Source organism: Pelophylax lessonae (assembly GCF_965119305.1).
Source record: "Pelophylax lessonae genome assembly, chromosome: 6".
Lineage (NCBI taxonomy): Eukaryota > Metazoa > Chordata > Amphibia > Anura > Ranidae > Pelophylax > Pelophylax lessonae.
The window spans coordinates 246251915-246324003 of record NC_138773.1 but is presented as its reverse complement, the minus strand read 5'-3'; positions in this window follow the sequence as shown (position 1 = coordinate 246324003).

Here is a 72089-nt window from a genome sequence, read left to right as displayed (position 1 = left end):
CTATGAGGTCCTTTTGGAATATGTAACATGGTGCATAGACCGAATATTAGTTTTGGAAGAAACTTATGGGGCCGATCCAGCCCCTCAGGAGCCATTTGTCAGGAATGTGTCACCCTTAAAAAGATTATAGTTTTTATTTTTTAATTTGTTTGGTTAATTTTACAATGTTTTTTAACTGTCACATTTCGACATTCTAAAAAAAAAATATAACAAAAAAATAAAAAAATTAAAAACCCTTTTTTTTGGGACCAAAAAAAATAAAAAAATAAAAAAACCCTCGTTTTTGGGAAACAAAAAAAATAAAAAAATTAAAAACCCTTTTTTTTGGGACCAAAAAAAATAAAAAAATAAAAAAACCCTCGTTTTTGGGAAACAAAAAAATAAAAAAAATAAAAACCCTTTTTTTTGGGACCAAAAAAAATAAAAAAATAAAAAAACCCTCGTTTTTGGGAAACAAAAAAAATAAAAAAAATAAAAACCCTTTTTTTTGGGACCAAAAAAAATAAAAAAATAAAAAAACCCTCGTTTTTGGGAAACAAAAAAAATAAAAAAAATAAAAACCCTTTTTTTTGGGACCAAAAAAAATAAAAAAATAAAAAAACCCTCGTTTTTGGGACCAAAAAAAAATATAAAAAATTAAAAAAGCCTTGTTTTTGGCAAACAAAAAAAAACACAAATGTTTACAAAAAAGCCTTGTTGTTTTTATGGCAAACGACAAAACCACAAATGTTTACAAAAAAGCCTTGTTGTTTTTATGGCAAACGACAAAACCACAAATGTTTACAAAAAAGCCTTGTTGTTTTTGGTAACAAACTAAACCAAAAATGTTTACAAAAAAGCCTTGTTGTTTTTGGTAACAAACTAAACCAAAAATGTTTACAAAAAAGCCTTGTTGTTTTTGGTAACAAACTAAACCAAAAATGTTTACAAAAAAGCCTTGTTGTTTTTGGTAACAAACTAAACCAAAAATGTTTACAAAAAAGCCTTGTTGTTTTTGGTAACAAACTAAACCAAAAATGTTTACAAAAAAGCCTTGTTGTTTTTGGTAACAAACTAAACCAAAAATGTTTACAAAAAAGCCTTGTTGTTTTTGGTAACAAACTAAACCAAAAATGTTTACAAAAAAGACTTGTTTTAGTGAAAACCTCAAAAAAAATTATAAAACACATAAAATATGTTTATCTAAATAAAATTAAAGTATGTTGCTCTTTGCAACACAAATGTTACATTGGCAATTTAGTTCATTCTATTATATATTGTAATATATTTTTTGTACGCTACAGTTGGTAGACACCCACATGTGTTATTAAAACATTTATTTTATTACCCAAGTTTTCTTTTTGGTGTACACATCGAATGTCTTTTGTGTTGTATTTGTTTAGTCGAGTGGTGTGGTCTGTAATTGTTAGTATGTTGGCTTTGGTTTATGTTAGCCTTGAGACTTGTTTTGAAGCTACATTTGAAGGGAGACCTTTTCTTGGGTCGTTATGTGAACATTGAGTTATCTAAATTTACATGAAATCATATGTTTGGAGATCGAGAAGCACGTGTGTATAAATGCCTACATTAACCAGGGCCATTACTTGGCCACCAACACTCCTAAAAAACCAAAGAGCAAACACAAACTAATCATTTTGCATAAAATTTTATTTCATCCCCAAAAAAAGCACTATAATAAATCATATTGTGCCACCCTCAAATTAAAAAAAAAAATGGCCCCACAAATTGGCCAATGTAACAATCATTAACAAAACTAAACCAAAAAAAATAAATAAAAAGAAATTAAGTTGGTGGTGGTGGTGGTGACTGAAGCAGTGTGGTGAGCAATGGAAAGGTTCCTGCCATCAAATGGTGGGCCAATAGTCCCATCTGCTCTGGGGTTAGCCTTAGAGTTCTGGTAAAGTGGCCCATTAGGATCAGATCTTGTGTCTGAGGCTGCTGCTGATGCAGGGTGTTGAACCCTGGAAATGTCCCAGACTGAAGATCTTGTGCCAATAGTCCCATCTGCTCTGTGCTCAGCCTAAGAATTTGGGTAACGTGTGCCATTACCATGAGATGGGATCGTTGCTGCTCCAAGGCTATTTGATGCTGCTGGTGGTGCAAGGGTTGTGAAGATGTGTGGGGAGTGGTGGTTGATTGGTTGTTGTGGTCCACGGTGCGGGGGCAAACGACATGTCGCATTGGTGACAAAAAAGAAGAACGGCCTGGGGAGGAGTGAAGTGATAAAGGTGTGGAGGGAATGTAGTCAGGTGGAAGGGGTACTGTGGAACCAGTGCGCATTGAGGTTGTGCAGGAGGATTGCTCATTGAGGGGTGTGGGAGTCCGAACGGAGTGTGAAGTGCTAGGAGTGGCTACAGGAGGAATTGTCCCATCCCCAGCTGCCTGACAAGTGGCCAACACTGGCATTACCCTCCCACTACCACAACCTGCAGTGGCAGGTGAGTGAGATGTTTGGGAGGGCTCTGCCAATGGGGCATCTTCAGATCCAAACAGGCATTGGCGTGTGGCCAGCACCTGAGTGTCAACACTTTGCCGATCCCGTTGATGCTGGTCTGCTAAACTTACCAAGCTGTTACGCATATCCTGTTGAACCTGTAACATATCCTGGTGAACCTGTACCATTGTTGCTACAGATTCCTGTATGAGCCCGAGCAGACGTACTGCCTCAGTAGATTGCTGAGTACGCCTCCTTAACTCATTTTGGACCTGATACTCATCAAGCAGCCTCTCGGCTACATCCAGCATAGATGGACGAAGTTGGGTAGGTGACAATCCCTCTGCATCTAAGGCTACCTGAAAGCAGAAGAAATAGACCAAATCATTATCAAACATCATGACTAAATATTTCAGATTAGTTTGACAACTTAACACCCCAAGCAGAACGTTGAAAAGTTTGATGTGCTTCTAATGAGTACTTGTTCATTGTAAGATTATCCAAGCTAGCAACACTTCTGATAATGGGTACATATTATATTGGTAGGACTAATATGACAAAGGCAAAAAAGATTCAACATGAAGGTGTTCCCAATTAACCCTGGTGTGGTAGGTTGTTTATGCTTTTGGTAAATCTGTTACTACACCAATGACTTTATACATCTACGTATGTTGTCTAAAATCTTGCCATCAATCGGCTAGAGGACAACCCAACCAAACGATACCCATGAATTTGGACCTGGAAAATCAAAGACGGGCCGGACTTTAAAGATCCTGGATGTTTTTGGAACATTAGTGGCACACCAAATTATAACATAATTCCCTGATGTTCAAGATAGAACTCTTGTTGTGCTGGTGCATCGTCAGAATGTCATAGCACTAATTTAACACACACAATGTAAGCCACATCTAGTCCAAAATCAATGCTACCATTGAAATGTTACATGTGCACCTTGTTCCCTTATATCACATACCACAGCACTGGATGCAGAATCGTCGCCAGCTCCTGATCCAACTCCAGCTGCAACGTCAAGAGGGGCCTGATGTTCTTTTAAAAACAAAAAAAAAAACATGTTTAGTACATAACCTTAGTCAGTAATGATTATGGCCAGATTGCCCTCCTAGCTTCATGAATGAAGCATTGAGGCCAAACATTCAAAAGTGCTTTCCTGGGCTCATAGGACACTTGCTAAACCCTCCCAAAGGTTAAGAAGGCTTGGTCTGCCTACTAATGACGGCACCCATTAATGCTGTCAACTGTGTTTTGCAGGGTAAACATCTAAAAGGCAACACTCTTTCATAAGAAAAAACATGTGTGTTAATGGGGTTAATAAGATTCCAAAAAACATTATTTGACTAGACATACCAACACCTTCCTCCAGGCCTAGCTGCACTGGGTGTGTTCCCTGCTGCGGATCTTCTGTAAAGGACATAGCAATATGAGCTATCTTGGAAAAAAAAAACATCTACATTGTTTGGCACAGTATGATATTGGACCTACCAGGAGGAGGGTCAGCACTGATGTCAACACCTGTGAGTCCGTCTGGTTCGCCAAGCTGCATGGGCTGTGGAGGGGCTGAGATCCGTGCTACAGATGAACAAATTGCAGGTTGGGGAAAACAAAAAAAGGACAATTGGAAGGGCAAGTATCACATTCTATTAATGTCACACATAGGATAGTAGTTAATCTTTTCCAAACAACTCACACAATTGACATCCAAGATAATATCCTACCTCGGTGCAAAGCATCCGAATCTAAGTCCTCTCTGGTAAAGATGGTATCAGGTCCTATGATGTTCAAGAAAGGTAATTGATAATCCCAGAGAGAACTTCGTGCACGTTCATCCAGCCGACCTTGTCGGTCATAAAGACCCTCCGCAGCCCATGCAATTAGCTTCTTCCGAACGGACCCACAGATGTCGTTGACCTTCTTCCGCACACTGTCACGGTGGCGAGGTGCTTCACCCAGTGCATTTACAGCATCCCGGATTTCATCCCACAATCTGTTCTACTCTGTTACTGAGTAAGACGCGGCCCTGGTCCCATGTATCGCCTGATATCTGGCCATATAGGCGTGGACCAGGGCACAGCACTGATTGTGGTTGAAACGGGGAAGCCGGGATAATGTGGACAAGCTGACTCTGGTGGACGGACCCGCTCCAGGACTACTGTCAGAAGAGCCAGCTTGTCCACTTGGTGTGTTACCACCTCCCCCGGGTTCCTCCTCCGGGATGGGGATGGTGGACTCCCTCATGGATACAGCTGGAGCCTCCCTCACACCAGAGCCAGACGATCTGCCCACCCTGCCCCCCCTGCCCCCCCTGCCCCCCCTGCCCCCCCTGGCCACCCTGGCCACCCTGGCCACCCTGGCCACCCTGCCCCTTCTCATCCTTCCAGTGGGTGGGGCCATGGGAGCACGAGGTGGGCAGAGAATCTGGCTGTCCAGCAGCAGCAAAGAGCCCCAAACTCCTAAATCTGAAATGACAAAAGAGAAAACAGAAAAAACAGGATTTGCAGATTGCTCTTCATATACAGTATAATTAGTGAAAAGTTACAGAACACACTTACCTAATGGCACAAACAGACTTGGTGGTGGTGGTGGTGGTGGTAGTAGTGGGCAAAGAGCAGAAGAGGCTGCAAAGAAAAGGAAAAAAAAAACACATAAGAAAACGCATATGGGTACAAATCACACGAGGCCCTCCAAACACTTACCTAATGGCACAAACACGGTGGTGGTGGTGGTGGTGGCAAAAAAAGCAGAAGAGGTTGCAAAGAAATGGAAAAAAAAAACACATAAGAAAATGCATATGGGTACAAATCACACGAGGCCCTCCAAACACTTACCTAATGGCACAAACACAGTGGTGGTGGTGGTGGTGGTGGTGGCAAAGAGCAGAAGAGGCTGCAAAGAAATGGAAAAAAAAACACATAAGAAAACGCATATGGGTACAAATCACACGAGGCCCTCCAAACACTTACCTAATGGCACAAACACAGTGGTGGTGGTGGTGGTGGTGGTGGCAAAGAGCAGAAGAGGTTGCAAAGAAATGGAAAAAAAAAACACATAAGAAAACGCATATGGGTACAAATCACACGAGGCCCTCCAAACACTTACCTAATGGCACAAACACAGTGTTGGTGGTGGTGGTGGTGGTGGTGGCAAAGAGCAGAAGAGGCTGCAAAGAAATGGAAAAAAAAAACACATAAGAAAACGCATATGGGTACAAATCACACGAGGCCCTCCAAACACTTACCTAATGGCACAAACACAGTGGTGGTGGTGGTGGTGGTGGTGGCAAAGAGCAGAAGAGGCTGCAAAGAAATGGAAAAAAAAAACACATAAGAAAACGCATATGGGTACAAATCACACGAGGCCCTCCAAACACTTACCTAATGGCACAAACACAGTGGTGGTGGTGGTGGTGGTGGTGGCAAAGAGCAGAAGAGGCTGCAAAGAAATGGAAAAAAAAAACACATAAGAAAACGCATATGGGTACAAATCACACGAGGCCCTCCAAACACTTACCTAATGGCACAAACACAGTGGTGGTGGTGGTGGTGGTGGTGGTGGTGGTGGCAAAGAGCAGAAGAGGCTGCAAAGAAATGGAAAAAAAAAACACATAAGAAAACGCATATGGGTACAAATCACACAAGGCCCTCCAAACACTTACCTAATGGCACAAACACAGTGGTGGTGGTGGTGGTGGCAAAGAGCAGAAGAGGCTGCAAAGAAAAGGAAAAAAAAAACACATAAGAAAACACATATGGGTACAAATCACACGAGGCCCTCCAAACACTTACCTAATGGCACAAACACAGTGGTGGTGGTGGTGGTGGTGGTGGTGGTGGCAAAGAGCAGAAGAGGCTGCAAAGAAATGGAAAAAAAAAACACATAAGAAAACGCATATGGGTACAAATCACACGAGGCCCTCCAAACACTTACCTAATGGCACAAACACAGTGGTGGTGGTGGTGGTGGTGGTGGTGGCAAAGAGCAGAAGAGGCTGCAAAGAAATGGAAAAAAAAAACACATAAGAAAACGCATATGGGTACAAATCACACAAGGCCCTCCAAACACTTACCTAATGGCACAAACACAGTGGTGGTGGTGGTGGTGGTGGTGGCAAAGAGCAGAAGAGGCTGCAAAGAAAAGGAAAAAAAAAACACATAAGAAAACGCATATGGGTACAAATCACACGAGGCCCTCCAAACACTTACCTAATGGCACAAACACAGTGGTGGTGGTGGTGGTGGTGGTGGTGGCAAAGAGCAGAAGAGGCTGCAAAGAAATGGAAAAAAAAAACACATAAGAAAACGCATATGGGTACAAATCACACGAGGCCCTCCAAACACTTACCTAATGGCACAAACACGGTGGTGGTGGTGGTGGCAAAAAAAGCAGAAGAGGTTGCAAAGAAATGGAACAAAAAAACACATAAGAAAACGCATATGGGTACAAATCACACAAGGCCCTCCAAACACTTACCTAATGGCACAAACACAGTGGTGGTGGTGGTGGTGGTGGTGGTGGCAAAGAGCAGAAGAGGCTGCAAAGAAATGGAAAAAAAAAACACATAAGAAAACGCATATGGGTACAAATCACACGAGGCCCTCCAAACACTTACCTAATGGCACAAACAGACTTGGTGGAGGGGGGGTGGTGTAATCCTTTATAGGCAAAAGGAGGCTGCAAACATTAAACATACATGAGAAATCGCATGACCTACATACGTGCACATAATAAATTACAGTTATCAGGAAAGCAAAAATGGTGTCTTTGGAAGCTGGGAAGGTAAGGGGGCAGGTTTAGATGCCAAATCTAGACTGCACACCTTTAACAAACATGAGAAAACACATGTCCAAACCACATGCACATGGGGCCAACTGCCAATGATTAAAAGACACTTGAGGGGTTCCCAAGCTATTGTGGGTTGGAGGGGATTCACCATAGACAACTTAAGCACACCCAAGATAAGTACAAATTCTCTCCTTCCTTTTTTTTGGGAGAGAGAGATACAATTGTCTTACCTCCAGATAATGTAGGTTGTGGGTCACAGGGTCTTGCTAGCACATAAGAAACATCGATCTATAACATCCAGCAGCCATATTGGCCATGTGCTCCTTTTATAGCTGGCTCACAGGTGTGATAATTAGCGGCCGTTTCTATATATATCTGCGCATTCGCGAATTTGCGCGTTCAAAATGGAGGACGATATCCCAGACGCATTAGATGGTGCAATGCTGGCATTTATCGGTGCCTTGTTTGAGGAGGCCCTGGCACAGGAGGCAGCAGAAGGTGGGGAAGCTGCAGCAGCAGCAGCAGCACCTCCAGCAGCAGCACCTCCAGTCCGTGTGCCCTTACCTATTGTGGGTTGGAGGGGATTCACCATAGACAACTTAAGCACACCCAAGATAAGTACAAATTCTCTCCTTCCTTTTTTTTGGGAGAGAGAGATACAATTGTCTTACCTCCAGATAATGTAGGTTGTGGGTCACAGGGTCTTGCTAGCACATAAGAAACATCGATCTATAACATCCAGCAGCCATATTGGCCATGTGCTCCTTTTATAGCTGGCTCACAGGTGTGATAATTAGCGGCCGTTTCTATATATATCTGCGCATTCGCGAATTTGCGCGTTCAAAATGGAGGACGATATCCCAGACGCATTAGATGGTGCAATGCTGGCATTTATCGGTGCCTTGTTTGAGGAGGCCCTGGCACAGGAGGCAGCAGAAGGTGGGGAAGCTGCAGCAGCAGCAGCAGCACCTCCAGCAGCAGCACCTCCAGTCCGTGTGCCCTTACCTCGCCAGCCACGCATTTTTGCTCCAAGGATCTATTTGGACAAGCTGCGGGATTCTGATGTCAGGAGGAAGTTCCGGCTCGAGCGAGGAACTATTCTACACCTCTACCAGCTCATAGCAGAGAAAATTGACCCGGACACACAGCGCGGCCATGCGGTGCCCGGCATGGCCAGATTGCTGGCCACTTTGTATATTTTAGGGCGTGGCAGCTTCCAAGCCACTTCAGGAAGTATCATGGGCATTAGCCAGCCCACAGTTTCAAGGGTGTTCATGTTGGTCTTTAATGCCATAGTGGATATAGTGCCCAATTTTATCCACTGGCCACAGAATGAAAATGAGTGGAATGAAGTCAAGTTGGGTTTCTACCGGCGGGCACACATGCCGCAAATCCTAGGGGCAATCGATGGCACCCACATAGCCATTAGGCCCCCAAGGAGCCACGAAAGTGAATACCGGAACCGCAAGCAGTACCACTCCGTGAACGTCCAATTAGTGTGTGACGCCAAACAGCGCATCATGAGTGTCAACACTGGTCACCCAGGGTCGTGCCATGATTCCAGTATGTTAAGAACAAGTACTCTGTACGAGGTGTTTGAAAGTGGACAAATGCCCGAAGGGTGGCTTATTGGTAAAGTATTTTGTCTTAACAACATAAACTGTAAGATTACATAGACATAGGAATAAGCTACATCGGTGTACACCCTGATTTAAGCAAAGCCTACCTAAAATGGATGTGTTAGGAGTTGTCAGGCTGTTCACACACAACCAGATCAGCAGCTTAGCAGCTCACAAAAGAAAGATTTGCAAAGTTGTCTTTGAGTCCAATGAAGGTGGTTAACCAATGTGTAAATGGTGTCCTCTAGCCACCCAAAGAAAACCTACAAATGATTCCAATGGTATTGCCATATCCCCAAAGTACTTTGCATAAGTGAGTCAATATTGGTTTCCTCACTCTAGTTGCAGATATATTCCAGAAGTAAGACCTAGGCTAATGTAATAGGAACAAAATAGGGGCCAAGTTGGAACTTGCAAGAGAAACCCACCACTTTGTGTGTCCTTTTTCCCATTTGTATTAGTGATTTAGGCAGTTAGACAGAGTTGAGATGTTTCATATGATTTTTTGCAAACAGACGAGCAGGTTGTTTAGTAAAATGCCTAATTGTCTCCCATTTTGAGGAGTCATCTAAAGTCACATGATAGGAAGAACTAATGTATATTTTTCTTATTTTTCAGGGGATGCTGGTTACCCGCAGCTGACGTGGCTGATGGCTCCAATCAGGTACCCCCAGGGCCCAGCAGAGAGGAATTACAACAGGGCCTTGCGGAGAAGCCGGAGTATCATTGAGTTGACCATAGGTCTTCTCAAGTCCCGGTTTCTCTGCTTGGCCCGGCCTGGGGGTGAACTCCTGTACTCTCCTACAAAGGCTTCCAAGATCATCCTGGCGTGCTGCGTGTTGCACAACATGTGCGTTGCCCGGGATGATTCTTGGGATCTGACGGAGGAGAGGGAGCCAGAGGTCCGTCAGCCGGCGGCCCCCAGGCGGCGGAGCACCGCTGCCGGTATGGCCACCCGGAATACCCTGGTTGCTAGCCACTTTACATGTAAGTACTGTAACCGGTCAAGATAGGGCATGTGTATTAATTAGCTAGTTAGCAGAGGTGCCACTCACAGGGAGACAGAGGGTGATTATCATCTGCCAATGACACTTGCCATTGTAGATAAAGTGTAGTCAACATTGGTAAAATTGTGTTACTTGAGCAAAAACATGCACCTCTAACCATAAACATGTTGGTATTGTGAATAGTGTAAAGGGCTGAGAAGAGCTGGCAGGTGTTTATTTGTGTCTATGCCACCTGTGTAGTTATTGATAACATGAACGGCTGCTTGGTATCTTATGGTGTTGTAATTTTCCAGAACATCAACATCTTGGAATCATGGCACGTACCATGGGAAGCCTGTGGTGATGGGCTGTCTGGCGTCACAGGTGTGTATTCAAATGTTTACATTAATGATTTCTGGTTTGTGTAAGTTGGCATAAAATGTGTTATTTCACTCGTGATGTCGAAATTAAATGAAGTTCAGAATGAAGCAAACAGGCATTAAGATGTGATTTTCATTATGAAATGTCTTATCCTTTGTTTTATTTTTCCAGGAGTGGTACTGCTTGCGGGTGTAGGTGGTAGAAACCCACCTTGATGGACTCCACTCATTTTCTTTTGTGGTCAGTGGATATTTGGTAAGGCACATGGCCAATGACCAACATGAACACCCTGGAACTTCGAAAGTGGCTTGGAAGCTGACCAGCAACCTTGCCATGCCTGTCCCCTATGAGCTGGTAGAGGTGCAGAATGGATTCTGAACTCTGCCGGAAGTTGTGGAAGACATCAGAATCCCGTAGCCATGGAGCAAAGATCGTGGTCTGGCGCTGTAAAGGCACACGGACTGGAGAGTGACAATATTCTTTTGCTGCATCCCTCCTTCTGCTGTCATTCTCAAATAAATAAATACATTAGAATTGAACATGTGTTTTTTTGTTTTGTGTGGGTGCCTACAGACAAAAGGGCCATCCACACTGTAAGATTTAGAGAAGACTTTATCCTTCAGATTGACATTTTCTATGTAGTGCAAGGGCCTGCCTGATTGCATCCAAATTGAAAGTGTTGAGGTTTGAGCTTATATTATATGGTTTGGTTAAGTCTACAGGAAAAAGTCTAGACAAATTGTTAGTGTATGGCCCATTAAGCTGCCAAGGCCGGAGTTTTGCACTTTGCATGCTGCTTGTACTGGTGATGTGAGGGGTTGTAATGTAGAGTAGGGATGTGACAGTGTTGTGTTGAGGTGTGAGGCAAATGTAGTGTTGGACTATGAGGGTCTGTGTTGTTGAAATATGGAGAGAGTCCAATATCAGACACCTATGTTTATTGGTCAAGAAATTGTAAGAACCATGGTAAATATGTAAAGAATTGCATCTCGATAAAACTAGGACCACACTCATAAAATCAAAATTGTGTTGTTTCCATTGATGTGCTTGAAATTTGGGTAGGACACCCCCCCCCCCCCCAAATTCAAGATAGTTTAAAAAAACTGTTAAAAAAAATGAGAGTGAAAAGAGATCCCAAGTGTAGTGATGTGATTTGATTTGAACCCATGACGTTGTTAACTGCAGTGAAGTTGCAAAGCACTTAGCTATTGTGCAGAATAAAGCTGTATGGTGGAAAAAAAGGAGTGTGTTAAGGCTAAAAAGCACATATAGCTAAAGAACTAAACATTGTATGGAATGTGGGAAGAAGACCATGGTAAAATTGTGAGGTTTCATCTTGCCCTGAAGTAGGGTAGGGGTTTGGTCACTTGCCTTTGGTACTTTCCTTCATAAGATCAATTCGACACACAGACAAGATCAAAAAAACACTTAAAATGGTGTAAGCTTGCAAGCGCTTCTGAGTGTAACATTATTTAGCAATATATATGATGTAATCCGTTACATTTTAGCAATATAAACAAAAAAAGAAAATAAAAAAAGTAGGTGGAGATGGTAAGCCTCGAACCTACAGCAGAGGGAGATGAATTACAGACATGTGATGTGTGCACTAATCCACTAGCCCACATCGCTATGTGAAACTGCTATAAGCACGAAGACATAAGTTTGCGAATTGGCGAAGCCGCGATCGTAAGTGAATCCCGCTGACGGCGGAATTCATTATTGCTGTTTTACTCGCCAAAGCGCCAGTTAATTGATTTGAACGCGGCGAAACTGAAACACGTCATAGATGTTTGAAGCTGCAGTTTCTTTAAATCCGGCCCTATATATATATATATATACTACAGATATTTTACTGATCACTGTATTAGTGTCACTGGGGACTTCAGTTAGTGTCAGCAGCAGTTAGCCTCAGTTAGCGTCAGTCACAAATAGGTTTAGGGTACCCGCCAAATATTCCCTAATAAAGTTTTAACTCCCTGATCACCTGCAGTTAGCCCCTTCACTGTCCTGTTACAGTCTCATTAGTACAGAGGACAGAGCTTTTTTCTGATCACCCTATTAATGTCACGGGTAGCGTCAGATGGCGTCAGCGTTAGTTAGCGTCAATCCAGGAAAGCGTCAGACTGCCCACCACATATTCAGTAATACATTTTAACCCTTTGATTGCCAGTGACAAACACACACTAAACACCTCCATTACTAGTATAGTGTCTGAACGGATCAATATCTTTAATCAGATCAGAACTATACTAGCGCCCCCAATAGTATAGTATAGTGTTCCCAAAACCCAGCGTTAGCAGGATCAGCCCCGACACCTGCCAGCACCTGCATTTAGCCCCTCCACTTAGCCCCCAAGAAGTGCAGAATCAGTAGATCACTGTCACTTCCGATACACAGCGCACAAAACTGCAGTGTTAGCAGAGTCAGGCCTGATCTCTACTAGCGCTAGCAGTTAAATTTTATTGCAGCAGTTCAAACAGTCTTTGACAACCAGGTGCTTTTTTACCTGTGAGTCTCATTAGGTACCTTTCAATTTATTGGCCAAAAAGTTCAAACAGAGGTACACTGGTGAAGAGGCCTACATGATGCTGAGAATGACAGATGAGGGCGATAGGGAATCCTCACTGTCAGAATCAGGATCAGTATTCAAACCTGTAGATAGCAGCAGCACCCTGACAGATAGCTCTGATGACGGAGTAGTGGTCCCTGCTGAGGTCAGGCGCACCCGGCCCCTTCCCAGGTTGCTGAGGTGCATTAATTGCATGGTTCTCATATGCCGCAGAGTGTCAATACTAATGCCGCTCAACCTTCTGGTGAACTGGCAAGCACCAGCAGCCTAGTACATCCTGATCATAGACATACCAGCACTGCAGTAACACTTGGTGACATGGTGAGTCCCATGAGTGCAGTTCAATTTGGTGCAGTGGCTAGCACAAGTAGTGTCCCGCAGCCACCATGAATTCAAAGAAAGGCCGGTAGAGCCCATAGTGTCCTTCTTTATGCGCTTGCAAATCCTGTTTGGGAGCCCACTTCTTCCGCAGCGCCCGCACTTCCCCCATTCACTGGCCAACTTGGAATTCAGGTGGAAACAGTGTATTTTATGAGCTGTTTTTCATGGAAGATCTGTACAGATTTATTATGGACCAAAGCAATTTATATGCCAATCAATTTATTCCCAAAAACCCAAATTTGACCCTTGCAAGAGAATTTGCATTGCAACTATAACTGTTTCGGCATTTAGAACCTTTCTGGGCCTATCCCTCATCATGGGCATTACTAAAAATAGTGAGTTGTGGTCATATTGGTCCACTGACCTAATTCATCATATGTTCGTGTTCTCTGCTGTCATGGCCAGGACTAGATATGAGCAAAACTTGCGGTTCATGCATTTCAGTAAAAATGAACTCTGTCGTCCTCAGGGTGACCCTGGATATGGCTGGCTCCACAAAATTCAGCCCCTAATAAATAACTTCAACCAAACATTTTCAGCCTTGTATATGCCCAAACAAGCTGTATGCATTGATGAGTCCCTGATTAAGTTTTCTTGCTTACCCAGCAAGGGAAGCCAGATATGGGGTCAAGGTGTATAAGCTCTGTGACAGGGCAACAGGCTATACATGTAGTTTCTGGATTTATGAGGGAAAAGATTGCAGTGTCTAATGATGGGCATACTGCACACTTTCTGGCAAAGATTTCTTGAATGGAGGAATCTGTTAGATTCTCTTTTTTTTTGTTGAGCCCACAGGCTGCATGAAAAAAAAAGAACATTACAATATATGCCCAACAAGGACCAGCTACGTACTGGTACATCGCTGGACTTTGAGTGGTCATACCAGGATGATGCCTGCAGGTATAGGCATCATCTTGGTATAATTTTTTTCAGCCGGTGGTCAGCTTTTATGTAAAAGCAACCCTAGGGGCTAATTAAAAAGCAATCATAGTGGCTAATTAGCCGCTAGATTGCTTTTACAAGCAGTGGGAGGGCTCCCCTGCCACCTTCCATGGTTTTCTTGGGCTCTCCTGTCCCACCGGGTATCCCGAGAATGCAGCCAGTGGTTCCAACAGCTGACCATAGAGCTGATCGTAGACCAGAATGGCTCCAATAATTTCTATGGCCTAAGAATCCGGAAGCTATGAGCATTTTATCACTTCAGTTTCACCCGACATTTTTAAATTGGGAAAGGATCTTATCACACCGAGGAGAGATCTAGAGTCTAAAAGACTCTAATTTTTTCAAAAAAGAGTACCTGTCACTACTTAAAGTTATAAAAAAATGACAGGGAAGGTGTAAAAATAAAAAAAAAAGCAAAATAAATAATAGGAATAATAAAAAAATTAAAGCACCCCTTGTTCCCCCGTGTTTGCACGCAAAGGAGAACACAAGCATTGGCCTTTTGTCGTATGTAAACAGCAATTGCACCATACATGTGAGGTATCACTGCAAAGGTCAGATCGAGAGCAGTAATACTAGCAGTAGAATTTTCCTGTAAATCTAAAGTGGAACCTGTAAAGAAAATGTTTTTTTTTCCAAAAACATTGCGTTTGGAAAATCTCTGCGCAAATACTGTGTAACAAAAATTTTTTTTATTCTGTAGGGCCTCTGCTTGAAAAAATATATAATGTTTGGAGTTCAAAGTAATTTTCTGGTAAAAAAAAAAAAAATTTTCATGTAAACAAAAAGTGTCAGAAAAGGCTTGGTCTTCAAGTGGTTCGAAGAGTGGGTGATGTGTGGCATAAGCTTCTATTATTGGGCATAAAATGCCAGGACAGTTCAAACACTCCCCAAATGACCCCTTTTTTTGGAAAGTAGACATCCAAAGCTATTTGCTGAGAGGCATGTTGAGTCCATGGAATATTTTATGTTTTGCCACATTTTGTTTTTTTACACAAAGTTGTCACTTAAATTATATATTGTTCACATATGCCATGGGTATATGTGGAATTACATCCCAAAATATATTCTGCTGCTTCTCCTGAGTACGGGGATACCACATGTGTGAGACTTTTTGGGACCTTAGCTGCAAACAGGTGCCCAAAACCAATCCCCACCTTCAGAAATTTCAAAGACGTAAATTGCTAATTTTACTTCCTTACTACCTATCACAGTTTCGGAGGCTCTGAAATGCCATGATAGCACAACCCCCCCCCCCCCATGACCCCTTTTTGGAAAGTAGACACCCCAAGCTATTTGCTGAGAGGCATGTTGAGTCTATGGAATATTTTATGTTTTGCTACAAGTTTCTGGAATACGACAAACATTTTTTTATTTTACCCAAAGTTGTCCCTAAAATAATATTTTTTTAAATTTTTAGCAAAAACGAAAAGCCCCAGTGGTGATTAAATACCACCAAAATAAAGCTCCATCTGAAAAATGATAAAAATGTAATTTGGGTACAGTGTTGGATGACTGCGCAATTGTCGTTCAAAGTGTGACAGCGTTGAAAGCTGAAAATTGGCCTGGGCAAGGAGGGAGTGAAAGTGCCCTGTATTGAAGTGGAATTCCATTAAAGCCAGTAACTTTTCAGACAATTAGCTTTTTAGTCAAGACAATAATAGGGTACCTTGAGAATTTTATCAGTGAGTTTGTACAGATAGATTTTTATTACTTTTAGGCACAGGGCAATGATGACATCTTATGTTACTTTGGGTGGGTATGAATATACAAATGTTGCTTTTCTCTACCATGACTGATTTTTTTTGAAGAATGATAACAGCAACTAGGAGTGGGATCGTGGGAGTTTTCCATTATCCAGTTTTAATGCTGTCATAGAAAAATGGCCCATCTAAATTATATATCTTTTAAGACATTTAACATGCCAGCTTGCATTGAAAATGCCTGTTAATCACTCAAAAAAAACAAAGGATTTGGATATAATTTATATTACTTAGCGACAAAGAGCAATGATGATGTCTTATGTTACTTTAAGTGGATAAAATATATAGTTGCTTTCCTCCACCGAGACTAATTTTTATGGAAAATAGTAGTAGCAACTGGACACTGAAACACAGGAGATTCCCACCGTCCATTTGTAATGCTGTCATAGAAAAAGGGTCCATTCACACAATCGCGATTAAAAGTTAAACTAAAAGCTGAGTTTTGTTATTACCTTATCAAATACATCCTGTATGTATTTGGTCTGCTAGTATTTGTGGGTAAAAACTGGAAATGACTATTTCACAGTGTATTATTTCCCAGGAACATGACTAAACTCTGGCGTATTTGTAAGTCCCAAAAATTCCATCTTCAAAGGAAGGAAGTATGCATCATATGTCTGACACTTTACAGAGAAAACCACTTAATTAGAAGTGCAATATCAGTATATACAGTATGTAGGCCATTCTGCATTAATTTGTATTGGTTTTCTCGGCAAATAAAGTGGAGCCATCCAGCAGGCTACGTAAATGGAATACACCTGAAATAACATCCACTGTTTAAGAACATCATTAGTGCAATACTCCAAAATGCCTGTGAGCCAAGGGAACTTTCACCACATCCCCAGTATATGTACTTTAAAGGAAAAACAGGTGTTGCAAAACAACGGGATCTGTAGAGGCCCCATGAGACCCGTGTATATGTTTGGGGTACACCAAATAGGTGTAGCTGTTTGTTGGCATGGTGTAAGGGAGTCTTAGATGATATTCAGTTTAAAAAAGTAAAATAGTACCAAATGAAGGTTATTACCTCATTAGCCTCTATCCTAGTGTATCATGACCTTTGACTTTTGTACTAGTTATTTTACTCCAATGATACTTTACTGTAATTATCACTCTTCATATTATAGTGCAATGTAACTCTGTCCAAACATTTAAGTGTCTTTCCAAAGAATATTTACATGTGATTCTGGGTAGTGATGGAATAATTATACAGTGGGCCCTGGGCTGTTTTGAATTGTTGGGCCCCCCACCAGTTTATTAGGATCATGCATGAGGTCTGTATACACAGGCATTTGTGTTTTGCTTCTAACATGTTTGGGAAGCATACATAAAGAACTGAAATGCAGCCTTAGCATTTTACATTGGATCTAATGCAGCAATATACTTTGCAAATTATTTATGTGATAGTTTTTAATGTTTTCACATGCAAGGCATCTGCATATCTGTTGAATATGATTATTTTATTATCTTAACGGAGCCCTTTACTGAGAGGAATGCAAAAGCTTCTGTAACTGATCACCTTCTGAAAGTTTTACGGATGTGCAGAACTTTGAGCATTTTTCTTAATCGAAACACGGAAAGTCAAGGTAATGCCAAAGAGCTCAGTTTTGGTCTTATCTCACCACAGCACTTTCTACCAGTTCTTTCAGAATCATTTAGATGTTTATTGGCATAACTGTGCATGTGCCTTCTTGAGGTGATGAAGAAAAATGCTGACTATGACCCTTAGGCTCCATGTACACGGGACGCTGAAAATGGCCGTTTAGGAGCAGTTGGGCGTTTTTTTTAGAAGCCCCTGAACCCATCTACATTTTATCTTATCTGTCCATGTACACCAGGTCGTTTGCGGTCGTTTGCGGGCAGTTGCGTTCAGGGACTGTTTATAGAACGCAATTATTTGCGTTTGAACGTGTGTTTCCCGGCGTTTCAAACGCAAAAACGCGACCGAACGCGAAGACCCGCGTTTGGCGTTCGCGTTTTTCCATTTTAAAGGGGAATAATTTTTTTGACCTCTAGGAACGGTTCTAAACGCAAACGCCCGCAAACGCCCGCTAAACGCCCGCTAAACGCGGGTACAAACGCGACCGAACGGACGTTTCAAACATCCTAATAATTCCAGCATTCAAAGGGACTTTTAACAACATCCCGTGTACATGGAGCCTAAGAGCTCCATCCCTACAGTCAAGCACAGAAGTGGAAACATTATGCTATGTGGCTAGTTCTCTGCTAAAAGTACAGGCTGACTTTGCTGCATTGAGGGCCAATGGGCGGGGCCATGTATTGTAAAATCTTGGATGAAAACCTTCCCCCAGCCAGAACATTTAGGATGGGTCATGAATGGGTCTTCCATCATGACAATGACCCAAAACATACGGCCAAGGCAACAAAGGAGTGGTTCAAGAAGAAGCACATTAAGGTCATGAAGTAGCCTAGTCAGTCTCCAGACCCTAGTCCTATTTATGAAGGGAGCTGAAACTTTAAGTTAATAAGAGACACCCAATATACCTTAAGGATTTGGAGAAGATCTGAAAAGAAGAGTGGACCAAGATTCCGCCTGAGATGTGTGCAAACCTGGTCACCAACTACAAGAAACGTCTTACCTCTGTGCTTGCCAACAAGGGTTTCTCTGCCAAGTACTAAGTCATGTTTTGCTTGGGGGTCAAATACTTATTTTACTCAATTAATAACATTTGTATCAAGTGTTTTTTTCTTGCTTTTTGGTTGATATACTGTCTAATTTCTTAGTAAAAACTTACAATATCTGCAGGGGATCAAATAATTATTTTCCCCACTGTATGTGTGTGCCCTAGTTCAAGGGAGAAATCCATTATAGTATCCAGTAGGTGGGTCCCCTCTGCTTGACAAAATAAAGAGTGGAGAAATCTTGAACATTATGGTATGTGACTTCACCCTTTGGGCTTTGCATGTTTGTAGAAGGAGATGAACCCCACAGAGAGACTTGCACCTAATACTGGTGAGGTGGGGCAATTAAAGGGGCCCATGCACAGCTCAAGACATCTATATTGAAATGCTAACGCAAAGGAAAGAAAGACAATTTGGTCTTGCTAACATTTATAAATAAAAACGGCACCTCTTCATTTGCCCCTTGTGCATTTCAAGATGAGATAAGCTTTAGTGTTCACTGTCAACATGTCAAAAATTGGCAAGAATTTCAGTATTGTTGGAACACTGGCATGGGTTCTATTCAAGGTGACATTTCAGGTTTGCCACAGAGAACTAAAATTACTAGTTAATTTACAATGCCAACATAAACTGTTGTATTCCAGATAATGATCGCTTGCTATGAATATCCAAGTCTGGTGACCCCTTGCTTCATTCAAAAGGACCAGTGTAAGCAATACAGTATTTGACTGTGATGCAGAACACTAAAAAAAAGGTAATATTACATATGTAGATTTAGGATTACAAGCCAGAAAACTGCCACATTATCATTCAGATTGTTCCTAATTGCTAACAGAATGATTACAATAAATCAACTCAGCTATATAATCTCTCCCTACCAGCATCAGCCATATACAATCTCTCTACACCTCCAATACTAAAGCCACATCCCCCCCCCCCCAACTGCTTACAAATGTTGACTTGCAGTAGTGACCATGCAGTGAAATTGAAAGGCAAAGCCCAAGAACAGAGTTGCAGCTTTTGGGTCTGAATGGAAGGAATAAAAGGTAAGAATGGCACTGGGAAGGCAAAGCTCCTTTTACAGAAGCCACTGGAAGTTACAGAGGTACCGTGGTGTGCATTTTCACTTGCGTATTTACAGCCATTCAAACTCTGTTATTGCAGCTAAAAGACACACACATACAGCCCAATGAGAGCACCAAACAAATGCCTAGGAGTTCAAGGTTTTTGGGTGCTTTTTGGTATTTTGAGGGATCTTTATGCTTAACCACTTGACCTCCGGAAGATTTCCCCCCCCCCTTCATGACTAGGCCATTCTTTGTGATACCGCACTGCGTTTTATTTAACTGATAATTGTGCGGTCATGCAACACTGTACCCAAATGAAATTTATGTCCTTTTTTCCCACAAGTAGAGCTTTCTTTTAGTGGTATTTGATCACCCCTGCATTTTTTATTTTTGTGCTATAAACAAAAAAATACAGTTTGCCTACTTACAAAGAAATGAAGGGTTTATCATTTTTATCATATGTGTATTTTAAATGATAGACAGAATATCAACCAAAAATCCAGAAAAAACACATGATACAAATGTTATAAATTGAGTTGCATTTCACCGAGTAAAATACGTTTTTGATCCCCAAACAAAACTGGACTTAGTACTTGGTGGAGCAACCCTTGTTGGCAAGCACAAAGATAAGACATTTTTTGCAGTTGGTTACCAGGTTTGCACACATCTCAGGAGGGAGTTTGGTCCACTCTTTACAGATCTTCTCTAAATCCTTAAGGTTTCTTGGCTGTTACTTGTCAACTCAAAGTTTCAGCTCCCTCTATGAATTGTCTATAGTTATAGATTAAAGTCTGCAGACTAGTTGACCATGAACTTATGTGCATCTTCTTGAGCCACTCCTTTGTTGCCTTGGCGGTATGTTTTGAATCATTGTCATGCTGGAAGACCCATCCATGACCCATCTTTAGTGTTCTGGCTGAGGGAAAAAGGTTCTCATACAAGATTTTACAATACATGGCCCCATTCATTGCCCCCCCCCCCCAAAGCAGCAAAGTTGGCCTGTACCATTAGCAGAGAAACAGTTATAATGCTTCCACCTCCGTGCTTGACTGTAGGGATGGTGTTCTTAGGGTCATAGTCAGCATTTTCTTCCACGAAACACAGCAGGTCGAGTTAATGCCAAAGAACTAAATGTTGGTCTCGTCTGACCACAGCACCTTTTCCCAATCCTTCTCTGAATAATTTGGATGTTCATTAGCAAACTTCAGACAGGCCTGTACATGTGCTATCTTGAGGAGGGGGACCTTGCGGGCACTGCAGGATTTCAATCAATGGCAGCGTATTGTGTTACCAATGGTTTGTGTGGTGACTGTGGTCCCAACTGCCTTGAGGTCATTCACAAGCTCATCCCGTGTAGTTCTGGGGTGATCCCTCACTTTTCTCATGATCATCCTTACCCGATGACACAAAAACTTTCATGGAGTTCCAGACCGAGGGTGATCGGACCACAGCAAGAACAAACAGGGTGTCTAACGACAATGTACACTCTGTTGAACCACCAATGTTTGGTAACCATTCTGTGAGACCAATTTGACTATCTTTTTACTTTTATTTCAGAAATACAACAGAGGCTTACTTTATCCAATGAAAGGTTCCATCACTGACAAAAAACTAAAATCCAATAAATGAAAAGGGTGGGCCAGGGAAAATAAAGCTGGGGAAGTAAGGGCTAAATTATGCTGAATGTCCCCTGGTCAAGCGAAAGGGAAACGGGAAAGGAGCAATGTCCTAATGTTACAATTGGTAAACCTCACCAAATCTATTTGATAGGTCTGAAAACAAAAACCAAAAAAAGTAAAAAATGGCAAGAATAGAATAACCACAAATTATGCAAATAACTCAACTCAGGCATTAAGCAGTATAGTGAACACATGTGGCGGCTCTGGTTGGTTTTCCAGCTAGGTTTTATTTGAGAATATTGAAAACGCATTGTTCATTAAAAGATTATGTAAGTATGTTTGGTATTCTCATATGGGCTGCTGCTCACGTTTCCTCTAAGTGACATTAGGTAATAGAAAACAAGGCAAATGAGTAACAGTTTAATACCTCAAATTGGTGGCTGCAAAATTTCTGCTGCATTTTTTAGAGAACAAAAAGAGCCTCATAATGTAATTTTATAAAGCCACATGGCCTAGTTGGTTTATTTTATGTGGATAAAAATAATGGGATCATTGTATGCACAACCCAATTTACACAGTACACACAGTTCTAGACAAAAGTGATTAGCAAAATTTTGTGAATAGTCTGTTCCATGTAATTTAGAATAAAGCTCAGTTTATACTTTATCGTGTCTAGCAATTTTATTTTTTTAATAAAATTTGTACTCATTAGTTTCCTGTATTTATATAATGCTGACATGACGAATACATATCACCATTAGCATCATCTCTTGCTCTTGTAAAAAAAAAAAAATATATATATATGTATATATATATATATATATATATATATATATATATATATATATATATATATATATATACTGTATATATATATATATCTGTATATATATATATCTATCTTTATATATCTATATATATATATCTATATATATATATATATATATATATATATATATATATATATATATATATATATATATATATATATATATATATATATATATATATATATATATATATATATATATATATGTGTACAGTATATACACCATATATATGTATACTACAAGTATTCACACACACAAAGCAAGACTGATATAACATCAGAACACTTCTGATGTATCTTTATAACAAACTGCCCATTTATCAAAGCTTAAAGTGGAACTACACTGCATCTGAGCACCACAAACTAAAAATACTATTTAGGTATTTTTTAATATACAAATCAAACTCACCCATCTATCCATGTCTACATGCTATATTTTGCTGAGAAATCACTTTGAAAAGCACCCACTAGCATTTCTGGCAATGGCCATCTTGAGTAAGAGCAAATAATTCATGTAGCATTTACTTCCTGGAGTCCATTTGCCCTTAGCTCAGGCATACAGGTAGGAGGGTGTGCTTACCTGAGAAAATCCCTCCTCCCCTCCTGAAGACTCCTGAAATGTATGACATAATTTGCTTAGGCCTGGAAAACAGGAAGTAACTGAAGAAATTTAAATAATAATAATTAAAAAAAAGTAATTATGATCTACTGTACTTTCCTGCTGTGCAAACTGTTGGTGATATATACTGTAAATTCTATATAATAATAATAATTATGGTTAATATTAAATAAATTATCAATTTGTATTTATTGTGTTCTGTTCCCCAAGGCAAAAAAGTACTTTATCCCATTTTCCTAGGTACTGTCTAATACTAGCTGTGAGGTTGGGCAAGACGATTTTTGACAAGCAGGACTTTTCTTCATCTACAAGCACTTGCCTGAGATAAGCTCCTTATGAGGAATGAAGGGGGAGGGGGTGTGTCAGCTAAAATGTTCCAGACAAGCAGATAAGTGCTTGGATATGGGGAAAAGTGCCATCTGTTAAAGCAGCCATCTCCTTGCATCTCCTTGTGAGGGACCTCACAGCTAGCCTAAACTTGGCCATCCACTGTCCTTTTTTTTGTATAGCCAGCGGGCTTAGAAAACAAAACAGATTCCTCCATTCCTACAAATGATGCACCCTCTGCTCAGCCATTCACAAAAAGCCTTTTATAAATACAAGGCTTCCTCTGAGGTAGAGATTATGACGTCATCTGCCCCGCTCTATATCTCAGCCAATCAGAGAAAGCCTTTTATTATTTATAAAAATACAAGTCTTCCTATGAATGGCTGTTCTACATTTAGTCCTACTCAATTTTGTTCCAGGGATGGGGTGGGACTGCTGCGGGAACACAGCGATGTACAGTATATTGCATATAGCTGAGGCTACATAGAATTTATAAGAAAACAACAAGAGAAGGGCGCACAGACCTTGTGCATTACCACTTAAAAGTTTATTAAAATTAAAGAAGGGTAGCATACAATATTCTCACAAACGTAGGATATGAACAAGCATATAGGAAATGGCATCGCTCGCTTCCAGGACACTTCTCTACTGCTTGATAGCGTGATGGCATCCTCAAAACCCAATGTGGCTTACGCGTTTTGGGGGAGGACCCTCGAATTTCGGCGATTTTGGCTCTGAGGAAGAGGGTTCTCCCTCGAAACGCATAAGCCACATCAGGTTTTGATGATGCCATCACGCTATGCAGCAGTAGAGAAATGTCCTGGAAGCGGTGCCCATTTCCTATATGCTTGTTCATATCCTACGTTTGTGAGTATATTGTACACTACCCTTCTTTGACTTTAATAAACTTTTAAGTGGTAATGCACAAGGTCGGTGCGCCCTTCTCTTGTTGTTTTCTTGTAGTGCCTTTTGGATACCCTTGGTCCTGAGGGGGGCAGCAAGACCACTTAATTTGTGTCATAAAACCGCCTAGAACATTTACCTTCCCGCATACCACTCGAGCGCAGTAGAGATATTGTTGTTTTTTGGAAAACATAGAATTTATACACTGTTGACAGTCGCTGAATCGATTAGTAAAGAAAATAGTTAATTTGGGCCAGCTGGGTCCAAACTAACTATTTTAATTCTTAGTTTTCCTGGAGTAAGGGCTCTATCACACGGGCGGTCCGATCAGATCCACCTATCAGTTTTTTAGGCGGATCTGATCGGATCCTCCATGCAGCTCTATGGGGCAGCGGGTGTCAGCGGAGGTCACCTCCGCTGACACCCGCTGCCATCCGCATCCGATCCTGTGCTGAAATCTGGACGGATGGAAACCCTATTTTTCCATCCGTTCAGTAATCGGAGCGGAGCGGATCTGATGAGAGCGGACAAGCGGTCCGCTCTCCTCCGATCCCCCATAGAGGGCAGCGGGTGCTGAGACACCCCCCTCTCCGCTCTGCAAGCGGAGACGGAGCTGTCATCCGCCCGGCTCAGCGGGGATCGCGGATCGATCCCCGCTGAGCAACACGGATCCGTCTACGGAGGCGGACCGTGTGAAAGAAGCCTTAGGCTCTTTTTCCTTCTAATCAACATTTGTACAATCATTGGTAGCTCACAGTGAACCTTTCAGTAATTCTTAAAGTCCGAAGTCTGCATGCAGGAATTCAAGTCACATAATACAACAGTATCATTAAATAAAAAATAAAAAATCTCTACCTTTTATTGTTAAAAAGTAGTCCTTGGGCTCCAATCAAGTGGATATCTGCATCAGAAAATACTGTGATACTCACACATACTGTGATAACACACACACATACGAACGTGGAGCAAAAATAAATATATACAGTATGTCAAATTGTCATTCAGCTAGTATAGTCTGCTGCTGGATAACAATTGCAGATATTGTAGCGGTACATGTAACACCCCTTCAAACTCTGTATCAGTGACTTATGATTTCTTCTTATAATATTTTAATAGGGGCTAGGAATGAGCAAATCTGCTCTTGTTTGATTCACAAAGGGGTTGACGAATCCTGTTTAAAATTCAGCAAATGCAAAATTACCAGTGAATCCCATTAAAATATATAGCAGAAGAATCTTGTTAGTATAGTCTGGCCATTTTTAGGGCAAATATGCAAGCTATTGTGTAAAAAGGCCATGGGAGTCTAACCAAAGCCACAGGGGTCATGTACCACTGACAGATTTTTTTATAAATATTGTACAGCGGGGAGAGGGTTTTTTCATGTGGCAACATTAAATACACACAAATCCTATAAATTACAGCTTTGGGGATGTGTTAAAGCTATATGTGGTGTTATGGAACAGTGCAATTTTCAGACAGTGATAATGTACTCTGGGATACATACATATATATATATATATATATATATATATATATATATTTATTTTTTTTTTTTGATTGGTTTGGCTTACCTAATGTAGCAGCACTTCAATCTTTCAGTGAAAAAAAAAAACACACACAAAAAAAAACTTTTTCCAGATACTTTAGCCACTTCAACTCTGAAAGATTTATCCCCCTTTATGACCAGGCTATTTTTTGCGATATAGCACTGCATTACTTTAACTGACCATTGTGCGGTCGTGCGATGCTGTACCTAAAAAAAAAAAATGATGTCCTTTTTTTCCTCTCACAAATAGAGCTTTCTTTTGGTGGTATTTGATCACCTCTGCGTTTTTTTTTTTTTTTTGCGCTATAAACAAAAAAAGGACTGATAATTAAAAAAAAAAAAAAAACAATATTTCTTACTTTCTGCTATAAAACATATCCAATAAAAAAATGGTACTTTTTTTGGTTAAAAAAAAAAAAATCCCAAAAAGTGTATATTGGTTGGTTTGGGCAAAAGTTATAGCGTCTACAAACAATAGGATTGTTTTACGGAATTTTTATTTATTTATTTTTTTAACTAGTTATGGCTGTGATTAACGACTAATAGAGGGCAATTCGGACAGTAAGTGATGCTTTTGACACTTTTTTGGGGAACCAGTGACACCAATACAGTGATCAGTGCTAAAAATATGCACTGTCACTGTACTAATGATAGGAAAGGGGTTAACATCAGGGGTGATTAAAGGGTTAAATGTGTCCCTAGGGAGTAATTACTAACTGTGGGGGTTGTGTTTTTGCTGTGAGAAGGCAGAGATCTGTGTTCATGCTTAGCAGAAACACAGGATCTCGATCTCCCCTACTAACATAACTGCGATCTGTCTTGTTTACATAGATAGACCATCATCCTCCGCCTCTCCCGAACGATCGCCGGGTGCGCACCCCAGACCCGGAAGAGCAGAATTACGTACCTGTACGTGATTCTGCACAGGGGACCTGCTGCACCATAGTAAATGTATGTAGGGTGGTCTGCAAGAAGTTAAACAGCAACACAAATGCCCATGCGATTCCCGTCACTTTCAATGGCACCCCAAACGCAGCGCAATATTGCTGTGATTGTCACACGATGAAATAGAATCATGGGACACCTGTCGCCCAAAAGAAGTTCTTGTACTTCTTTTGGGTGACAGGCCCCCTTAGATTCTATTTGCGCGATTTTACCAGGATTTGTCAGATGACAATCACGGCAAAATCACGCCACGTTTATTGTGCCATTGGAAGTGACAGGAATTGCACGGGTTTCCCGCGATTTGCTGTGATTTGGGATTGCAGGCAGAATCGCTGTGATTCTGCCCTCAATCTGGGATGCCAAGATATGAACGAAGCCGTCGGCTGACCCTATTCTTGCTAATGCAAGAACTTTTTTTTTCATTTTGTGTAGAGTAAGAGAGTATTATAACCCATGTCAGGTTAGGTTTTTTTGCCATCTGTGTTGCCAAAACAGGAAGTGAGAGGAAATCCCTCCAAAGTGAAGGAAATCCCTAGTTGTCCTTAGATTCACCGGAACAAATGTCCCCATTGGAAGGTTTCTCCTCTAATACTGTTCAGGGGACAACCGAAAATTTGGGATTTTCTTTTACTTTCACTTTCAGTGATAATAGTAAACATGAGAAGGGGAATTTATCTAACAAGGGCACAGACAGCAATTAAAACCTGAGAGGCGTTGTAATCCCTTTCCACTCTATCCAAAACTAAAAAAACATTTTCCCTTTAGTTATACTTTAAGAATTAGAAAACCAAGGATGATAATGCAGCATCAAATTGGCCAGTGATAGGAGAGTTTTAGTGAGAACGACTAGGCCAAAATGTAGAGAAGTATTGTGTTGTAGTTGTTGCTGTTGGACTTCCCAATAGATATAAGAAACCTGTAGGTAACTCAGACTGGCACATTCTATATGTAACCAAAGGATCACTTTTGGCTTGACTCATTTTTTAAATGTACTGGTTTATTATTTAGCACTACCCCGTAAGGGTCGCTAGATATTGCTTGTCCTCTTGTGCTGTCCTGACCCTGGCAACTTCCCAGCCCTTTTGCCAGTCTAGGTTCTGACATGATGTGTATCCCTTTAACCACTCGCTATCAAATCACGTACCTGTACGTCATTTGGCTTCAAATGGTTGTACAGAAGTGATGCCTGTTTTTTAGAGCTGACTGTCGGCTCTCTTGTGATAACAACTGATGTGGCTAAGCAGGAGCTTGGCTGTTATTACAAGCAGCAAGAGGGGACGTTCCCCCCCCCCTTCTGCCACCTTCCGCCACTCGCCTGAGCTCTCCCGTCCCACCTAGAAACCTGAGCCACCAGCTGAAATCGCTTTTGATCGGGTCTCAGATGTAGTACCCTGGAAGCGACGTCATGACATCACTTCGGGTTTACTCATGAGCCAACAACGCCAGTTTTCAAAACGCTGATCTTGGCGTTTTGAATACTTTCAAGTGCTGGGGAGGGCTTTGGGCTTAGCCCCAGATCCCTCCATAAAGAGTACCTGTCACTGCCTATTACTGTCACAAAGGATGTTTACATATATACAATAAAAGTAATCAAAAAATAAATAAAAAATTAAAGGGAAAGTGTAAAGAAAAAAAAATTAAAGTGCCCCACCCCTCCATGCTCACGTGCAGAAGCGACCACATACATAAGTGAAGCCTGCAAATGTAAAGAGTGTTCAAGCCACACATGTAAGGTATCGCCATGATCGTTAGAGCAAGAGCAATAATTCTAACACACGACCTCCTCTGTAAATCTAAACAGATAACTGTAAACATTTTTTTAAGGGTCGTGTGAGGAGATTTTTCAGTACTATAGTTTGTCACCATTCCTTAAGTGTGCACAATTTTAAAGCATGACATGTTAGGTATCTATTTACTAGGGGTAACATCATATTTCACAATATACAAAAAAATGGGGTAACTTTACTTTTTTTTTTTTTAATGTAGCACTGCCACCTAGGGCGCTGCTGAGATTGGATTCCCCTGGGTTACCTATAGCAACAGTCCGTTAAAACGTATCACTTTAACTCTTGGCTAAGACAATGAGCAGTCCAGAGGATTTGTTTTTTTGTGTTTTATTCTGAACTTGGATGGGAGAAGGGATGAGTGGGATACCCCAACTATGAACTATGCACAATTCTGAGGACAATTAGCTGCAGTGTATGCGGCAAGGCCGCTGCTTCACTTTGCCACAGTAGTGAAGATAGATGAAAAGGCTCCTGCTCAAATTACTCTTCAGGGTCTCAACTTAGTACTCCTTTTCTCTCTAGCTGTGTGTGCAAGCCCCTGTCCAATGACTCTCACCGGAGTAGTCCCCTTCCTGGGCAGACCCCTGGCAAGCTCCCTGGACACTGTTTTTCCTCAAGTTGCTCTGCCCTTGCTCCACAGTCAGTACCCTCTGGACCTCCTGGCTCAGCAACATTTCTAATAACCTTTAAACGCATAGTATACAGTCAATGGTCCTCTGTTGAAGTCCCACGTGACGAACCGTGTCAGGACGCACGTACGTTGCTGCCTTGGAGACGGAGGGAGGTACTAGCTGGAGTTACGGAACTCGCCGGGTAGCTGAGGAGCGATACATCCCGTAGCAGGGAGACTCCAAGGCTCGCGGACGGCGAGCAGCGGTACCTTCCCAGTCTCATTGACTGTATGCTGTGTGTTTAAAGGTTATTAGAAATGTAAGCAGATATATTGAAGGGTGATGGGGAACTTTGCATATTAAATAAAGTTTAAACAATATTACGCTATGTCCCGCTTCCTGTTGTTTGCTTACAAATTCAACTGGATGAGATACGAAGCCTGGTGAATATCCCTGGTGGAAGCATAGACTCTGGAAATGGCAGGCTGATCTGAAGCAAGGGCTCATGCAGCTTATGCATAAAGGCTTGATTTAAAGGGCAATGTGGTGAGTGTCCATTGCATAGGGGAGCACAGTCGGTGTGGTGGAGGCTTTTTTACCTTTGTGTGGAAACACTGGTGCCTTACATCTGAGGAAGATTTGACAGACTATATGTGGTTCCTGAATATGCGTGGACTTAACAGTTTCTGAGCATTATGAACTGTTTCAGATGTTGAATACCTATACTTACATACATTGAGGGTGTGTGTATAAGCGCTGCTGAATGTGTAATATATCGGACTAAGACACACGGATTGGGCTATATTTATACATTTAAATTTTGAAGTTTCATTCACAGTGGCTGCTAGTGTATGAAAAGGATGCACGTATTTATATGATTTTATATAATCCATTGGATATTTTATGAATATTTTACCCTTTTAGTAGATGTTTATTTTATCAATCGATTTTATCCACAAACACTGTTTTATTTATCCATAAGCGCTGGGCGGGTGGTTGGGTTTTTTTTAGCTTCAGACACCTTTTTTTACATAGCAAGTATGGCAGGTCCCTCTGTGATTTGGGTTATGATTTCTGCATGCAGTGTCCATGTGCTGTATGGTACTGGCAAGAAGGGGATTTGGGCGCAAGCCCGCTCACCAAATCCTGGGAGTTGGTTCACACAGAAATGTGTCAGGGTCTTTGCCCCAGCTGGAGCAAGGATGGATTCAGAGAAGATGTATACTCAGCCATCCAGGTTGGTGCTCGCAACATGGTTCACCGTGCGCCAGCAGGAGAGATGAGGGATCCCCAGATGTCACTCAGCACTGCAGACTCTCTCAGGTGGGGACAGCGATGGCTTCCAGGCCCCTGGTAGGCCGCGATCGCCAACCACCGGAAAGCAGCTCTTAGATGGGTCCCAAAGAGAAGAGTATGGGCCCGCCAGACACAACTCCTTAAATAACTTACCTCACAATATCCTTGATTAGTTAGAAGCTGGGAGATGTAGTCTTAAAGAGACTCAGGAGTCTCATCATGGCTACAAAAAAGACTACCTGTCCCACTGTTCTTTGCTCCTTGGCTCAGAAATGTGATGCAACCAGCCTGAATGCAGCACTAGAGGGACACAGGAACAGACTGCAGCAATAGAGATAGTACTTCCTGTTTATATACTATGGTAGCCTGCTCCTGGCTACAGTTATTTTACTGATATAAGATGGGGTCAGAAAGGTAGATCTAGAGTTATAATATTGTTTATTTATTGGCCCTGTGGCTGTTATTTTCTGTTTATTTCTGCTCTATTTTTTTTCATAAAATAGAGTTTTCATTCTTTTTTTTTTTGTATTTCAGTCTTGCTAATCTCCTCCAACCCATTTTCCAGCTTCTTCCTGAATACATGCACTTGCTTCAGCATCAGCTGTTGACATTACTCTGGCTTTTCAGATATTGACAGCATAAGGCCCATGCCTGCGCAATATGTGTTGCCATAGCCACTTGCGCACTCAAGGATGTATGTGACAGGAATGACAACATTGAAGCCAAAATAGGAGATAATGGCCACCCCATAACAGAAAAACCTGAACAAGGATCCCCATAGCATAATAACCAGACATCTTTTTATAAAAGATGAAGATTTAAAACAGGAGTTGCTGAACTTTTTAAACAAAGGACAAGTTCAGTGTCCATCAGACTGTTTGAATGTGGGACCCCCGTGTTTCAGAGGTCAGTAGGGGTAAAAAATGCCTCTATGTCAGTGATCAGTAGACACAAAAAAGGCAGCTGCGTCTATAATGCATGGGACTATAAAATGCCTCTGTTTAGTGGTCATAAGCTGGGGTTAAAATGGCCCCGTGTTGGTGGTCAGTAAGAGATGTGCTTAAAATGCTCCTTCATCAGTTAGTGGAGGGACTAAAAAAATGACTAAAAGAAAGTGTCAGAAATAAATGTTTGGCATCAGTGGAAGTATAAAAAAAGCCCCGGCTTCAGTGGGAGAAAAATGCCCCTACATCAGGGGTCAATAGGAGTAATAAATACTCCAGAATTAGTGGAAGTAATAAAAGTCTTGGTGTCAGTGGTCTGTTTTTCAACATTGGTGGTTGATGGGAGTTTTAAAGCCCCCCTCCCTCCCCATTTATAATGTAAGTGGTTTCCTAAACTTGCCCCCACTCTCCTCAGCAGGTTAAGATCAGCCCGCCCATTTTGCCTGTAATAAAAAAAACGGAATGACAATACTCTGCATTCAAGGGCCTGGCAACCAATACTACTCTGCACAGTTGCTCCCCCCCCCCCCCCCCCAACAGCATGCAATGAGAAAGCCCTATAGGCAGGGCCTTCTAATTGTTTGTAGGCCATAATTTGTGGACCAAAAAATTAGACTGCGAACAGCTTTAGAAATGACATACAGTAGATAAAAAAAAAACCCACCTAAATGCCTTTTTTTGCTAAAACAGGAATTACTAACAATTTTTATGTAATTCTTTTTTTTTTTTTTTTTTTATGAAATATTTGTTTTTTATCTTTTGTTGTATCTCAGTGCTTCTGATCTCCAGAAAGCTTTTTGCAGCCAGCTCATGTCTATGTGTCTGCCATCCGATGGCTGAATGATATTTTTCAGGGTGGGTTTCCTGATGGTGACAAGTTGTAGTCTCCATTGGATGCATGCGACAAGGTAGCAAAGAAGTAACATAGTTAAGAACAGAAAACTGTGACCTGTAATTAAAAGTCCCTGAACAAGGACCCTAATGGCAGGATCACTAAATAATATATTAATGACAGGTGCAGATTTAAAAATATTGAAACTTTCGTTTGAAATTACAATAACTTACATTAAATTACAGTAAAACTTTCTATAAGCATTTAGTAATTAGATGTACATACAGCTAACACGATAAAACACAATTGAGATTTCCATTACAGGATACAGCGATGACATGAGGTCAGCAGAAAAGTATGGCTGGATTTAAGATCTTTACTATAACAACAGGGTAGCTTTAGGAATCAAATAAAGATAATTTTATTTGCTATCTTCTCCATTCAGTCTCCCACCTTCATAATTAATTGATATGGCTTAGTGCATTCTGTACATTGCTTATTACATGAGACCAATATCTGCCACACATATACATTCCTTTAGCACGTCACTTCTTTAAATCTGCCTTAAGCTTGTTATACATGGTTAGATTTTCTTTCGAACATTTGTATAGAATTTCAGAAAATTTGTTCATCAGAGCATTAGATATTGACATCACTGAGTCAACGAAATTCATATGAAAGCCAAATTTTGTTCTGACCTGCTACTTTAATGGAAACCCAGACTTATTAAACAAGTTTTCTTTGTACCTAGAATAAGCGCATTACAATGTGTTCAATCTTTCCTCAACAAATACCATAGTCACCTTTAGAATTTAGTTCATTTGAGTAAATAATACCATCCTGCTCCTCTGAAACTTCTCATTACTTTTGTTGAAAGTTAACATCAATTTGACCCTCACCGTTAGAAAATCGAACAAATGTTCTGAAAACAAAAATTTTCTAACAAAATTTTACTGGTGTCTGGCCACCTTTTGTTGTCACAAAATTACATTTTTATTTTTTTCCATAGTACCAAACCTTAATGAGTCACAGGGAATACCAGAATTTCTCCTAAATGCTTTTTCCCCGCTCAGGAAGATTTCCTGGAAATAATTTTGTCAGCTTTTCTAATATGGTTATTTTAATAATGTATGTGGATTTAGCAAATATTTTGAAATGATCGTCACTCGCCATGATATGGGCTCTTGCTTTTCAGATCGCATAAAGTGAGAATGCACAGTAGGCAGCCTGCAGTCTAATATTGCTGTGAAACCAATAGGGGTCTCCAGTGTACTACAAAACCATTTGCAAAATAGCTGATTACTATACAGCTTAGATCAAGCCGAGCCATTGCTCATACAAAATAATAGCACTACACATGCATTATGAATACATGAATACTTGCAAATACTCATATTTTCATAACTAGATTTTACACACACAAAAAAACACAAAAAGCACACAAAACACACATACATATATGTATTGACATTTGCAAACCTGCATATCTTTATACAATTTGGGGTTCTCTGGAACATTGCACTTTTCATGTGGAGTGTTATACTCAGTTTCCAATGTATGTGTGTGTGTGTATATTTATATATATATATATATATATATATATATATATTTAAAAAAAATTAAATTATATATATATATATATATATATATATATATATATATATATATATATATTTAAAAATATTATTATTATACAGAAATTATATACGGCTATCTATCTATCTATCTATCCATCTATCTATCTATCTATCTATCTATCTATCTATCTATCTATCTATCTATCTATCTATCTAGATATACACATATACACATGCACACTGTGGACATATTTATAATGTGTGTGTGTGTGTGTGTTTATATATATCTATATATATATATATAAATATATATAGATATATATATCTATATATATATATCTATATCTATATCTATATATATATATCTATATCTATATAGATATATATATATATATATATATATATATATATATATATATATATATATATATATATACACACCTACATACATACACACTCACACACACACTAATTCATGCCCACTGCCCACTGGTCACTGATATATGCATGCACAGACTTAGAGAATAGCCTCCAATGAACTTGGAGCTAGGAAAAATGTCCCTTGCTTTGTTGTTCCAGCTAAGAGTGAGACTTGTTGTTAGCAGTAATTGATCACTGCATTGTACACATGCCAGGCAAGCTGTGCCCCTGAAGATGATAGCATTTTAAAACTAAAGTATTGCTTAATAACACTCTGTGACAATGTGCAGCGGTTGATGAGTTAGTTCTAGTGGCTTCTGAATTTTAATGATGTTGGAGATGATATTGTGTGTCCTTCAGCTTGTTAGAGTGATGCTGGAACTCCATAAATCATAATACCTGTGTATTGTAAAATCAATAGAAAAGTGCTATCTCAGCGTTAAACCTTAATAAGTTTTCCACTGCCTTAACAGCTTAAACTTTACTGAAATGCCATTGGACCCGTAGGTTAGGATCGGAGCATGCTTAATTTGTTTTGTAATAGAGACTTTCTAATCTTTAATGAAGGACCGATTAGTAAAGCTTTGGTTGCCAGCCTAGTGATCAGATGCTTGAACAGCCTTTGCAATTAAACCCATGTATCTATGTCCTGAAGCAAAAAAGGCAGGCTTAAACAGTCAATAAATGTTAATCCAGTCAAAACCTGTCTGCGTCTTTGAACACTGCTTGTGAGCATTTCTGAGCCTTTTTTTCCTCTTCGTTGTTTTAAATACAGGGGGTCTCTAGAGACGAGTGTGCTACATACAAGACCTCCCACTGTCCCATAATAGGGTCTAGCATCCGAGCCTGGCAAAAGCCCTTCTAAATCAGTTATACTATGCACATTTGGCCCATGTCCTTAATTGTCCAAGAGAATAAAAGTCAACATTTTAATTAATTACATAACAAGCATTGGTATTCTCTGACAGGGAACCAGTAAAACATGTAGCCCTAATGTAAATTATTACCTAGACATACATGTATTTTAACAGCAAATAAGTTGTGTAGATTTTACGAAGTCATAAACGTCTAGGGAAATGCATGTGTTTCTTATATGTTTAAGTTAGTGCCGCTCATTAAAACTTACCTGATAATTGTCTTTCTTGTCCTGGCTCTAATGTTATGTCTATCTTAGATATTTTCCCACAGGAAATGCATGTTAAAGATTATGATAAGGAAACACTTTGGTTAAGTGTTTTTTTTTTTAAGAATAAAAATACACCTAAAACCATGCACAGCTGAAGTGCATTACTTTATATGTATCTATATATATATATATATATATAGATATATATGTCTATATATATATATATAGATATATATATATATATATATATCTATATATATATATATATATACAGTACGTATATACACACACACATACAGTATATACACAGTCCTATAAGTCAAAAACTTTGCACATATTTCAGTGAGATTATGTTCCTGGAGACCCCTGCCAGACAGCATAGCCAGGTCCCTTTCCTTCAGTGCTGTAAAGTAGTAGAGCTTAGTCAAGGACCCTCGCCAAAACTGCTGACTGGATAGCAAAGGAGCAGCAGCATACTAAGGTTATCCGTGTGTTGTCCTTTGCTATAGCCTTATTCACAATTTTAGACTTGCAGCACTTTACAGAACAATAGAGTCCCTCAGTATCATGCCACTTTTTTCTGTCCTGCTGTGCATGGGCATGAATGAAGCTTAGATGAAGAGAGATTTCAGGTACTTTAATAGATTGTATTTTAAAATACATTCTATATATTTAAATATCAATATCAAATATCAATGGAGTACAGCTTTAAGCCCCATGTACACTAGGCATTTTGCTCAGCTCCTCCGAACGCCTTTTCACCTGACAGGAAAAAAGCTTCTCAAAAGTCACATATTGCCCACGCGTATGCGTATTCATGCATTTTTTTTGTCAAAATAATGACTTATTCCGGGCCATTAGGATGCGTTAACATAGCATAGCAGAAGTTACACTAGAAGTGCCCACTAACTCACTTCACTGGGGCCCAACTTAATAAACAGTGCTCACCCAGGTACACTCACCGTCTGTGAGTGACAACCATAGCCCTCACAGATTTGTGCATCTACCTGCCATCTGCATGCATAGTGCGCCATGACATGGGGCTAAACTGAAAGCCCTCTCACCATGCTCCTGGTCTCTAGTGACAACCGCAAATGTTTGTGCCAGGGATACCAGATGCTCCAGGCCTGAAGATATGCATGGTTCCAAGGTAGCGCCTCTCCTTGCCTATTCACCACTGGCCCCTACCTAGACCAGAGTATGAAGAAATTAAATACATTTTTTTTTTTTTCACAATTTCTTTTTTACATACTGTCATACAGTACAGCCTCATCAAATGACTAGTGTAGCGGCCGGTGATTAGGGATACTGACCAGTGACAGTATGAAAAAAAAAATGTAAACATTTTTTTCTATTTTTTTATTTTTAACATTTCTTTTTCTTCTTTTTTTATATACTTTCATCAGAGTAGTACTTTGTGTACTACTCTGGAGGGGTGATCAGGGCTTTTAATTTTTGTTTACACTGTTATTGCATATAACAGTGATTTTCACAGTTATAAGCAATAGTTAACTGCCATCAATGGCTTTCCATGCATGATAGCTTGCTTTCTGTTAACATACAGCTAATCACGTGGTACAGGGTGTCAGGTACCATGTGATAGCTGTGGGCCAATCACAGCTTCACAACGCTAAGCAAGCAGTCATGAATAGAATCCATTCATGATTGTTTGTTTACAATGTAATCATGTGATCGCTATGACCAATCATAGCAATCACATGATACCCCAGCCGCTCACCACAGGTCATTGGATTGCAACACTGAGCAGCCCAGGGGGCATGCTAGTGCCCATGTAATATACATTTCCCTGCCTAGCTGTGCCACCAGCTAGCAGTATACTGTATGTACTGTTAGCGGGCATCAAGTGCTTAAAGAATTGTGGCTTTGTATTACTGAAAGTAATTTACCAGATAGTGATATTGTATCTACAGGATTGCTGGAGATGCAGGTAATGGTGAGGTCACGTTCCCAATGAATGATTGCTATTTCCCTTCTTCAACAGCTTCAGGAAACTAAACTAAATATCCAATTTTGATACTTGTACCATGCCCCGATTGGATGTGTTAATACAAAGGTTGGCTTCCAACAGGTACATTATCCACTCTTTGTTCCCTTAACAGACAGGATAAACCAAAGTGAGATTGTGTGACATCAAATTGGATGTACCAGTATGTGGCCCTTTCATAGGGCCCCAGCTTCAATCCAAAAATGATGGACCGCATTCTCAAACCATACAAAGCATATGATTCAGCATATCTTGATGATATTGTAATTTTTAGTCTTGACTAGGCAGGGTTAACAGCCAATCTATAAAAAAAGCAATAGGTCTGGAAAAAGCCTCGTTTTGAGGCCACAGCACTGAGAGGAGGTTTATAAACCCTCACATATACAAGAATGAAGCAAATTAAATTTGGCCCCAGCCAGTGTAAAAAAAAAAAAAAAAATAGGCGAAAGCCTTTCTAAAGATTGTAGGATACTACAAGAGGTTCATGCCCAACTTTGCTATGATGGCAGCTTCATTAATTAATCTCACCAAAGAGAGCAAGTCCACCACAGTGAGATGGAATAAAGGGGCAGAGAGATTTCCAAGAGTTGAAGGCAATATTATGTAAGGGATCAGTGTTAACTACCCCCTAATTCAGTTGGGAATTTCCTGCACAAACAAATGCCTCTGATCTCTGCCTGAGAGCAGTCTTGCCCCAGTAAATTAATGGGGAAGACCATCTAGTAGCATCCTCAGGAATCATTCCCTGCAGAGAGAGAGAGAGACTATTCAATAGTTGAAAGGGAATGTCTGGCCACAAAGTGAGGTACTGAGTCATTGAGTTATTACTTTTTGGGTAGACAGTTCCAATTGATTACAAACCAGTCTCCACTAAAGTGAAGGTCGCAGAACAAAATAAACCATGCAAGGGTCACAGGGTGGTTTCTGGCTCTGCAATACTTTGCATTTTATAATAGACACAGGCCAGGGACCGAGCAAGGCAATGCTGATAGACTGCCACTGTATTTTGGCAAAATGTGATCGTTCCCACAAGTCTGAGCAGAGGGGGAGGGTATACAGTAAACCCCCGTTCCATCGCGGTTCAGTTTTTGCGGTCCCGGTATATTGCGTTTTTTTTTTGTAATGTTATTTTACTATATAAATCATTAAAAATGAAATATTTTTGTGTTTTCCATAGCTCTTGCTATGTCTCTCAGTATCTTTTATGTGTTTAAATGAGTTTCTATTGCTTTAAAAGTGTGTTTAAAGACCTTAAAATGCTTTTACACGTACAGTGACAGTAAAAAAAACATGCCTACAATGCATTTTAATAGGGTTTTTCTATTTCGCCGATTTTCACTTTTCGTGGCTGGGTCCGGAACGTAACCCCCGCAATAGAGGGGGGTTTACTGTAGGAGGGATTGGCTGGCAGGATTGTGGGTGTTGTGTATGTGTCACCTAGGTTTTTCACATACACATGGTGAGGAGCTTCAGGGTTTATGAATTTTTGTTTTCTCATAGTCCCAAAAGGCTCTAACCCAGGTCTTGGAGTTAGGAGACTTTGTGGAGTTAAGGGTGGAATAACACCTCCATTCTTAGTTCCACATCGTACCTCCTATTATTACCTTATTATTAGTCTCAGTCTTCCACAGACCTTTCTACATGCAAGCTGATTGATGCTCATGGCTCTTTCTATCATTATCTCTGCTTTGGAAGTCTGCTGCTGAGTGAAAAACCCTGTGTGCTGACAGAACAATAAAAAAGGTACAAGAGCTGCCTGTTTATTTTGGGGTACTCATAAAGGGGACACCCTGCTGTTGCTTTACTGAATAAGATAGAAGTGCAGGACAAACCTGCTCTGTCTGTTCCTGGAATCCCCTGCTTTGTGCATGGTTTAGCACTTTTGTATATATATATATATATATATATATATAGTGAATACACCCCTCACATTTTTGTAAGTATTTTATTATATCTTTTCATGTGACAACCCTGAAGAAATGACACTTTTCTACAATGTAAAATAGTAAGTGTACAGCTTGTATAACAGTGTAACTTTACTGTCCCCTCAAGATAACTCAACACACAGCCATTAATGTCTAAATCGCTGGCAACAAAAGTGAGTACACCCCTAAGTGACAATGTCCAAATTGGGCCCAAAGTGTCAATATTTTGTGTGGCCACCATTATTTTCCAGCACTGCCTTAATCCTCTTGGGCATGGAGTTCACCAGAGTTTCACAGGTTGCCACTGGAGTCCTCTTCCACTCCTCTATGACGACATCATGGAGCTGGTGGATTTTAGAGACCCTGCACTCCTCCACCTTCTGTTTGAGGATGCCCCACAGATGCTCAATAGGATTTAGGTCTGGAGACATGCTTGGCCAGTCCATCACCTTTACACTCAGCTTGTTTAGCAAGGCAGTGGTCATCTTGGAGGTGTGTTTGGGGTCGTTATGTTGGAATACTGCCCAGTCTCCGAATGGCAGAGATCATACTCTGCTTCAGTATGTCACAGTACATGTTGGCATTCATGGTTCCATCAATGAACTGTAGCTCCCCAGTGCCAGCAGCACTCCTGCAGCCCCAGTCTATCACACTCCCACCACCATGCTTGACTGTAGGCAAGACACACTTGTCTTTGTACTCCTCAGCTGGTTGCCACCACACACGCTTGACACCATCTGAACCAAATACATTTATCTTGATATCATCAGACAACAGGACATGGTTCTAGTAATCCATGTCCTTAGACTGTGTGTCCACAGCAAACTGCAGGCAAATTGCAGGCTTTAGTGTGCACCATCTTTAGAAAAGGCTTTCTTCTGGGATGACAGCCATGCCGACCAATTTAATGCAGTGTGCAGCGTATGGTCTGAGCACTGACAGGATGACCTCCCACCCCTTCAACCTCTGCAGCCATGTTGGCAGCACTCATTCGTCTATTTCCCAAAGACAACCTCTGGATATGACGCTGAGCACGTGCACTCAACTGCTTTGGTCGACCATAGCGAGGCCTGTTCTGAGCGGAACCTGTCCTGTTAAACTGCTGTATGGTCTTGGCCACCATGCTGCAGTTCAGTTTCAGGGTCTTGGCAATCTTCTTATAGCCTAGGCCATCTTTATGTAGAGCAACAATTCTTTTTTTCAGATCCTCAGAGAATTCTTTGCCATGAGGTGTCATGTTGAACTTCCAGTGACCAGTATGAGAGAGTGAGAGCGATAACACCACATTTAACACACCTGCTCCCCATTTATACCTGAGACCTTGAAACACTAACGAGTCACATGACACCGGGGAGGGAAAATGGCTGATTGAGCCCAATTTAGACATTTTCACTTAGGGGTGTACTCACTTTTTTTGCCAGCGGTTTAGACATTAATGGCTGTGTGTTGAGATATTTTCACTGTAATACAAGCTGTACACTCACTACTTTACACTGTAGCAAACTATAATTTCTTTAGTGTTATCACATGTAATGGCATAATAAAATATTTATAAAAATGTGAGGGGTGTGCTCACTTTTGTATATATATATATAAATATATATGTATGTATATATATATATATATATATATATATATATATATTTATTCTTTTTTTATTAAATTATAAACTCAAAACAAGAACAGCTAAAATATAACTTCTGCTACATATCAAATACCCATCCTAACACATAACCCCTCAAGTGTGTCCCTAATAAACTTATCCCCAACACAACCCATCAAGTGTGTTCATGAGCCCCGGTTCACTCTATGCGATTCCAGCGCTGGTTCCTGCATCGCATAGGACTTGCAGGCAGTTCACACTGCCCTCTGCGAACTGTTGCGGGTGACAATACAAGGTTAATGACACCCCAAGATCGGTTTGCAGATTGCAGTGCGTACTGTGAATTCGGACAGGAATCGGATCACATGGGCATGAACACCCACGTGATCAGATTTTAGTGCTGAGAAAAAAAAAAAGGTTTCTGCACCTTTTTCGAGCAAATCTAATGTGAGTTCAGCCATACAACTGTATGGCTAAATTCACATTGCACAGACATTGCATGTGATTTGCACAGCAATGCGGTGCAAATCACATGCGATGTCTGTGTTCGCAATAGTGTGAACCCAGACTCAATCATTTTATCCCCAGCACATAACCCTTATCATGCACCAGGATCCCTTGTGCTGATCACATGCAGGGCCCACACTGAAAGCATGCCTCAGGAAACCCAGGGGCCAAATGGAAATACTTTTTCTGATCCATCTAAGAAAAAGTAAATACTCATCTCCACAACTGTCTGCGCTACCAATCTCCTTTCTAATGAAGAAAAACATCCAACTGAAGAATCTTTAGAATTCAATACTTTTGGGTGTGTAAGATTATTGGTCCTCCACTGTGCTCAATAATATTCTGTCCTATATACTATTTTTTTGCAGGGCATACTTTAATTTAATTTTCACATTTTAACAACATTATAACTTTAATTTCTTTAACTTACTTCCGTTCTACCAAGGAAAAAGGAACATTTAACATAAAACAGTTGAGGGTTCTGATGGGTGTAATATGAAAAGTCTAGATAGTATAATTTATTTTGCATTTTTCGCCTTGCAAGGAAAAGCACACAATTTTTTAATGTATTTTTTCTTTTAAAAATGTCTTGTATGATTTTGCTTTTTAATGTGTTGGCAATACAGAAAGTACCTTTTATATACTAACTAAACATGTATCCATGGACAACCCTAAACTGTTATATTTACCCAGCGAGAGGCACTTTCTCTATTACATCCTTCTCAGAGCGACACTATGAAAAAACACCTTTATTTACTAAAAGGTAATTTCTCATAGGGATCAGGGTAAGACATCTGGGTTTAATCTTAAGAAAGGAAAAAACACACTTTATAAATATATATAAAATAAAATATTTGCACAGATACATTTTCAATACTGATTTCGATACCAAATTAGTGCGTTTTAGGAAAGATATATATTTAATATTAAAGTATATCTAAACCAAAGAACAAGAAATGTTACATGTTGCAGCTTACCAGTTTATAGATGTTGTGGCTGCCCTAGTTTTTTTTTTTCCAGGCTTTTTTCCCCCTTTATTTTTACATGGCGTTTTTGACAGTAACACACTTCCTGTCCCAGGCTGCTTTACTGATTTGGACTACAAACAACTCCCACTCTGCCCACCTCCATTACATATGGGAATGGTGTTTTGCAGTTCAAAGAAGATAGCTATCAGTTTCAGTTTTGTGTACAGGAAGTTAAAAGGACAATTCTTGCGTGAGCAACAGGTTTTTTTTTTGTACTTGCAGAAATATCAAACCAATACAGCCACCACATCGAAGGACTTGATATCCACAACGTATTACATTTTTGTTATTGTATTTAGATACTGTATTCTATAAGCTTTGAGATGCATACAGGGAACACAGCCTAACTGCACAGGGTGCTTAGTTTTCATCCAGGATTAGCAGTCCATCCCATTTCTTTTTGTTCTTAATCTTGTGATCTAGAAACAACTTTTGTGTATCTATAAGCACCTTATTTCTCATACAGAAAAACATCCAAAGCTAAGAACAAAAAGGTAATATATTGCATCCTACTAGTCATTTTTCCTTAATTTTCACCTGGTGATTGTGCCAGTAATACACTTCCTGTCTTAGAGTGACAATGCCCATTAACCCTACTCTACCTATGTAGAAGCACCATTGTCACCCTAGGACAGGAAGTGTTTTAGGGTTACAAAACACCTGCCCACTTCTCGCAGAGAGCTGGGAACAATGCTAAATGATAATGATAACCATCAACAAGGGACACAAAAAGTTATCAGCTCAGATATTTTTTGCACTTATCGAACAACTATGATAAAAAAAATTGTGTTATATAATTGAAGCCTACTAATGTGTAGAATACCCCCTGCACTTATCAAATAATATCTTTTACACCTCCAATATCACAAACAAAAGACAGAAAAAATATGTATAATAATCAATATATGGTATTCATTCCATCCACATAAATATATATAAATGTGTAAACCTTAAACAGCAGAAAGCAGCTGGCACTTACATAGTTACATAGTTAGTGAGGTTGAAAAAAGACATCAGTCCATCCAGTTCAACCTATGATGTGTGTGTGTGTCCGCTTTTAACCGTACATTGTATACCCCTGTATGTTGTGGTCTTTAAGGTGTCCATCTAATCGTTTTTTGAAACTATCAATGCTCCCTGCTGATACGACTGCTTGTGGAAGAGAATTCCACATCCTTACCGCTCTTACAGTGAAGAACCCCTTACGTATTTTAAGGTTAAACCGCCTTTCCTCTAGTTTTAGTGAGTGGCCACGTGTTTTATTGTATCTCCTTTCTCTGAATAGTTTGTTCCTTATGCTCGGGTCACCATTACAGTATTTGTAGATTGATATCATATCCCCCCTCTATCGTCTCTTCTCCAGAGAGAATAGGTTCAGTGCTTGTAGTCTTTCCTCATAGCTGATGTCCTCCATTCTCCTAATTATTTTTGTTGCCCTTCTCTGGACTTTCTCCAGTTCCAGCAAATCCTTCCTGAGGACCGGTGCCCAGAACTGGACAGCATACTCCAGATGTGGCCGGACCAGAGTCTTGTAGAGTGGGAGAATAATCTCTTTATTTCTGGAGTGAATCCCCTTTTTTCTACATCCCAGTATTCTGTTGGCTTTGCTTGCGGCGGCTTGGCATTGCACTTAAATGCATACACCCACCTGTGTAAAATGCAAGAAATAAATATAAGCTCTAAATAGTGCAGGACTATCCCTCAAGTAAATGATCAACCAATACAGATCTACTAATAAGCTACATATGTGCGAATAAAATCTGTAAAAAATATATGTAAAAATTGTGAAAAACAATAATAATTGTGTGGAGATCAATAACAATCTAAATCAATCAAATGTAGTCCATATCTAGTAAATTCATAAAGTAGAAAAGGTCCATTAAAAGATTCTAGCTTCCAGCGAATTTGCAATCCCAAAAAACATAGATCTTTACTTAACCACTTTACCACGGGAGGATTTTCCTGCTTTACGTCTGGACCACTTTTTGCAACTTGGCACTGCGTGACCTTAACTGACAATTGCGCGGTCATGCAACGCTGTACCCAAACTAAATTTACATCTTTTTTTTCACACAAATAGAGCTTTCTTTTGGTGGTATTTGATCACCTCTGCCCTTTTTATTTTTTGCGATATTAATAAAAAAAGAGCAAAAATTTTGCGAAAAAATTGACATTTTCTACTTTGACAGTTAAAAAATATCCAATATATTACATTTTTGTCATACATTTAGGCCAAAATGTATTTAGCTACATGTCTTTGACAAAAAAATTCTCAATGAGCATATTTTTAACCGCTTTAAGACTGGAAGATTTTACCCCATTCCTGACCAGGCTATATTTTGCGATTCGGCATTGTGTTAGGTTAATGGACAATTGCGCGGTCGTGCGACACTGTACCCAAATTAAATGTATGTCTTTTTTCCCCCACAAATAGAGCTTTTATTTGGTGGTATTTGATCACCTCTGCGCTTTTTATTTTCTGCGATATTAATAAAAAAAGTGCGAAAATTTTGAGAGAAAAAAAACAATATTTTTTACATTCTGATAAATAACATTCCTCAAAAAATTATAAATCAAAATTTTTTTAACATTTTAGGCAAATTTGTTTTCTACTCCATATTTTTGGTAAAAAAAAATCACAATAAGCGTATTTTCATTGGTTTGCGCAAAAGTTATTGCGTTTACTAACTATTGGAAAGATTTGTCATGTTTATTGTTTATTTTTTTTACTAGTAATGGCGGCGATCTGCGATTTTTTTTTGCAGGACTGCGACATTGCGGCGGACAGATCGGACCCCTAACTAAAATTTTTGACACTTTTGGGGGTACCAGTGACATTACTACAGTAATCAGTGCTAAAAATATGCACTGTTACTGTAATAATGACACTGGCAGGGAAGGGGTTAACTTTATTGGTGATCAAAGGGTTAAATGTATGCCTCATGCTTACTGACGTGTGTGGGGGGAGGGGATTATGTGACACAGGCACAGATCGCAGGTTCAGCTATGCTGAATCCTGTAATCTGTCCCTGCCTGTTACATAGGAGGTAAACAAAGCGGGCGGATTTCCTCACTCGATCCCCGATGATGAGAAGAGCAGCGGTGATCACCATGAATACAGCTGGAGCGAGCCTCCGGCGTCGGGGAATGTCTGGTGACGTAGGTCATCGTCGCCAGACAATAACGAGCCACTGTGCAGCAGTAGAGGCACAGTGAGCAGTGGTAAAGAGGTTAAACACCTCAGTGCTCTTCACCCCACCTTTGGATGTCCTCTCAACTGCTTCAATTGACCTCAATAGATAAGAGAGGTCAGAATGTGCTTTAGAATAATTTATGGACACTGTTCCACCTGATCAGCAATCTTGATCCTCAGCTCCTCAGTGTGACATCATTCATATGAAAAGCAAGAAGAAGACCCAATAGTGCAGATCTCTTTGGACAATTTTTATTAAAATCAAAAAAAAAAAACTAATTTTATAAGTAAATAAACAGTATGTCTCATCAATAGTGTATGGAATCCGACTCTGTCCAGTGTGATTACGTCACCGCCCACCTCACACGTTGCGCCCAATAGGTTTTCTCAAAGGTTTAGGGTCCATTGAAGCAGGTGAGAGGACAACCAAAAGTGGGGTGAAGGGCACTGAGATGTTTAGGTGAAGAGTTATGGTTTCTGGGATTGCACATTCACTGGAAACTGGAATCTTCTGATGGACTTTTTCTATTTTGGGAATTTACTAGATGTGAACTATATTTGATTGATTTATATTGTTATTTATCTCCACGCATTTTCTATTGTTTTTCACATTTTTTACATATATTTATTATATATTGTATATGCACATACAGTATGTAGCTGATTAGTGGATGTATATTGGTTGATAATTTATCTAGGGATCTAAGGATAGCGCTGTACTATTTAGAGCTTATATTTAAAGCCTAACTCTAGGTTTGGGCCTGACCCCACATTTTGCACACCCCCCCAGTGGAGCACCCCTATATTTATACCTATTTTTTGACAGGTATTTTTGGTCATAAAAGGACCTTTTGATACTCTTCTTACTCTGGTGGTATGAGGATCCTAAATACAGCACTGTTCAGTACCACATAATAAGGTAATGCCTCCCCTCTCAGCAGCATTCTCCTATAATTCCTGGATGTAGCCCAAGCCTTGAAGCCCTGGGCTCACAGGAAGTTGGTTGATTGACGCTGGGCTTAATTCCACACAGAAGAGGCACTGAATTGGTGAAAGGTGATGTGGGAAAGAACAGATCAATGGAGGTATGCATAAAAGGAGCCTTGGGGGGAGTGACATTTTAAAGCTTGTGCCTTTTGCAAAGTTATTGTCAATCAAAACATGTCTAAATAATTATATTTGGACAGTTTTGCTTATCAGTTTCTGTTACTTTTTAGATTTTTTCTATTTTTAAACTTATTTTCTTCTTTATTGTTATGATTTTATCTTAGTTTGGGCTGTATTGCAGCTTTGAAATTCACTAAAACTGGAATAAGATGAATAAAAAAAGTTTATATTTTCTACTCTCACTGCCTATGCTACTTGATATGCCTGTAATTAAGAGATATAACTGCTAGAAGACTATTTGGAATCTAAAAACTTATATATGTGTCAGAAATTGATTTCCCTGCTGTGCACTTTGGTACCTCCCGGTGGCTCCCAGACCACTACAGGACACAGTAATGATGTAGGGGATGGTGGATAGAATCAGTGAATGCAGCAGGGGTATCTGACACAACCAAATGTGTGTTGGATGCTGAAAATTCTTCAGCAGCAATATCTTTGCAATATAGGGCATTTTAGCAGCATGGATAGTATGGGGGTTTACAGGGGGAGGTTTTGTTTTTTTATATTTATTCTGGTGATAGAGTCACCTAGAGGCCTAAATGTACTAAATTAAGTGCATAAATTAACACTGTAAGCACCTCTATTTCATTTGGTTCGACATTTCTACTTGACATATGCAATGACAGTGGTCAACCAACATATTATTGAACATATTATTGAACATATTTCTTTTGCTCGCATGTTTCCTCTTTCCTCCTCTTCACCTTATCCCCTATATGCATGATGTGTACATGTGGAATATAGCACACATTTGATATTTTGTAGAGCAGATATGTTACCAAGCATACTTAATTCCACAAGCATACTGTACTGTAGATTAAGATAACATTATATTGTCCCAGATTTGTGACCTTGACCCTTTTTGTATCTGACTTTCACCTGTTATATTTGCCCAGACAGCACTGACAAAACTGTCTGACTACTGACTTCAAGCCCTAAAGGTCGCTGTTCTATTCAGATTCTCCTTGACCTTTCTCTAGTTTTTGACACTGTCAATCAATGCCTTGTCCAATTCATTCATTTTAATCAATATGAGTAATGGTGCCATCTCTAGGCTGATGAGGTCCTTTCTCTATACTCTCACTTTAAATTCCTGGATTAGTTGATTTAGTAATTAAACACAATCTGATTATCTAGAACGGTAATATATACATACACACACACATATATATATATATATATATATATATATATATATATATATATATATATATATATTTCTAACGTAATAATATGTGTATATACATTATATTCAGATGCCTACACTGTCAAGGACAGGCTTGACAGGTGCACATTAGAGTGAACTCTTAACCTTCTTTGGTAGCAGCAATTTTGTCTCATTCATGACAGGTACACTCTAAAAGCTGTTCAGGCAATGGTAACATAAGCTGCCAGCACATATTTTTTTACTGCAGACTCAGTCCACCTTAGCCCCCGCCATGCCTGTTAGGGTGCATTCACAATTATGTATTTGACATTATGGGGTTGATTTATTAAAGGCAAATATGCTGTTCCCTTTGCAAGGGAAATCACACTTTACATGGGAATTTGCACCAGAACCAAGTGCAACTTCCCTTGCATAGCAAACAGCCTATTTGACTTAAGTAAATCAACCCCTATATGTGCTTATTGCATAATTGTATGTGTGTTTTATATGCACTGTGCTTAGACCCTCTACACTGCCTGTTAGGTTGAGCCTTACCCAGGTCTATCTTAATATGCCAAAAAATTGATTACCCATATTTTGGCAGTGACCAAACAACTAATTCCGCTACACTGGAGATCTAGTATAACTCTATCTCAAAGCCAACTCTTAGATAATGTAGTGAAACTTCATTGTTTAGAGCATCGAATGGCAAAATTGAGAGATCAACTAATTCCTCTACACTGGAGATCTAGTATAACCCTATCTCAAAGCCAACTCTTAGATGATTTAGCAAAACTTAATAGTTTGGAGCACCGAATGGCAAAATTGAGAGATCAATTAACTCTCTTTGATTGCATATTGCTCTATTTGGATAGCTCACCCTAAGGTCAGTTGGACCTCTCTTCCATCTATTTTCCCCTCAATTACCCTAATTCCCCTTAATTATAATAATTGCAACCTAAGCAAATTCTTTCTATGATGGTGTGTAATATTCCATTGTTTTCTGTTTTCTATGTTTTATTCTTTTTTTCCTTCTTGTGCTTATGCTGTGCATTATGTACCACTCACTACTTCTATTTCGTGTATCACTGTTGAGGTTTTTGAGCATTATATGAATAAATGTTACCTTTCACTGTCTAATGACAACAGGTGCAAGGGATATAAAATGTATTAGTGATCTTGACTGATGATCTATGGTTTTGAACTCTTCCATGTTAATAATTCTGTCTTGTATGCTTTATATTTCATGTACAAACTCTTTTGCACTTTCTGACTCTGCACTGTTAATTGTTATAACAATGATAATACATGCACTGTACTTTTCTTATATATTTTTTTTTATAATGCAGTACATATGTGTTTTAGGTTCATGCTACATGTCCTTTTATTGTGCTGGGTTTTTAAAAGAAAACATGTTCGTGCTTTTTTGTCATAAGTTAAGTCATTTCCTACCTGATTTTTGTGCTGTTTAATTTGCTTCACATTATGTTTTTCATATATTTTACACATGTTGTCATTTATTCTATGCAATGAGCTATTCTTTTTTTACCGTTAACTACATTTCCTTAAACTGCTCTAAGATATGATGACAAGAATGTTAAGACAATGAAAACACATGAAAATGTACGTGAATGCACTCTTCTGCAAATATTGACTTTTTCCAAGCCACAGTATACAGAAGTTTAGACCTTCCCATTTTTTTCCATGTGACAATGCCTCATCTGGTGATAAGTCACTGTGGCATTCAGCATTATGCAGTGGGGGCCAGATGTGGGCTTTTTCTCCACTACACAGAAGTAGGGGATCTTTAATGGAGCTCCCAGCAGAGTTGGGGGCATAACCTGCAATTTAAACTATATGTAGAAGGCTCATACCCTCAGTTTACTGCTGATGCTAGTTTGGGAACATGCAAGGTTGCTTTGAAAGCCATTAAACATCTAATAGTACTAAGCATCTGTGGCAGCCTCCATATTTCATATTTTTATGCAAAGCAAGTCTCATAAGTCATAATGCAATACCACTGGGCTTCTAGGAGGTGCTGTGTGATTTTTTTACTTCCACCCTTTTATCTTAAATTCGACAACAGAAGAAAAATATATTACATATTACAAATCCTTGGGTGCGGTGGTTGTTTTTCTTTCCTTTTTTTTGGCAAGCACAACATAATTTCCTATTGAGCTTGCCAGAAATGCGGTATCCTTGTGACTTCATGAGAGCTGAACTGAAAGCAAACAATGTTATCTTCCGTTCAAGCTATATTCTGTAAACTACCGATTCCCCTGCCACCCAGATAGAAGATAGAAAGACATCTTTGAAGTCCAAATCAGGTGAGCTGCTTAGGTGACAATGTGGCTTCTCCATAGATACTGTGGTGGAGTGATGGTAGTTAACCAGGGATAGGAAGTGTAATAGCCACAGACTTACCAGCCAAAAATAAAGGATAAAAAGCCAAAAAAAATTGAAAACAACCACCACATCTAAGGACTGGCAAGCTGCAATATATTAAAATTTTCGTTCTTGGGGTTTAGATATAGTGTAGTTTGACTGGTGGACTAACCAATCTCTACAGCTCTTTTATTTTGTATGTCATTGGTTACCAAATGGCTGATATAAAAATAATCATCAGTAACATTTACTTGTTGCTTTAAAGTGGCTCTAAAGCCAAAAGGTTTTTTTTTTTAATCCTAATGCATTCTGTGCTTTATGATAAAAAACCTTCTGTGTGCAGCAGCCCTCCTCATCCCCCCTAATACTTACCTGAACCCCTTCTCGATCCTGTGATGTTGCACAAGAGACTCAGCTGTCAGGGACTCTCCCTCCTGGTTGGCTGAGACACACAGCGGGCCCCATTGGCTTCCCCTACTGTCAATCAAAGTCAGTGAGCCAATGAGGAGAAAGAGAGGTCAGGGCCGAGTCACGTCTTTATGTTTTAATGGACACACAGAGCAGAAGCTCAGGTTGGGTGCCCCCATAGCAAGCTGCTTGCTGTGGGGGCACTTGGCATGAGAGAGGGACTAGGAGCGCCAGCAAGGGACCTGAGAAGAGGAGGATCTGGGCTGCTCTGTGCAAACTCACTACACAGAGGAGGTAAGTATAATATGTTTGTTATTAAAAAAAACAAGTCTCTAGTATCACTTTAAGGTCATATATCCAGTGTAAAATGCTGGAATAACATTCTTTAACCACTTCAGCCCCGGAACATTTTACCCCCTTAACCTTCCTAGCGGTATTCCCGAGTGTGACTCGGGGTTAGATTTTAGAGCCAAAAGCGGTAACCCCGAGTCACACTCAGGGTAGCGCTAGGAAGATCGCTGGATGCTGGAAGAGGTTTTACTTACCTTTTCTCCGGGATCCAGCGAAGAATGCGGGCGGTATGCGGCGGCGGAGCTTCCTCCCGATCGTCTGCGAGCCCTGGCTTCCGTCTCCGGCGACGTGACGTCCACCGGGGGGTGGAACCGGCGGCAAATTTGAATGTAAAACACACCAAACACACTGATACCGTTCAAAATAAAAAAAAAAAATCACATTACATTGCCCCTCAGTGCCCTTTCCTGCAGTTTTACTGTACTTTTTATGTAAATATATGTATATATATATATATATAATGTATGAATGAGCAGCCCAAACCAACTGTATACATATTATATATATATATATATATATATATATATATATATATATATATATATATATATATATATATATATATATATATATATATACGTATATATATATATATATAATATATGTATACATAATATATGTATACATACATATATATATATATATATATAATATATATATAATAAATGTATACAGTTGGTTTGGGCTGCTCATTCACAAGAATTACATGTAAAATAATGGTACCGCTTTCAGCACCTAAAATCCAAAAGAATCATACCGACAGGGAGGTTAATGACCAGGCCGTTTTTTTGCAATACGGCACTGCATTGCTTTAACTGACAATTAAAGATTGATGTCCTTTTTTCCCACAATAAAGCTTTCTTTTGGTGGTATTTGATCACCTCTGTGGCTTTTATTTTATGCGCTATAAACAAAAAAATTCAGACAATTTTGAAGAAAACAAAAACAATATAATTTACTTTCTGCTATAAAGCACATGCAATAAAAAAATGAAAAGAATCAAATTTCTTCATCCATTTAGGGCAATTTGTATTCTGCTACAAATTTTTGGTAAAAAAAAAAAATCCCACTATGTCCAATCAGGTATGTGATTTTGCGCTTAAAGTCCGCCCTGCCACAGTAAATGTACGTGGGGCGGACCTTAAGTGGTTTACCACTTCCAGCCCTTAAGCCATATATATATATACATTGTTCATATAAAAGGACTGAGCACCAAGCTAAGCGTAAAACTCAATCACCCAGCGCTCTGCACTCCCAATAGATGGTGTGCAATAACACATAAACAATTTGACTCCAAACAGCTGCCGCCCAAAACAACTCAAAGAATAAATAAAGGTGTATATCAATCATAAAGGTCTTAATCAATATGCACAAGCGACGCTATGACCATATTAAAACATGGTCTAAAAGATATAAATAACTCTAAAATCCCATGTGTCACACATAAAATAGAGAAAAAGTCCAATTATGGAAAAGTCCATCACTAACAGGGTTCTTGAGGGGTCCCAGTGAGGGGTATTTCTCCGGTATGGAACATAAGTGGTCAGTATGTCCCTCCACCTCACCACGTGTAAAACACCCAAAGTATACACGCTTACCAGATCCCTCTGCAATATAGGCCTGTAAGGATAATGAAATCACGTCCGGACCATCCAGATAATCCGAGCTCTGTGAGCCCTACTCACGGCTGCGATATCCTCATAGACGTAGTGCATAGGAGGGAGTAAAAATGCACTTAGAGAGGAGCGCCGCGCCGTCATCGTTGGTCGCCGGACCGCACTGCAGGTGGTCTCGGCCTCTATTACTGGAATTGGTTTTTGTGAATCGGAAATGACCGTCTAAATGTAAGTGCATCTACTTTTGTTAAATAAACCACCCAAGGTACTGCACTATGGTCTGATTTATTTTCATGAGCCACAAGTGGAAGCCTCCATCCGGGATAATAGAGAGAACCCCCAGGAAGATAGAGGACAGGGATTGGGACATAATACCAAGAGTGAGACAACTTGGCCATACTTTGAGTGATCTGGTAAGAGGCCAATTTTGTCTGCACATCCCAAGGTGATCCCCGGGACCCCTAGGACATCACTGGGTTAATTATCCGCCCTTGACCTCTTTCCTATGGTAAGAGGCCAATCCCCATCAAGGTGGTGGAACCATTGCACCTTCACAGTTTTACCCAATACACGTTTGTGGATTGCATTATTATTTGTGTGGGAACTTGGGACTCGTGTACCCCTCAAGGGTGTATATACACTTTAGGTGGTTCACACTGGAGTTTTGGACTTTATTTTGAATTATTTGTGAAGCACCATTTGATTATGTTGATATTATCACATTGAAAACTATTATTTCATCCATCACCTTTTATTTGCTAGCACCAGGGTATCTGGTAATACCATATACCCTCTTAGTGCACATCAACCAAGGTACACACTGCAGAGGTTGGTTGGTCACTCATTATAGTGTCACACCCAAGTCTTGACGTGTGACATATGTGAATTTAGCGCACCTGATTTTCTTTTTTCATTACATAGAGAAGTACCGCTTGATACAATATGCACTCTTTATTAAGTTCTCCCCCCCCCCTCACCCATTACACTCACATCAAAAAGGTTAAAACACAGCATGTAGTCAAACCACGGTTTCTTTCGGCTGCTTACCGGCCTCCCGCCCGCTCGTCAGCGTTACGGAAGTTCCCGATCTTAGCCGAAGTTGCCGTACAGCGTACCGTTGCCTGGGTGACCGCGCAAGTCACCGCTCTAACGCATTTCGTCAGAGGACTTCAATGGAGAGCGCTCTCCGTTGAAGTCCTCCGCTGTGTCTCTATGCCAACAAGGAGGGGCGGATTGTCCCCAGGGATATATACTTGTGTCTGCCCTTCAATAAAAGTCTTATGCTTCTTACCACCCAACCCTGAGTTACAGCTAGTGAATGGGTGGGCTGGGAGCATTTAATCACTGGGTTACAGGGTCTCTGAAGCAAGGCGACAGTAATGGCGGATCTACTCAGCCTGAGTACTGAACATCTTTCACAAGATACAGTATTTCACAAATCTCACAAATATCCTTTTTTGTGTAGAAGTGATCCGAGTGGCTCTGCATCACTTTTACAAGGCGCAGAAGGCCCCTCCCATCTCTGTATGCTGCAATTCTTGGGCACTGGGCCTCTATGTAGACAGAGGACTGGGAGAAACATCCATTCCTCCCTTTCTGCTGTGATGCAGAAGAGACAATTATTATTTCACGTTTGGTTTCAGTTCTTCATTTACTGTACCGGTATCAACCAGTGAGACAGCTGATTAAACTGACATCAGTTTGATTGGCTGCTTGGGAGGGCAAAGGAGAGATTAGGGGTCTAATAGATCCTAGATCCCTCTGTGAAAAGAACCTGTCACTGCTCAAGCTATCAGAAGGGATGTTTTTCATTTCTCTCAATAGCAATCAAGGTAAAAAAAAAAAAATGAAAGAGAAACGGTAAAAAAAATTTAAGTAGAATTAATTAAAAAAAATAATAATAATTTAAAGCACCCCCCCCCCCTTGCTCACACGCAAATTAAAATGCTTACATAGGTTTCACATGCATATGTAAATGGTGATTGCACCACACATGTTAGGTATTGCTGCCAGCATTCGAGTAAGAGAAATAACTCCAGTGCCAGAGATCATGTTAAACTCTAAACTAGTAACCTGTAATGGCTTTTAAAGCATTTCCTATGGAGATTTTTAGGTATTGTAGTTTCCGTGTGATGGGCGTGTGAATTTTAAATCTCAAAATGTTTGTTATCTATTTACTTGATGCAACATCATCTTTTTTTTTTACCCAAAACTGTGTGTTATAATGTGTTTGTGTGCATTCAACTTTAAGTGTAATTTTTCTTGAAAATTTGTGTTTGATAAAAGGTTGCACAAGTATTGACATAAAAAATTGTAATAACCACCATTTTATTCTCAAGTGCCTCTGCTTTTAGAAAATGTGTCATGTTTGGGGGGATATAAGTAATTTTCTAGCAACAAATGCTAATTATTATTATTATTATACAGGATTTATAAAGGGCAGACAGTTTGCGCAGCGCTTTACAATATGAGGGAAGACAATACAGTTACAATACAATTCAATACAGGGGGATTTAGAGGGCCCTGCTCATTAGAGCTTACAATCTAGAAGGGGGGTCAAGTGAAACAAAAGGCAGTAGCTGTGGGGGATGAGCTGATGGAGAAAATGGAGGTACAGTTGTCAGGGGTGGGTAGGATAGGCTTCTCTGAAGAGGAGGGTTTTCAGAGATCGTCTAAAAGCTAATAGAGTAGGAGATAATCGGACAGATTTTTCATTTTTACATGTACAGCATATGAGAAATACAAAATTGACCTGGGCAGCACATGGTTAACCACTTGCCGACCGCCGCCCGACTATATATGGTGGCGGTCAGCCCCTCCCAGGCAAAGTGACGTACCGGTACGTCACTAGCCTGGGAGCGAATAGGGGGCGAGCGCGCACCGCCCCCGTTCGTACCAGAGGAAGCCGGCGCGTGTGACCGACGGACCCGATGTTGGGCAGAGAGGGAGAAAGGCAGGCGGCTAGTGTAAACAAAGCCGCCTGTCATTCTCCCCTGTGTAAAAACACAGATCATTCGGTCCTGCAGTGTAGGACCGTTGATCTGTGCTTTTACACCACTAGCCACATCCAATGACAGTTAGAAACACGCCCCTAGGGACACACTTAACCCCTCCCTCTCCAATAAAGTTAACCCCTTCCCTCCCAGTGTCATTTTTACAGTAACAGTGCATATGTATAGCATACATATGTATATGTACATACATACTGGTACCCCCAAAAGTGTCAAAAATGTCAGTCAAGGGTCCGATCTGTCCGCCGCAATGTCGCAGATCGCCGCCATTACGCGTTAAAAAAAAACAACAAAAATGACAAAAATCCCTTAGTTAGTAAACGCAATAACTTTTGCGCAAACCAATCAAAATACGCTTATTGTGATTTTTTTACCAAACATAGGTAGCAGAAAAGAAATTGGCCAAAAATGTAAAAAAAATTTTGATTTTTACATTTTTTTTGGGGGGAATTTCATAGCGCATGATCAAAAAATCGCACAGGTTATCAAATACCACCAAAAGAAATCTCTGTTTGTGGGAAAAAAAGGATGTCAAATTCATTTGGGTACAGCGTCGCATGACCGCGCAATTGTCCGTTAAAGTCACGCAGTGCCGAATCGCAAAATACCCCCTGGTCAGGAAGGGGGTAAAATCTTCTGGGGCTTAAGTGGTTAACAGTACACTTTAGTCAAACAATCTTGCATTTAGAATGAGTGAGGAAGCACAACTTGACTGTTCTGACTTTCACTCTGGATTTCATCTAGTGTACCTGGCTATCCTGCAAGCTAAATCCTTATAGCTGCCAGTATTCATGTTCACAGTGGCCTTCAATCATGCTTTAAATGGGTGCACTCCAACTCTGAAGCAATGTAAAAAGCCTACTGAATTTTATTTTATAAAATTAATTTTACAGCTAACTCAAATGGGCTTTCTAATGCAGTTTCAGTGTTTCCTGGACAGCATTAGCAATGCACTAATTGATTTTACTTGTAGCCTGGGGTCACTCTTTTAAAATAAATCCAAAGTGAACAATTTCTTGAAACTGCAAAATCGTCCTTTTTGGTAAGCAGTGAAAATGCATATTCTTCTAATTAGGTCTACCCACCTAATACTTTCACATCACACCTTCATTAAAACTGTTTTATTAAACTTTTATGAAACGTTCAGCACGTTTCCTTCCAGGTAGACCCAAGCTAAATAATTAGCAGATTTATTGTTGTAAGCGCCTGCACAAAGTATGGCCAACAAAGAACAGCATAGATCCTTGAGCACTTGTTCCTACTGCCTGGTGAAGTTCACTCGAGGCTATACAGCTATGGCTGCTATGACTCATTCCGTATTGCTTCAAGGTAGTGTCGCTAAACTGGTGAATTTATACAAACACTAAATTAAAATGGATTAAATAAGGAAGTCAAATAAAACTAAACATAAATATATAAATAATAAATGAAGGAAATAATGGTATGCTGTGCTTAACAACATAAGTGTTTTAATAAATACGCCTAGCCCAAAATTTAAAATATGGCAAAAAAATAAACTAGTGCATATACTGTATAATAAAATATATTTTATTAAATGAAAGCATCCACACTTAAAAAAATGCAGAAAATAGGTTACTATTGATTTGTTTATGGTTCTATCATAAATAGACTATAATTATTTAATTTGATTGGCTACTAAAGGAGGAGGGATTATTAACCAAGGCGCTTATCTAATGTAAATATAGCTGCATTTTATATAGCCCCTGCTCCTGGAGTTCCAGACAGAGAATTTTGACATTTTTGCATACATGTGCACTAAAAATATTTTTATTACCCTTGTAACTTTTAAAAATAAAATTAAAACAGATGCACATATCTGGGACATGTTATATATTTAGTACAGCGCCTCTTATTACTAGTGATGGAAAGAGCTTTTCTTTTCAAAGTATGGCCTTATAATAAATCTCTATCAAATAATATAGCATTGGTTTTCAGTTTCTAGTCAGCACTGTAATAAAAGCCTTTATAATTTGTCTTCATTGGGTTAAAGGCCAGTTTTTGGGCATTCGCAGTAGATGCAACCTCAGCTGCTCATTTTCCAGTTACCTAATAAATATCAGAGGTTGTATACATGTCCACACTTAGAATAGCAGTCTGCACAGTCACATAAGGGACTAAATACAAAATGTTCATATATAAAATGGCATTTGATCTTTTGAAAAATCAATTCAATAATAATCAATAATTGCTAATAAAATCATAACTGAGTTTTAAAACCTTTAAAGTGTTCCATAGCCCATCTAATTTAACTTGGGATTGCCTTATCCTTCATTGAATCACACTAGTGAGTTGATGTAGGCAAAAGTTCAGGAAATAAAGTTTGCCCCCACAAATAACTCACATTGAATTCGTTTTTTTTCCTCTACACAAATGTTCCAGAGTTTATATTTTGTCCTTATGTGTTCTTTTTAAAAAAAAAAAATCTTGTTGAATTTGTTAATAATGCCAATAAAAGGTGTCACAATTGATTTGCTAATGATTGTGTTTTGATGTGTTTCTTGATTATGATTTTTTTTGTCTTTTTTTGTTAATCCATCTATTTTGACATCTATGGAAATTAGGAAGCATGTAAAGGTCATGTCTGCAGTAGCTTGCTGCAGAGGTGGATAGATTGAATGGGATCCCACAAACTGTTGTTCGGCAATTTGGCAAAATCATTTGTATTGTGATAAAGGTCTGTTTGTGCAGTCGCAGGATGACTGTACAAATGGAATAAATATGCATATTGGCATTTATCTTCATGCCCAATTTTCTAAAAAGATTTAATATTTCTCTAAACATTTTTTATGAGATCATACAGACCGTTCTTTTTACTGCCATGTTGCATTATTATCCATTTTAATTATATCCTGATGCTTATCCAGTATCCAGAGCTATCTATCTATCTATCTATCTATCTATCTATCTATCTATCTATCTATCTATCTATCTATCTATCTATCTATCTATCTATCTATCTATCTATCTATCTATCTATCTATCTATCTATCTATCTATCTATCTATCCGTCTATCTATCTGTCTGTCTGTCTGTCTGTCTGTCTGTCTGTAGTCTGTCTGTCTGTCTATCTATCTATCTATCCTTCTGTTCCTATCTATCCTTCTGTTCCTATCTATCTATCTATCTATCTATCTATCTATCTATCTATCTATCTATCTATCTATCTATCTATCTATCTATCTATCTATCTATCTATCTATCTATCTATCTATCTATCTATCTATCTATCTATCTATCTATCTATCTATCTATCTATCTATCTATCTATCTATCTATCTATCTATCTATCTATCTATCTAGTTGATTTGCTAATGGGATAGAGATGGTTCCCTTAGCAATGGTAAATTCATTAAGCTTAGTAAATAGGATAAAGCTGCATTTACTTAATTAGGTATGTAAAGTGAACACAGGTTTAGCTTATGCACTATAATCCACTTACCCATAACGTATCTTATTTTTTTATCAACTAGTTTTGTGTCTGTCTGTCTGTCTGTCCAGCAATATATCTGTAAATTTATCTATGAGTCTATTATTCAATCAATCAATTAATTAATCAATCTATTAATAAATCAATCAACCAACCAAATAGTGTTTATTTTTACTGATATGTCTGCTTAAGTGTTTATCTGTATGCCACTTTTATTTCAATCCTATTTCTTAAGCATATCTTATATACATTTCTTTACTCATGTTTTATTGCCACCTTACATAAAGCTCTCATATAATATTGCACAAAAAGAGTTCTGCTCCTTGAAGTTACATTTCGGAAGCCACATTTTTACTTTAAGACTGTTTTAAATGGAAGCACCTTTGACTGACATTCAACTTGTGAAGTTCTTTCGGTATGGGAACATAACAGAGGTAAAAGGTTCCTGCAACTGAGGTGTTCCTGTGTTCCCCCTGAAAGGTCAACGGGTTAATAAGGTGTTTATGTGCCAATAGTATTTGTAACATTTCATAAAACCATGGTCAGGACGTCAACCGATAAGTAAATTAGGCTGATTTCCTAAAGACAAAAAAAAGAGTATTCAGTTTGAGTAGTTTTGAAGCCAAGAAATGGACACAATGTGACATAGAACTTACACATAATATTTTTTAAACTTGATTACTTTTGCTAAAAACAATTTCTTTATTTGCTTAGAGAGTGTATTTAAAAGATAATAATGAGCAAACATGTTATGAAAGTTATGATATATAAAATATTTTAAAAGTATATATTGGAGTAAAATGATAATTTACAGTAATGTAATAATAATCATAATAATAATATTAATAATAATAATTATAATAATACTATTAATAATAATAATAATAATATATTAAACAATATATCATTTTATTGTAGAGAAAATATTTAGAGTTTTTGTGGTTGGAAAAAAATAATGTAATGAAATTGCAACAACCTGAAAGTTTTATAAATTAGCATTATGTTAAAAGCATTGTTTGGGAGAAAAAGTGTAAAAAGAAACTCCCATCAGTCTTTACAGAATGTCTTAAGCTTGTGATGACAAACTAATTCCAGCTTAATTTGGGCTCATCATTATACAGTATTTGAATTTGTATTGGCCAGTTTTTGCAGAGATCAATAAAAAAAATCTATTTTGTCCAGCATATTAAGGCAGAGATTGTAAGCCTTGCTGCTGCAACATTACCTGAATGAGCTGCTAGAATTGTTCACAGTTATGTACTTGTATATAAATGTATCTACACTAGGGATGAGTGGATCTGCCTGGGATTGGTTCCCAAACAGTTTTGCGAATCGTCTTTGAAGTTTGAAGTCGGTAAAATTTACAACAAACCCCATTGAAATCTATGAGGGGAAAATCCTGCTATTTAGTTCTTGCCATTTCTAGGGTTTATAAACTATCTATGGTCATAATAGGTCAAGGGAAGCTAGGTAATGCTATTGGGGAATGGGGATATGTAGCAGTGCCAAAATATGGCTGCTGTAAGTCTGCCTACTTAAGAAAGGGAGCTGGGTTATCCATGCCTGCAAATTATTGTCACTTGTAACTTAGCTGACAAGGGTAAAGGCAATAAACAGCACTACAGTTTGTTCCTAATTTCACCAGCTGAACTTGTGAAGTTTTTGAAGAAAATTTTTCAAACTTAGCGAAAAGTGAGATGCAAAATTGATGCAAATTGAAAGCAAATTGAATCAGAGACCTGTAACTGTTCTCCCATGACTGCTGATACATACAACATTTCCAGGTATGAATATATTTGCACAATTACATTAATCCAGCTTGGACCAATTTAGATATGCATTTTCCATACCTGGCTGATTCCCATGGAAGCTGGAAGTTACTGTAATACGCACCACTACTACTTCCGGGTCCTGTGCTGAGTGGCTGCTCTACTGCATAGTAAACACAAGGGATTAGCATTAGCATGGCTGACATTCAGAGAACAAATTGCATTTTTTTGAATGAAAACCAAGTGCTCCTGTCACTTTTACACCTAGCGTTGGTGGTCAGGTGCTATAGTTGGCTTCTGTGTTCTTCGCCTATAACAGCCCCCTTTCCCAAAAGGCAGGCAGGCCTACTGATATTCAGTTGCCCCCAGGTCTTATAAATGATGCTATAGTGCCAGGGCAGACACAAACTAAGCACAGCGAACAGTTACTTGCAGGTGGCAGAAAGACAGAGTGGTCAGTGACAGTCGGGGTTCAGGGTAGGCAGAGTTCTGAGTGTAGTCAAAATCCAACCTGAGATCGTCAACAAGGTAATCCAAACTAGCAGGCAGGGTAGGGAGCAAACGAAGGCAAAGGTTCAGGTACAGAAAAAGGGCAGACAAACAGGGAGCTTGAAGCACATGTTGTTGAAAACACTATCACAAGCATAACACTGGGTTTGGCTAGCTTAAAACAGATTTGGGACTGCCTACATCAATCACTTTGCAGGTGGGCAAGAGGACATGGAGAATGCAGCTCAGCCAAAACCAGGATGCTGGAATTAAACCAGCAGCTGTTATGGAATAGGAGAGTTGCCCATTTCTTACAGTTCACTGATTGGGCGAGATGGGGATCGAGACATCACCATCCTGCCTCTCTACCTTATTTATTCAGGGAATCCTGTGCATTCATTGAGAAAAGCAGGCGAGCAACCTCCTGTGCTCACAAAGCAGCAGAGCAAAGGTTTGGCACAGGATCCAGAGGCTAGTGGTGATATCTGTAGTAGTGGCATCCTTGTAAGGATAGTTCAATACTTTTCTTTCCTGGTAAATCTTCGCTCTCTTGAAGAGCTGATCGCAACTAATATTACACATCCAGATGTTTCAGATAACGTATCCACTCCATGTGGTTCCTCCTGAGGGCTCTCCATAACTAATGCTTCCTTTAGTAACATAGGACCGGCAAGATACACCACAGCATCCAACAAGGGCACATGCTATCCCACCCCATTGGAAGTGTTGGATAACTCATAGCTCTTAACCTCTTAAGGACCAAGCCTATTTCTGACACATGTTGTTTACAAGTTAAAATCAGTATTTTTTGCTAGAAAATTACTTAGAACCCCCAAACATTATATATATATATTTTTTAGAAAAGACTCTGGAGAATAAAATGGCGGTTGTTGCAATGTTTTATGTCACACAGTATTTGCGCAGCAGTCTTTCAAAAGAAATTTTTTGGGAAAAAATACGCTTCACTAAATTTAAAAAAAACTGATAAAGTAAAGTTAGCTCAATTTTTTGTATATTGTGAAAGATGATGTCACGCCATGTAAATAGATACCTAACATGCTACCATTTAAGATTGCGGACACTTGTGGAATGGCGACAAACTACGGTACATAAAAATCTCCATAGGCGACGCTTTAAAAATTCTTAACGGTTACTAGTTTAGAGTTACAGAGGAGGTCTTTTTCTAGAATTATTGCTCTCACTCTAACGATCGCGGCAATATCTCACATGTGTGATTTAAACACAGTTTGTTTGACTTATGTATGCAATTTTTTTTTGGTGTTTGAGCACATGGTGATGAGGGCGCTTTAAAAAAATGTTTTTCCTATTTATTTTATTTTATTTTTTTCACTGTTTCTTAACCACTTAAGCCCCAGAAGGCTTTACCCCCTTAATGACCAGGCCAATTTTTGCGATTCAGCACTGCGTTACTTTAACGGAAAATTGTGTGGTCGTGCGACGATGTACCCAAATACAATTGATTTCCTTTTTTTTTCCACAAATAGAGCTTTCTTTTGGTGGTATTTGATCACCTCTGCGGTTTTTAGATTTTGCGCTATAAACAAAAAAAAGCGACAATTTTGAAAAAAAAACATATTTTTTACTTTCTGCTATAAAACATTCCCAATAAACATTTTTTAAAAATTACATTTTTTATTAGTTTAGGCCAATTTGTATTCTGCTACATATTTTTGGTAAAAAAAATCCCAAAAAGCGTATTTTAATTGGTTTGCGCAAAAATTATAGCGTTTACAAACTACGGGATAGATTTTTGGACTTTTTATATATTTATTTTTTTATTAGTAATGGCGGCGATCTGCGATTTTTAGCAGGACTGCGACATTGCAGCGGACAGTTCGGACCCCTAACTGACATTTATGACACTTTTTGGGGACCAATGACACTAATAGAGTAATCCACTGTTACTGTATAAATGACACTGGCAGGGAAGGGGTTACTACTGGGGGGTGATCAAAGGGGTTAAATGTATGCCTATTTTGCCTCCTGACTGTGTGTGTGTGTGTGTGTGTGGGGGGGGGGGGGGTTCTGTGACAGGCACAGAAAGATCACAGTTTCAGCTTAGCTGAAACTGCTGATCTCTCCCTGCCTGTCTGACAGAAGACTCGCCTGCTTTGTTTACATAAGCCGGCAGGTCTTCTCTCGGTTTCTCGGATGATCGCGGGAGGGAAGCGACAATCGCCGCTGCTTCTCTCACGGCCCGCCTCCCCCTGTGTCTAAACACGCGCGTGCCGCCAAATCCACATGCACTCAGTCATGTAGTACTACGTGACTGAATGCAGCCGAGCCACCCTGCCACAGTAAAAAGGTGGTGGGCGGTTGGCAAATGGTTAAAAAAAATCACTTTTTTTTGCTCTCACAAGGAATGTAAACATCCCTTGTAACAGTAATAGGCAGTGACAGGTACTCTTTATGAAGGGATCAGGAGTCTAAAAGACCCCAAACTCCTCCTTTGCACTTAAAAGTATTAAAAAACGCCAACATCTGCATTTTTTAATACTGTCATTTTTTTAAAGTCGGCACCATTGGCAGCCGAGTAAACCGGAAAAGCCGTCACTTCCGGGTTACTTCAGCGGTGACCCGATCTAAGCCAAATCCGGTTTCGTCTGAGACTCTTACCAGCTGGCAGACATGTCGGCTGGTCACTCAGGTCTCTCGGTGGGCCTCCCGCTACTTGTGATAATGGCCAAACGGCTGCTGAATGTGTATATAAATGAAATCAGCGCTAAATTCCATGAATATCTTGTATAAATAAATATGTATAAAAACATGAATAAATATGTATCTAGATAAGTGCAAAAAGGAAAAAATATAATATAATTTTCACATAAACAGCATAAGAAAATGAAAAAATAAAAAAATAAAATCAAAGTGCTGGTGATGACTCTTGTGTATCCATATGTGTGCAATAAAATGCTGATTGATATAATGATAATTAAGGTGCACAAGTGCAAAAGGTGAATACAACAGTATGGTGCTTATAATATAACAACATAAGCAAAGTGCAAACAATAAAAGTGCTAAAAAGCCCAGCTTAAAGCATAAGGTGCAAAACTATGCAGATGCGACTTGTTATCGTGATGTGAGTGACGTGGTGTACACTCAATTTCAATGTTTTCACCGATGTGACACAGTGAATCCAAACACTGGTAAAAAATGGCCGCTCACCTTAAAGTGAATGATGACAAGCGTAGTATAACAGCTATGTCTCCTGACAAGCCTTAATCGGATGATCCAGGGGGATGATTAGTGTGGTTTAATGCTGAGTCTCCAGCCAAGCCTTTAACAAATACCCAGGGGAAGTGGATGTAGATAAGCCCGAACTGCATACACTGGTCACTCTCCCTCATAAGGATGTAATATCCACATATTTATTTTTTAAAAAACATAGTAACTTACATTTAAAAATCTTTATCGCTCTACCGCAGCTCGCGAAGTGTAGGAAAGAATTACTTCCGGTCACGGCCGTAGACCAGGAAGTGACGTCACCCGACTCCCCCCGACGCATTGCGTCACACACCTTGTGACTTTTTCAAGTGATACGGGCGCCATTTTGACTCCAACACAGCGGTGATGGGCAACCTAAAACAGGTGGGATATGATTTCACAATTAAATATTTTATATATATATATATATATATATATATATATATATATATATATATATACTAGGAGGCTCCTCATTGCATTTGGCATTTACCTCTGAAGAAATCAGTTGTGATGAAACTAGTCAGGACTTAGCCTTATGCAGCCAGAATTATGTCACAGATTGCCTGATCTGTATACCTGTATTCACTGCTTTTTTGATCCCGGATGTTTGTAAGTGTACTTTTATTCATTTATTAAATTGTTTAAAGCGGAATTACGCTATGTTTGTTTTGTCTGGGATTGTCATTTTTATATGATCTGGAGAGAAAGAGGAGACTTGTCTCAACTTGACCCCTTGACTAAAAACTTGAATATCCAGTGTTACAGCTTGAAGAAATGCAGGATATACATGAGCCTTCCTGACCCTTTTATCATATGATAAGTTGGGTCCACATGTTGTGGTGAGCGCTACCAATACCTCTCCTGTTGGTGTTGGGATCAGATGTCCTTCTTGGATCACTCTTTTCACCTTGGATGATTTGTGTTATTTCACTTGGGTACTTTTTCACATATATATATATATATATGCTATCATATAGTATATTTTTTAGCGCTGCACAGTACTTTTTTCCATCCGGCGTACAGGTATGTCTGTTTGCAGGAAGTGGTTAAAGAGAACAAAGATTTAACACATTGGGCTCCATTCACAAAGCTGTATATACTACTTTAAGAAATGCGGTAAAATACTGCCTAGAATTTTTTAAAACTTTTTTTGGCATTCACAAAAAAAACACTTCTAAAATAAGGCATGCTTTTATTTTCCAAAATATGCAGTTTTGATCTCATGAAACCATGCAATATTTTATCTCATGCGATATCCATTGGGATAGAAACAGTGGAGAAGAACCCCTGTCAGCTTTTATTGCTAATAAAGAGGTAAAATGGTTTAAACCGTAGAAATATGCCAACTCACTTAATCAGTGTGGTCCATACTGCTGATGTATTAATACATCAGCAAAAAAAAATGGTGACTGGAATATGGACAACAAAAACTACTAAATTTAATTAAGAAAAAACAACATTCCTTTACAATTGTCAAATATTAAGTGACTATAGTATCAAAAATCACACAATTCTACAATTTTGTCTTTTTTATTGGAGGAAGAAGTGTATTTATAAATATGTGTGATTTTTGATACTATTTTCATTCAATAGTTGACAATTATAAAGATATTTTGAATTTAATTTTTTTTTTGTTTTGGTGGAGACTGGAGAGGTATTAGAACACCTTTTAGGTTTTTATTGCTGTCTGTCCCCATTAGGGAAATGGGGTACTCCGCAGACTGACCATCGTATTATGATGTAGATGGGAGGAATTGTCCAAGATTGAACGCAACTTGAACAACATTCTCTTCTCCAACACTGTTGTAAAATACTCCAATTTCCATCCAACAACATCACTGGCCTTCTGAATCAGTTTGTTGAGTCAGTTGGTGTTGGACACCCTAAGCCTTCTTCCCCAGCATGCTATTGCATACAGGAGAGCGCTGGCCACCACAGACTTATAAAACATCTTCAGCATTGTCCGGCAGATGTTAAAGGACCTATAATCTCCTCAAAAAAGTAAAGGTGGCTTTGGCCCTTCCTATAGAGCACCTCAGTGCTCTTGCTTCAGTCTAGCTTATTATCTATGTGCACCCCCAAATACTTGTAACTCTCTACTACCTCCACATGCACTCCTTGGATAGAGATTGAGGTCACTGGTGGCTTCCTCTTTCTGAAATCCACAAGAAGCTCCTTTGTCACATTTAGATACAGATGGTTGTCCTCACACCATGTGACAAAGTTCTCCACCACAGTCCTATACTCAGTCTCCTCCCCATCCCTGATACATCCCACTACCGCAGAGTCATCAGAAAACTTCTGAAGAGGGCAAGACTCCGGTAGCTGAAAACAGCGGTATAGAAAGTAAAAAGGAAGGGAGAGAGAACTGTCCCCTTTGGAACCCCAACATTGCTGATCACCCTATCTGACACAAAGTCTTGCAAATGCACATACTGCGGTCTTCCTGTCAGGTAGTCTACAATCCACGACACAAGGGAAACATCAAACTGTTTTGCTGCTAGCTTCTCGTCCAAAAGATCTGGCCTGAAAGTATCAAAAGCCACTGGTCTTTAATCCTTGGAGCCACAAGGACGTGGTATCCTTGGCACAGGGACATATATATATATATATATATATATATATATATATATATATATATATATATATATATATACAGTATATATATAGTATGATTAAGGAATAGTGATTTTAGTTTGAGCTCTTCACTCTATAGCTCTATGATTGTATTATTTTGGTGATTGCAATTTTTTAGTGGTAGCTGCTCATTGGAAATATATAGGTGTTTCTTTTTTGTTTTTTTACTATTAATAGTGACAGGCTTTTTTAATTCTATATTTCTTTCATTTAACGTCATCTGGTGATCTTGCCTGTAGGTCTGTTGGTTTTCAACAGAACAAGCTTTTCTGGAGATGTAGCAGTTAGATGGTTGAGACAAACTATTTACCACTGACAGGGCTACTTACAATGATCAGCTTTAATGTAAATAAAAGCTGATCATTGTAAGTAGCCCTGTCAGTGGTAAATAGTTTGGCAAAACTTTTATCACAAAAGGAACAAAACTGTTGCTGTAACTGCTTGTGTAATTGTGGTGTGAGCTGAAGTTTGGCTTCAATTTATTTGTGTATCTAAGTCTGTTAGTGTATCTTACACTACCACCCCCCCCCCCCCCCCCAAACTGACAATGTTGCTGTCCAAAGGTTGTTCTTTTATCCAGAGTGTAGGCACTCTAATACAGGAGGTATGTCACTGGCAGGATCTGAAATCAGAGCTAAAAAGCCAAAAAAGAAAATGAATGCAGCCACCACATCTAAGGATTGGTATACTGAAATATATTACATTTTTGGTTTTGCATTTAATACTGCTTTAAGTGGTATATGTTTACCATGCATCAGTATGTAGGAATAGAATGCTAGAATATGAACAACTATGCTAATCTTTTTTTCTTTTGACCCCTGTCACCCTCTTATAAGCTTGATTCCTGTTAAAGAAAAACTATACATTTTTTGACGAATTGTATTTATTTTTTTTTGAAGGCTTACGTGTTTAAGCTTTGTACTTTAATTGTTTATAATTTATAACATATGGGGGTTAATTTACTAAAACCCAAGAGTGCAAAATCTGGTGCAGTTGTGCATGGTAGCCAATCCGCTTCTAACTTCAGCTTGTTCAACTAAGCTTTTACAAAAAAAATAAATGAAATAACCTGGAAGCTGATTGGTTTCTATGCAGAACTAAACTAGATTTTGCACTCTCCAGTTTTAGTTATTCAACCCCATGTTCTAGCACAAATCATAGGTTTGTAATTTCCCTGATAGATGGTTGGGTATTCAAAGTGAATACAGATTTACCTCTATTTACTAACATTCACTTTCCAAAGTAATTCTACATTTTGCAATGTAAAGATTTACTTGTTGAATGATGAATAGCCTCTAATCCTCATATATATTAAACCTACTGTGTTTGTAAAGTAAATAGGCTGATAAGAAAGCCCAGCACTGTTCTTATGTTTTCTGGCAGACTGTGTTAATTCTAAATTAGGTTTATATTTTTATAACTAAAAACAGTAAAATCAGTTAATTCTTAAAATACAAAAATCCTTAATATTGTGTTCTAATGTGAGATCATCCTGATGCCAACAGAGGTATGTTGTCAGTCTGTTAAAGGAAATGTCCAAATGTAGACTACTGCAGAGACATGAGTGCCAGGGATGTTGTCCAATAATGTATAAGGGACAGAAGACCCCCCTAAATATCCGTTTAATAGATACTAAATGAATGCATGTTGATCCTGCCAGAAAGTCCGTGTTGTCTTGTGTTTTGTGATGCAAATTTATCTCTGTGATATTGGTTCTCTCTGTGGACTACAGAATATCTCCTCTGCATGCTATGAAGATGAGTAGAGGGGTACGTGTTCTGTAGTCCTAGCAGGCTACCTGTCTTAGAGTGTAAATGCTGCTCCTCAATAGATACAATACAGTGAGTAAGCACCAGCACAGGAATAGAGTTTTAATCTTCCAATAGGGACACCATTTCTGGTGACTCTAGTGACTGCAAGGGCTTTCCCTACCATTGGAGGGATCGTTTCTCACTTCCTGTTGTGGCTATGGGACAGTAAGTGAAGGGAAATCTCCCTTCACTGACAGGGGTTATACCCCTCCCTTACTTTATCCAAAATGAAAAAAAAAAGGTTTTGCCTTTAGTTCTACTTTAACTTCTCTAAATCTGTATGCAGTATTTCAAAGATACAAATCACTATAAACCACGATATTAAATAAAAACATATTTTAGGTTTCTTACATAATCCTATGTATCTCAAACACTATAGATTGCCTTAAAACATAGATTCTTTTGCAATTACGCACACATAAATCACTTTGACATTACTGCACATGTTGGTGCCTCTAGTGATAAGTATAGAGCACACTCAATAATCCTTCAGTCTAATTTAAAAGGATGTTACCCTATGAGGACTGGACAAGAAAATTAAATATAGAATGACTAATTATTGCTTTAAATCAGTAACATTTTATGTTGTACTATCAATAAATTATATGCATACTGATAACCCAATTAAAATGTAAATTGCCATGATACTGGATCAAGTATTTTGAAATTGAAAAAGCAAATAATGTGTACTTTACGGTGTTAAGTTCAAGTTCTATTGTACATTTTCTAAAAATGTCTTTCATAAATAGCATTTTGCTGGGCATGTTATTACCAAGAGTTGGGCTGCAAACACTTCAAGTGTTTTATAAAGGTTGAATAAAAATTTTCGTGGTACTTTTATTGAGTATTTTACATGGATGATTTAACTTTTGCTCCGTTTAATGTTGTACTAGTTCACTGTACACAAACCCTTTAAACTCAATGATACTGCAAAGGTATTTGGAATAAAGTATAATGAAAACATCCATTAAACACATTAATTTTATATCTTTTCATGTCTTCCTCAGGAAATGATTGGATGTTAATTTCTGGAGAAATTACCATATATATGGAAAATAAATATTTAAACTTAACTGCCAGTAAACTTAAAATTGCATGTTTTCCTATATTAAAGACCGGTAAAGCTAAAATGCAATTTGTTTTATGTTAAAAAAGATACAATGCTTATAAAATCTGCAAGAAGATATTTGAAATGAGGTTGGTAAGCTTTTCCTAAATACATAGCAGATTTTTTTTAACATTTACAGTAAAATGTTGTACTTTTGTATATCTTTTTATTCTTTTTGTTGGACCACAAGTACATGAGTATTTATTTATTTTAGGCAGTAGATAAAATATTACAAATTCATATCTACCACTTGCAATCAGCAGGTGGTGAGTTTGAGGCTACAAAGTCAGTTTTTCTACATTTGATTTAACTTGAATTGTCTGAATAGCCTATCTTGTGCAATAACAGCATGATAGTTAGTCTGTACACTGCCCCTGGTACTTCTCAGTAGGTTTGTTTCAAATTGAAACATAGACATGTCTTCATTGCATCATCTGAATCAAACCACATAATGCAGACGGATTATCCCCTACAGACCAATCAAAAGGGAGGGACTCCAGGTGAAATAACAGTCATGCTGTGACAAAATAAAAAAAAATTAAATAACTTAGAAGTAAAGTAGTTCTAAACCATCAGTGTTTCTTAGTTTAGCACATTGAGCACAATAAACATTCCCCAGTAAACTATTTGTTAAAATTCTTACTCCAACTTTTGCAGTTTACAGCTTTCAATGCTGCTGGCTTCTCCATGCTGTTTCTCTGAACTTCCTTTTTTCACCGGTTAAAAGTGGACAGTTAACAGTAGTGCAGGCCAATCTGTTACCTTGGAGAATGAAGGGGGAGGAAGCAGGAAAAACGGCGGGGAGGGGTGTTTTTCCATCCTAAGCTACAGTGCTATGTGTCTGTATGGATGCACACAGTGTAGGGAGACACAGCTCTAGTTCCTGCATGCAAGGGTGGCTCCATGGATTGCTGCAGAGAAAGAAGCCACCATGAAATAAGAAAACCCAGAGCAGTAATCATGACACCAGCCTACACCTGGACATAGGCAAGGATCAAAAGATAAAGAAGCTGCATGCTCAGCAGTTGATGAAATCAGCTCCTAAATGTGCTTTTAAAATGGAGTGTTTAATATCAAATTAAAGTGGTTGTAAAGCTTTACATATATCCAGTGAAGTGACTGGCCTCATGTGATACCCAGAGATGAAACACATCCTCCTACATACTATAAGTTGTACTTGTTTATATACAGCATTCTCTTCTTTACATCTGTTCAAACTTTAGAATTGATAAAGTTTGTCTGAACAAGCAGAAAAAAGGGGGTGGAGAGCTGAAGTTACACTCTGAAGAGCTCAGTGAGGAGAATTTTGAGAGCTAATTGGAAGGAAGGGACACACCTCCCTTCACACAGCTTACAGTATCAGAAATGACAGTGCTCTTATTGAGACAAATACACACTATAGAGGGATATGCTTTGTTCTTATTTTATATCTGAGATTTACAACCTCTTTAAGTAATATACAAATACAATATAAAGCAAAGAACCCAATATAGATTCATTGCAAAATGGGTTTGTTATGCCCATAATAAAATATGATGACACTATGGGGTTTATTTACTTGAACAAGTAGAGATTGCTAAAGTTGTGCCTTTTTATAAATTGTTTTACTGACATTTTTAGCAATAATCTATTAATGATTGTCAAAGATCATGATGTTTATAAATTATTATGTATTGTATTTTGTGGTGTGGCGTTAAAGCTATTGCAGTGTTTTGGAGAGGCATTCACTCTTTTATTTGTTACCTATCCAGTGCATGGGTGTGTACAGTCTGTGACCTGAACATCTGAAAATACATCTCACCTCTATACGGGGGTATTTCTGTGAGATGACTTGATGGGGGAGGGGGGGGGGCAGTGCACAGCTTAGCTGATCCAGAAAGAAACATTCTGTGTGTAAATTTTGCTACATAGAACTGAAGGAAATGCAACAAGTCAATTGGTCACTTGGTATCAGGAGAAAAAAGCCATATTGAGAAAAGGGGCCACTCTGGAAGATATAACCACTTACCCACCCATGGAGTCCAGCGCTGTCTTCCTCAGTGCTAATTCTTCACTAGGTTTTGGCTCTCCAGCATCACCATCTTGGATACAGAAGTCAGCTTTGACCTACTGAAGTCTCAGAGCCAGCTCCCCACATGTGCACAGAAGTGCCCCCCAGCCTCCTGGAATGTGTGACCTACTCCAGGAAGTTGTGGGTGGGTACGGACTTTTAAGTGATGGACCATTTAAAAGACTTGGACTTTTTACAGGTACAACACATGAAACAATGTTTTAACATTATACAGATTAT